Raw genomic sequence first — 60,990 nt, 5'->3', positions numbered from 1 at the left:
GCAAAGAGACCTTGGGTAATCCAGCTAAACATTTCCACCCAAATCACCTCAGAGGTGGAGTTTTTTTTTCTAAACCTCTCTAAAAAGGTAAAATGTCACTTATTTTGCATCAATCTTGATACAGGGTACTTATTATATGTTGTACTTTGGATTCCTAAAGCTTTTAGTCTACCTTACCATCATCCAAGGGTAGTTTTCACTATACGTAAAAAAGAATTTTTGGACGGAAGCTATGATTTACAGTTTTTTACTATGTTTAATCTACATTTTCTTTAAAATAAAAAACATCTATATTGATTCTGACTTTTCTACATCCAACTCACAGGTTTATCATTACTTTGAGAATTTTTTTTATTAATTTAACCCTTTTAGAAGTGAAAGTACGGTCATCTGTTCTGGGAATGTCATTTTCGAGCCTGAGACCTGAAAAACAGGCTCAGGGCTAAACTGGTTAACCAAATCTCTCTCAGAGGGGCGTGGGGAGGGGCTCCTTATTTTCATCTAAAGTAACAGACAGAAAATCAGCACATGTTTTTTATGAATCTGTTATACCATTATGTTTATTTATTGTGTTCCTTTCTGTTGTCTTATTTTTAACTGTTAATGATGATTTAAAGCACTTTGAATTGCCTCTGTGTCTGAAAATGTGCTATATAAATAAACGTACCTTAACTTACCTTACCTTCAGGAACAAAAACACGTCACTCTGTAACACTCGCGCTCCAACACATTGCACGTGATTGGCTAAAAGGGCGTGTGTTTTATTTTACAGAGGAGTGTATTCACTGCAGTGGTGAGAACTACAGAGGGAAAATCTCCACGTCAGAAAACGGCTACACCTGCCAACGCTGGGACTCTCAGAAACCTCACAACCACGGCTACAACCCCAGCGCGTAAGACCACAAACAAAAACAATTTATCAATCCACCACAAGCAGGATTCATTATATTAACCTCCGTGTAAAAAGAAGAGAGGTTTTTTATGATGCAGAACGGGCCTGAAGCCTGTCGTACTTAATTATTTCTGTGTTAGTATTTTTATATCATGTTTTTGTACTTTTTAAATTCAAAATAAAGCAACTTTGTCAACCATACATTCTCCCAAGGGATAAATGAAGTATTTTGATTTTGTTAATATTTTAAATGTGTTACCATTGCAAGATCTGTAGCCTTAGCATCTTTGGCTGTAACATTTTGTATATTTATTATAATTATAAGTTAATGCCTCCCCTCTCCTGTGTCCATTTTTTTGTACTGACGCTTATTTCTACTGTTTGATGTATGCTATTTATAGTCTTCCAGAGAAGTATCTTGAGGAGAATTACTGCAGAAATCCAGATGGAGACCCCAAACCCTGGTGCTTCACCACCAACCCGTCCACACGCTGGGACTTCTGCTCCATACCGCGCTGCAGTAAGTCAACAAATNAAATGTGCTATATAAATAAACTTACCTTAACTTACCTTCAGGAACATAATGACGTCACTCTGTAACACTAGCATTGCTATTGTTTAGCTCTCCAACACATTGCAATGTGTTGGAGAGCTAAACAATAGCAATGCTAGTGTTACAGAGTGACGTCATTATGTTCCTGAAGGTAAGTTAAGGTAAGTTTATTTATATAGCACATTTTCAGACACAGAGGCAATTCAAAGTTCTTTACATCATCATTAACACTTAATAACAACTCTGTAAATACAGCAGGTGCTAAAACAAGTTAAAAGGCTTCTGGGTACCAGTGTGCAACTCGATTTTGACAGGGTAACAACTAATGACTTCTGGAATTGTGTGAGTAACATTCTGTTTTTAGACTTCTCTGTTTCAGTGTGTGTACTCTGTATAAATGCTCTGTAGTTGATCTCAAAACCGCTACAGTATTGTTGAGGCAAAAATTTGGGACAATCAATAACTGGCTGCTTGGGTTAACTTTGATTTTATTTATTATTTATTTTGAGCTTTATTGAGTAGGGGTAACTGTATTAAGGGTTAAACTCATAACTTTATAACTTAGGGTTTAATGTAATTGTAAACTATTGTGCCACTAATAAGGTTCAATAACAACTCAGGAGTGAGCCAGTCTAGATTTCCTATTGAGGCCCACCAGCTGCAGAGAGTTAACTAATTAAAGGGGCGTGGCCCCACAGCTGTGAGAACTCAGCAATCAGGTGTCCATTTTAGGTAGCTCTTTCCAGGAGCGTCAGACAGACGAAGACAAAGGAGTCCTGCGGGAGTCACATCCTACTTTGATTGAGCTAAGTATCGCTGGTGGTTTTTTTTAATTATGTTTTTTATCCCCTCATGCTATAATCATGTGTATTTTCTCCATTCCTGTTTATGTGTCTTCTCGCAATTATCACTGACCCCGTGTATCTCCTAATCGATATAACCGGCCTGCTCTCGTCTATCCCACAAGCTCCACTGAGATCCAACATCTAGTTTCGGGTGGCCTGTGGAACTGCACTACTTCTAACCTCTCTGTAAACCCTCTTCACACATCCGATCACTTCTTCATTTAATTCTCTCTACCCCTTTCCAAACATAATCTCTTCTCATCCTGCAACTGTCTGCCGTAACCTTCGTTCCCTTAGGCACTGCACTTTCCCTCCTCACCTCATACCTCAAAGGCCGTACCTACAGGGTAACTTGGAGAGGGTCTGAGTCTGACCCTTGTCAATTAACTACAGGGGTCCCTCAGGGCTCTGTTCTTGGTCCCCTCCTCTTCTCCTTGTACACAAACTCGCTCGGATCTGTCATTAGCCCGCATGGTTTTTCATACCACTGCTACGCTGACGACACCCAACTAATTCTGTCCTTTCCCCGCTCAGAGACCCAGGTCGTCACACGCATCTCTGCTTGTCTAGCTGACATCTCTCAGTGGATGTCTGCTCACCACCTCAAGCTCAACCTTGNGAGCAGACATAGGCCTATTAATGCTACTCTGGAGGGAGAGGTATGTTAAAACTTATGAGACACAAGAAAAACATACCGCTAAAGACAGCAAAAGCGCTTGCTAACTGAAAACATGCTTAATCTAGGAGCGAATTTAGCCGGATGCATGTGGGGTCTCTATCATGGATTAGGCGATGTGGATGCCCAAGCATATGGGATCCATTAGGAGATAGTAGTGCCGGGAAGAGAAAAAATCCACGCCGAAGACACTTTCACAAAAAGGGCGACAGAAGATGGCTTTTCTAAGTAAGCTCTGCGGTATGCTCACAAGTTTATTAAGTACATATGCATGTTTCGTTACCGGCCCAGTCATGATCTGGCATAAGCTGGTGCTGCATGGTTAAACTGAGCTTTATATGCCAGGCTTCAAAACCTTCTGCTGTACAGTATGCTGAGGGCTGAAGGGTGGGGGGGAGTCTCAGAAGAGCAGCATGTTAAGGCTTGGGATGAGAGGAGGCCAATGCTGTCTGAGATGTTCTCACTTTTGAACTGCAATTGTAGCGCTGCTTTGGGTCAGTCAGCAAAAAGTGCTGGAAAGCAGCACTGCCATGTTTTGAGTAGGTTCAGGAAGTGCATTCTAAATCAAAAATAAACTGAGGGAATATTCAGCGCAAATCAATGACGCTTGACTTGTCAACGTCTACAAGGGATGTAACAGATCGGAGAAGCCTTAAGTATTTACGGTATAATAAGACACTACTTGAAATAGCACGACTGTAAACTTTCAAAAAGTGATTTCATGTTGTTTTTACACAGAATGATTGCAACAACTCAGAACCGAAAATAGCAGATAACCTTTCTTTGGTTCTAGATTAGGGCTGCTCAATTAATCGTATTTTAATCGCAATTACGATTATGGCTTGCAACGATTGCGAAAACAACGTAATCGAAATATAACGATTATTTTTTTATTATTATTATTTTTTTTTTATTGGTTTTTCAGTTGAGTTATACCTAAAGTTCAGGGTAATCAACTGTTAAAAACATACTGTTCAAACATTTTTTCTCCAATAAATTGATGTTTTCAAAGTAAATGGATAATCGTTTTTAATAATCGTAATATCAATTATTGACCCAAATAATCAAGATTATGATTTTTGCCATAATCGAGCAGCTCTATTCTAGATGTAAACATACTAACAACAATGTAAAGGTTGTACCTTATTCACAAGATGTCACTCAGAGCACAGTTAGCTAAGGTCTTCTTAATATAATATATTAACTTCAAGCAGTTATCGTACATTTGGGAGCTTTATTGATTTACTTCCTAGTTTTAATTAGCTTAAATTACCATTTAATTCTATAACTACTGTTTGCTGCAGATGTACAAGATGAGTGAAGTTTAGATCATAATATGCTAAGCACATTTTGTAGCGAGTGGCCGTTGTTCTGCACGAGGAACAAAGAGCACCATGATGCAGATATTGATTTTGCTGTAAAACACACACTCAGAGGGAGTATTCAAACAAAAGGTCAAACAAAATGAGATGGAACTTTCTTATTATAATACTGACATTCCCCATTTCGTTCGGAGTCATGAACTGAAGCCTTTGTCCTTACTACACTCTAGAGAGTAATGCAAGACTTCATAAATGCTTCAAGGACACTCCATCCCATTTGCCTGAGAATTGAGGTAGTTATTATGGTAACAATTACAAAATCATAAACTCCAATGTGTAGGTGGAAAACTCAAACTGGATACTTAAGATGAAAGTAGCTCTCCTTTTAGATGTTGAGTTTAAAGACAGAAGAAGACAACATCAAGGGAAAAGAAGGATTATTGGTGGCTGCTTAGTGAGACTGCTTTTTGGAATATAAATACAGAGCAGGCTCTTCCCTTGATGAGGATAATTATACTGCTAATTCTTCAATCGTCTTTCCAGCTCAGCGTGAGACCCAGAGAGTCTAACTTGGATACATTTTTCATTGCCTTTCAGCAGCATCCAATTCCAGCCAGTAAAACACTGACAAAAGAGGGACAGGATACTTATCAAACAAAAAAGAAACAGCATCAGTGTGTCGTGTAAAACCCAACAGAAGGACAGAATGTGCTGCAGCTCTCAGTTATTGTTTTTCCTGAAGAGAAAGGATCCTCTACTCAAACCATTTTGTGCCATGGCAACCCGTCTGTTTGCTTTATCTGTGATCCTTTCGCCTCTCGACTCACTCCACTGTCTCTCTCTGCAAGTTGTCAAATTACCTCGGGAAAGAGTGAGTTTAGGTACTAGATGCTACTACAGCCAAACAGCAGAAGGGCAAGAATCACACTTAAAATACTTAAGCCCTCTACAGCACAGCCATATTTTAAACAACGCCCGGTGTGAACTTGGTGTCCAGATATTTACAGGTGAATTACAATGCGATGTTACCATGTAACAATGAACGCAGGTCATAGTGTATGGAGTCAGCTGTTGTACAATCAGGTGTATATACAAATAGTTTTGTATTGCAAAAATGTTTTAAATTCAACTGTCTCACTTAGGTGCAGTTTGTGTGCTATGTTCTTTTGTGCTTTCATTTCCACAGTGAACATTAGCCAGCTCTTTTTACTCTCCACTTCAACAACAAAATATCTACCGCATTCTCAAAATACCCATTAGAGTGTTTTGTTCACCTTTCACCTCTATTCGTAGAAAATAGAAGCCAAAAAAGTGACTGCAACTCGTAACATACTGTATATCTGATTTTTATAGACTATTTAACATTAAAAGGTTAGTCACATTATTTTTTAAGTAACATGCTTAGTGAAATGCAATTAATTAGAGTTTATGGATTTAATTCACATAGAATAAAAGTTACTTTCATAAATGCACTCAAGATAAACACGACATTTGCTTATGAATTGCCCTGTTACATGTTGTAGTGTAAATTAAATTGTAGTCTTTACACAAAAATGTTGCCTGCCGCTTTTATTTACTAATTTGAGCAAAGCAAGTTCATTATAGAGGTCACATCTCATCAAATGCACACATGTTATCCTTATAATTTAATTGTAGTATCTTTATTTGTTATAGTGCAAAGTGTCGGTTTCATTTTCTGCTAACATAAAAAAAGTAACTAGAAAACAGATCACTGCCTTCAACTACTGTCATTTGTTTTGACATTACTGCATGCACTATGTATAGGATGGAGAGTGTTGCAATAATGTGTCGCCATGTGGGAAGAGTCATGAAGCCAGAGGCTAACAGCCGAGCCAGTCAAAGCCAAAGTCAGAGCCATGTCCGCCCTTCACATGCATTCCCCAATAAACACATCAAGAAGCCTACAGTACATTTTCAGCCAGTGACTTTCATTGCAAACGACTGCTCTCTGAATGTTTCCAGGCTAGGTACATTTCTCACAGAATAAGGGTTTTATATCATGTATTTCACAGATTTATTAAAAGGTAATGAATTCTGTGATCTATATGCTCATCATTCCCTCCCTATTTTTGCCTGAGAAGCAGGTTTTAGCCCATAAATTGAAGTCTATATACAGTAGCTTGTGCCTATGGTGCATGAAGAGGAGGGTTTACTCCTACAGGGACCGGCCTTTGGCAGGCTCACTAATGGGATATGGTCCACAGCTCCACCTGTTCCAATGAATTTCTCTCCAAGGATCAGCTAGACAGCGTCACGTGAGAGCCTGCAATTGGGAGGTAATGGGGGAGGTAGTGGTTTGAGAGACAGCAAGGATCAACCCGGATTTCATGGATATTATTCCAGCAGCCATTTAAAAAAATCCAACATCACCAATACTGCCTCCGAAAGGGAGAAAGCAAGAAGTGGAAAAATGAAAAGGCTTCAAGGACAAGAACAAGGCAAAACAGCCCTGAAAGCCTAACTTGTCGTATTTTATTTTCAGAGGATACGGCAGTGTCAAATATGATTATTTTTTCTGAACGCAACAGAGTGACAGCGTGGAAGATTCCTCTGGCTATTCTATTCCAGAAGGGTATCTCTCCACATTAAGTAACCTATATTATCTATAAACATTCTTTGACACGTAATTATTTCAGACAATGAACAGGAAAGGAAATAGTTGCATGCATGTGAGCACAAAGGCCAAATCAAGCCTGCTGTGTGCCTTGATGCTCATTTGAAATATAAATCATTTTTATTTCAACACTAAGCCTCACTTATCTTTCAAATATACAGTGCGTTCATTGCAGTACACATGGTTTAGTGCAAATCCATCTTGATAATTGCCATCCACTGAGTTGAGTGTGTGCAGAGTGACACATGGTCATACACCACCTACCGTGTCCTGAGAAGAAAATGTAATTTAATCGGCATTCACACCCTCCATGTACTTTAAATCACGCAAAGTGAACATTTTCTTTTTTGAGCAATGATATTGCAGGCCGAAGTGACAAAGAGGACATAATCTGGAGAATGGGATCATTAAAAATGAGCATTAATATTGAATGGGACCGTCAATCTTTTTCTTGTCTTATCCTTCGCCATATTTACTGTATTCTTACCACTCCACATTTATAGCTCCTTTCAGTCATTTCCGTATTGATTGTGTGCGTGCCGTGCATGTGTATGCATTTGTGTGCGTGTGTGTGTGTGTGTGTGTGTGTGTGTGTGTGTGTGTGTGTGTGTGTGTGTGTGTGTGTGTGTGTGTGTGTGTGTGTGTGTGTGTGTGTTACCCCAGGGTGCTTGTTCGCTAATAGAGTTCTTTAGTCACAGATCTGTGTGACAGGTGGCCCTGCTGGCCTCCAGTGTGTGCTCAGTACAAGTGCTCTCCTGGGTGAGGAGCTGTCACATCTACTTACACCAGGGAACGATCCCTCAGTCCCCCTTTCTACAAACACACACTACCTTGCACCTACTTCCAAAAGCAGACCACTCTTACAGTTCCACCATTTCAAAATCACAATCCAACCTCCCACATCTCAGCAGCACGCAAGCACATACAGCATGCCTCCTGTGTTCACAAATATCCCCAACAAAATATCAATACCCTGTAAAGTCCATTGGGAAGTCTTACTGCTGGAGAGGATTGAAATTTGCTGAAATAAAACTGGCACAGATGCACGTCTCCATGCTGGAGGATATTTTGGCTTTTGACCGTGAATACACACACTGCGAGTAGCCTCGGTATGCTATATGTGTGTCGATGCTGTATAAAAAACAGTGTGAAGACCTTTGTGTTAGGATCTATGCTGAGAGAGCCGTCTCAGCGAGGAAAGTTATTTTCTGCGCTTCATATTTGGCAGTTGAACCATGTGGGGAAGAAAATGTCATTTTTGTTCTGCGTCAAATATATGTCACCACAGGGAAATATTCCTCCTTTGCATGCTCTCTCTAAAATATTCACTTAAGGATACCAATTATGCAGTTCTCAGGCATAAAGGAGCCATGTTAAATAGGTAGCGTCCTTTTTGATTACGGTCTATATTAAAGGGTATAAAGGTGATTAAATCGTATAGTAAGGCTTATGATTGAGACTTAGTATCATTTAATCATTCATTGACTCAAAATAAATGGTAATTGTTTGTTTTTCTGTTGAAGTAATCAATAAAGATATATTATATATATTTAGCTTTGACAAATATTGCACCTTATGCATTTAGGATATTGTAGTATTCCATTTTGCCATTTTGATAACATTTTGATTTGTTTTTGTACCCTAATACATAGGAAATGGTGTTGTTTTCTCTTGTTTCCAGGGTAAGTGGACCAACTGTCGCTTCACATCTACCATCCTGAGTGGTGAGATTTCTTCTTTTTTTTCCAACTCTCAGCAAGAAACGGAAAAGCATAATTCACCAAACATCAAATAGTGGTGGCCTTGAATAAGGAAAAGGTTGCTTAATTACATTTGTATGTGTCCCAGTTAGCTACCTAACAATGCCTCAAACCAACAGCTTGTTAGATTAACATTGACCTCACTTTTTAAAGCTACACGAGAGGTGAATGTAAAGTGGGGTTAAGAGTTACGTCTTTGAAGCTTTTAAAGTTTGCTCAACTATTATCACTCTCAAGTGCTTATTTTACGCATTAGAATGCACTTGTGTGCAAACAATGACTTTCTGAAGTATATCACAGGACGAGATATTGGCACAACTGCAAAGCTATCATCTTGGTAATGGAGGGAAAAGAGAGATACAAATATGAATAGCTTTAGAAAGCAGGCAGGGAGCTTGTACTGTGACAGCACATACACATTAAGTTAATATTATATCATGCCACTGGAGTTGTCACTCAGCGTGTAAAGCTGTGTGGGTCTGTGTGGAATCTGTAGGTGGCGGAGCTCTTGGTGTTTCAAAGCACACTGGCGCCATCCTGAGGCTTCACACAGCATCTGCATCATGTTAACAATGTATTCTTCAGGCTTGTTGTAGCACAAATGGGGAAAATGCTCATATACTGTATGTAAAGGACAAAAAAATAATAATAACTTGTTTGAGACTTACTGATTATGAAATATGAAATACTTATTTGAATATAGTTGACTGTTATTCCATTTATATTGACAGTTGGATTTTTCACCACACTCTTTTCATAAAATACAAAACATTTTACAGCCTACGCCAAGGTATTTAATATCTGTCATGATGATGGACCTTTTAATCGCGGTTTAAATACAACATTATTGACATTTTAGGAGTTTTTTATAATCCAGGCAAACAATAGAACATGGAACCAGAAAGGAAATCCGAGAGACACTCTGAAACAGCTCGAGGAGATTAATAGATGTAGAGAAAAAGATACTAAAGAACTGGATAAACCGAGGCAGTGGAGAACAATTTTGCTGCACCAGAGGATAAAGGTTTTAAGTCAAGTGATTCAAACAATGATACTAGATTCCGACTGTATAACAATAGATGTGTGGCCGTGATTGTATTTTTCTACAAGTGTAGCTGCTGTTTCCGAACCTGCGGCTATAAATCTATACTGTAAACATTAACAATGCATGCACACAGAAACCCTCCATACTCCATGGAATACACATCAACTGGTAATTCTTTAGAAATAAGATAAAGTGAGAATCTATGCACTCACACATACTGCAGAGCATGTGTCTCCAGTCTCCTATAGTATGCCAAGTGTTAAAATATGATTAAATAATAATTATGCTGAGAGACTGATTCTTTTTTCCTTTGCTTTTCTTTGCAAGTTTTTACAATTTTTGTTTCTTGAATACAAGACAAACCAACCAGTGGTCAAAATTGATTTGCAGAGGCTGAGTTATCCCTCATTTTAAGTCCCTGGTATGGGTCAAGTTCTACATACAGTACATCCTACACAATAGGCACACTGGCTCTTTCTCAGATTTTACGATACACCAGATAACATCATCAGAGTTGTTTTCTCAGACTTTTTAAATATCCCACAGAAGGCATTGTATTACTGTTTTCACAGATAGAGCAATACAACCCATGATGAGTAAATTGATCTACATTATCTGTGTAAAATCTGTCGAATTCCCAATTAACCAACAGATGTGGTGTGATCAATTTTCTTAGTCTTTGTAGTTAGTTTGCCTTTGGGGTTCCTGTTGTTTAATGATTAGCTTGATAGGTTGGAGCTCAGGACATCTGTTGCCCTGTGGGCAGTTCATGCTAAGCCTTCGTCTGTATTTTAGACCACCATGCAGCTTAACATACTGTCAGCAAGGTGATAGATGAAATAAGCAAGAGATACGTTTCATTTTGGTGGGCCTCCAATGTCAGTCTATTTTTAGAAAATGAATTGGAATAAAATGTTACCAGCAGAGTGCTGGCAACTGAGAGTCTATCTAAGAGTGCACAGGTGCGTAGAGTGCAAAGGAAAGTACGTGCTTGGTACTGAGGCTAAAGAATGGCTCTTCCCCAGATCCTATTAGTTGTTTAAGTATATCAAGCCTCTATAGGGCTGCATTCATGAGTACAATCTAGAGTAACTTGAAATATTAAAAAGGACTTATAATGCAAATGTTCAGGTTGATATTTGTAATTTATTCCTTTACTGTGACATGTTGACATGTTGACATGTTTACATGTTTACATGTTCAAAAAGGTCTTTATATGTCTCATACTGCCTGTGCTGCAGCACCTCTTTTTACCCTGTGTCTGAAACGAGAGCCCAGTCTGCTCTGATTGGTTAGGTGGCCGGCTCTGTTGTGATTTGTCACCCGCTTGTCCCACCCCTTAGAATATCACGTACAATGTGTTTGAGTGCTAGCCAATAGAAGCGCAAGTGTAACATAGTGATGTTTTATTATGAATATTGTATAATATAATTAATAATATAATATTAATTATGTTACGGAAGTTAACAAAGGACTCCCTCTGGAGGGAGCTTTGGGATATACATGCTGAACAACCTATATAACACACTATAGGAAAAGGAAATCCACAAAAAGCATAGGGCCTATTAAATATGACATGTTCAATGAATTGCTAGGAACAGAAGCTACCGGAAAAGTTCATTGTAAAAATGTGCTCTATTCCTGTCTTGCTATGGAAACCGTCATTAAAGTGAAATAAAAGAAGGGGAATAACCTTTAAAACAAAAGGCAGACAAAAGTATCTATCTCTGTAAACACATTGTCTAAGGTGTATGGCCTTATTTATTGTCCTGCAGCCTCGGCTGATTGTGATCTATCCAATCAGTTTGAATGGTCCCTGTTCTGTGTAATAAGTACTTTGGTTTTCCCCATTTTTATTGCAGCGCCATATAGGATTTGCCATTCTGGAAGACCCATCATCATACAAGACATAACCAGAATCCATTGAAAGTATCATTAGATGGTGCTCTGTTGTATCCGTGATTTGTGATTCTGCTCTGAAACAAGAAGGTGATGAGGGTTCCATTTACCCCAGTGACCACCACAGCAGGATGGAGCAATGGAGCAGAGAGTGTGGATGACACTAAAGGGTGTGTGGGATTTCCTCTATCAGCTGGCCTTGGTCATTTGAGAGCTTGTGTGACATTTCAGATGAATAATGAGAGGGTTTGGGGCTTTGACGCAGTGCTACCTCGCAACACTTCTGGTTTAAACAAGTCATTGTATTCCCTTTAAACTGATGCCCTATAGATGCATTGCACCTTATGAGCAGAGATAGAACGTGTACTAGAATATTATTCTTAAGTAAATAGCAAGAATACTGCATTTACACTATACATTTCTATAATAATGGATATAGCACTTTATATTTAATTTCTCAATTACACAAATTAATTCACTGATGCGGCCATTTCACCACCAACCTTGAGCCACACTTGCTGAGTAAGTATGTAAGGGTACTGTTTTGAAAGGAGAGCTATTTGTGTCAAAATGTAGCTTCTTAGACAAAAGTAACAAATAGATAAACAGTGAAGTAAAACAGCATCATTCTACCAATCCCCAATGTATCAACCAATAATGCAACTGATTATCAATTAGGAATATACAGCCAGCAAAGACAATACATCTCAGACAATAATTAAACTGACCACCATTGAAATAAAATGCTACTGTCAACACAGTGGCTGCAACAAGCATATTATATAATAAGCCACATATTAAATAGCCACTTCGCATTAAATCAACTACAACATAAATCGTCACCAATTCAAACAACACTGGAGTAAAACACAATAAACTCCACATCAGCTGCAGCCGGAAACTATGATACAACAGCAGAGAGAAAATTGCACTTGAGGCTGATGGTTCGATCGTTCGATGCACAGATTTAGGCCCAGAGCATAGTCGCATTATTAGTTTGTGGACTCACCATTAGTGGATCTGCTAGTCTTGTGCACCTCAAAGTCTATTCCTCTTCAATAGGCTCCAGACTCAGCTTCTCTACTCTCATTCATTCTCGATGGAGAATATAGCCTAGTAAGAGTGTAAGATCTGGGTTAAAATAGAAGAAAACGATCAATAAAACAAAATGCATGTACGCATTATGTACAATTCATGCTCCATATAGCTAAACAATATGTAGCATATTGAGCTAATACATTTAGCATTATAGCATACAACCATAAATAACACAGCATAAGCTAACACACATGTGACAGCACAACATGCAGCTAAACAGTTAGAAGTTTGTTTACTTATAAACACGTAGCTTTATTTACTCACATACTATGTAGGCACTGTATCCTATTTTAAAGAAATCCTAATATTATACTCAAAATAATATAAGACAATTCTAGTTCAACCTAATAAAAAAGATAAATAAGCTAATTTACTTGTGGCTAATGGCTAGGATGTGTACTTTTAACAAATGGAAATGTAATCAAACATACCCGTATGGTCCTTACTAAAACATGATGACTTTGTTCTTGTCTTCTTTCTTCTACTGTAAGTTATAATATGTTTATTAACATGTTTGTAAACTTAAACTGCTCATATTGTGCCATGCTGCGTTATCCATTTGTTTGTAAGGTGTTCAATAACTATGACGTGCGGAGAACTAGATCAGCATCATTAGTTCCGCCCTCAGGTATGGCTTTTTGTTACAGGTAGGAACCGAGGGTAGGAACTAAAAATTGCAATAACAATTACAAATCACTATTAGGCCAGCAGAAAAAAAACTTTGTGTCTCTTGTCATTGACAAACTGTATAAAGTAATATCTTTTATAGAGTTACACATTAATTATCCATAAAAACCTATATGTGGCATGAGTATTAGTATAGTAATGTTGTTTATATCTACTCAGCTGTCATGAGAGGTGTGGATGTTTTTGGGTTGATTTATTGTGATTAATGCTTCTGAGTGAACATCATATTCAGTAGATTGCATAGCTCTTGTTTCTGTATTGTCACATTTCAACAATATTCACAGGGATTTGAATATAATTGGATGGCCTTGGACTAAACAAGAGCATCTTGACAACTCGATCAATACAGCGAGGCAAGCTCTATAACTCATAATAATGGCCAACATATTGAGCATAATGGTCAATACAGGCGTTGTCAGTGGACATCTTGGTGGATTTCTCTATCCCTCCTGCTCTCTCTCTCGTTATTTTCTACAATATGTGTATCACACCAATCTTGTTTTTTCCCACATTGAACAGTCACGATCCAAATTGATGATTGTGCTATTGAGACATCTAGAAATCTCGTTTTGAGTTAAACACTATTAGTGAGGTGGTTAAATCACTCCACTGGCAGCAGTGACAGATTGAAAACTGAAGAGTTGGTTTATAATCAAAAATTCAGTTTGAATGCTTTCCCTGTAAATATTTTTATTTTCCCTCTAATGCTGATGCTTGCAGACATCCCATTTCCTGCGCTTTGAGAGTTGAGGCTGATGGTTTGCAGCATCTGCAGTAGGCTCCTGTGGGTTTCAACCTGACAGCTTGTCTCCACCAAGGCTTGGTAATGAGAGAGACTGTGTTCATTCTGTCTACATGTGTCAAAATGACACATACACAAGTGTTTTAGGAGATTGTGTACACTATGGTTTTTCTTAAGCCATGCTTGACAAGTATAGCAACGGAACACGAGTAAGAAAATCCAGCCATTGATCTACAAAATCTATTTGTTTAAGTTTGAAGTTTTGATCAGCAGCTTTGAGGTCTACAATTCCATCTGCATGTGACAAAAGTGTAGTACAAAAGCCACACAACAGCTCCATGTGGTACTATGTTGGGGTTATTGGTTTAAAGGAAAGGCAAGCAACCATAGTGATGTTGAATTCAAAGTTTTAGCGCTATGCATATAGAGAACCAAGACATTACAAAGGCAAATCTTATTGTTTTTGTCATGTCTGTAAGGAAAGTCATTTATAAGCTGAGCTTTGAAACACCAGGTCAATATAAGGGAGAGTGTTAGCAGTCTCATAATGCTTTACAATAAATGGTGTAATCATCACACCTAAAAATTGTGAATATCAATGTGAATCCAGCAATGCTGTTTTTTAGAAGCAGAGGAGAGAAAGAAGAAGAAAAAGGACCCTGAGCAGGCATAGACATGTTTTTCATGTTTTTTACCTAATCTCAACCCCCATCTTACCATTATACATCATTTAAAACCTGACAGGTCACGAAACAACAACAACAAAGGTCTACTTTTTATTGTTGCTTGTGCTTCAAGATGGATTTCAAAATGCACATGGCCTCGAGGCTGCTTTTCAATAAAGGCTGAGAGACTGTGTAGCACTGTTCATTCATTGGCTCTGTCCTTAGTTGGCCTTAACCGGCAGAAAGCCTTTTAATTAGTCAGCGCTCTCAAAGAGAACAAGTTGTTGCAAACTTTTAATTTTTAATTTTAACACAAGGACAAAAGCAGAAACTTTCACATGCACATGAAGGAGCAGAATAATGATAAAGCTAGCTGAAAACAACAACAAAAGGCTCAAAGAGGTGAAACTCTTCAATATTTAAAAACATATATAAAGATTTTAGATGATTCCAAATGTATGTTGCAGAACTTTGCTTCCTTTCCTACACCATTACTGATAGATAGCAGAACTTTTTCCTGTATTGGAGTTCATTTTCAGTGTGGTCCTTTTGATTAAGTACAAGGATCTCTATACACCTCCCACCACTTCGTTTTAGACAGTTTATTATAGAAATGTCAAAAAGCTAGCCCCTCCCAACACAATCTTTTGGTGCAAATTGGTATTTGTTACTGAGGAAAAACATGGACTTACAGTCTCCAGTTGTGACATGTACTCATTTAGAAATAAACATCAATCACAAAAAGTGTCAAACTGGAAAGTTAGAACCTCAAATGCCTTGAATGTAACAAGAGGCTCCGAAGCTGATATGATACAGTCTATGAGCAATATGTGGATACTGTCTGAAAGCCTAGGAAACTACAGTATCAATGTTTACTCACACCAGCCCCCCCACAAAAGAGAACAATTTGTTCCCCTCTAATGCGCCTGCCCTTTGCGGAAATCAAAAAGGGAAAGATGTAGACAAAATCACTCAACAGTGCTTAGTTGCTGTGAAAGCAAGATATTTATGATCTTTGCTCACTGGGCGGTATAACAAACTGATCTTGAGAGAACAGGACAAGCTTGGCAAGAAGGGTTTTTCCAGGAATAGAAGTGTCCAAGCGGCCCTGCAATTAAATTCTGTTGACAGGACAAACTCACAATGCCTCTATGCATGTTTGTACTATCTTGTCAAATGTGCAACTATGGAGAAAACTGTGTTTGTTAGAGAGTCCAGTTTATTTGTAGTCTGAATGCTCACATACATTTTTATTATTTCTGGAGCTTTATACCAGTATTAGCAATGGAAAATCTTACAAGCCACTAAATCTCTTTGAAGTCAAAATGAATGAGCGAGACAGAGCAAGAGCGAAAGAGAGAGGTCTTTAAACTAAATCCCCAGCAGGTGATGACTTATGCCGAAGATGATGCGATTTTCTCGTAAAAGCCCCTCATGACATGAGGCACCGTCACATGGAATGAGTGTGGAGTGTTATCCAAGCTAGGTGATCCATAAGGGGAATATACCTGAAAACAATGTGTGTCTCTTTAAATGAAAATAGATTTTCTGTGCCTTGTTCATGGTGCGAATTCTGCTAACTTCCAGCAGGAACATTTTCTGTAATGGTTTATTAACATTTCCTGCCCTGCATGTCGCGAACATGGGGAAGACCAGAAAACAACAATGCAGGACAATAGTTATCTGTTCTGTGTGGGATTACAGGAAAACCCCTCTTGGCCATCAATGGTTATGTCTATGTACACTAGGCATGTTAATGCTTTGTAAATTAGGTTGAGCCTTTCCAAACCTATGATGGCCGCCCCAATCAAGGGGCACAATGGTCACACTGTTTTTCATCTACTGAGAATGAAGTGGCACTGAATGGCAGGATGATTTAGGACCAGCATTCTCCACTAGGGGGGGACTCCCTGGCTCTGTGGTAAGATGGGTGAAGGCAAAGTAGGCTACCCTCACTCATAGAAGCTGCCATAACACACTGATGGGTCAAATGTAGTCATAGTATTTATTTTAATTAGTGAGCTGAACGCACTGTGAATGAATTTTTCCCATTTAGTTTTGATATGTTCAGGTAAATGTTATGTTCTTTTATAAAAATGACTAAAAGTGTTGAAAAAAAAGGGTGAAAAGTTACTTGAATTCAAAAGATATATTGTTTGTTTTTTTAGCTCTATATTCGTTCTACAGCAATGATGCCTTTTGCTCAAGTTAGCCCAAGTAGAACATCTATATCCTCTCTGGATGATTGAATAGGAGTAATGAAGCTTACATGGAATGTGCCCTCTCCCCACAGCAGAAAACATTGGGATCTTGTCAAGTTGTTTTTGTCCAACAGCACTATAACCTCAAGGTCTTTTGAATGCTTCTGAGAGACAGACAGGGAGAAACAGAGAAAGAAAGGGAGAGTGCAGGAAAGAGAAAGTGTAGTGTGTTTATGGAGCATAGGATCGTCTCAGACTGCTAGCTACTGGAACTAATTACATTTTCGTCGGTGGACTCACAGGGAAAACTTTTATTGATATGTGCAAACTGAGTATAAGCAGTTAATGTTTAGCATTTAGGCCCTGTGTCATCACACCCTGCAGCGTTCACTCGAGGCTGCACACAGGGAGATTGGGAAGGACTATAACAAAGTATTTCCCTGCAGTAAAACTTAAAAGCCTTGGCCTAGAGGTGGGGCTGATTAAATACTACAGGAGCAGCAACCGAGTGCAGTGATGCTTGCAGTGTGAAGTGTATAACTGACAATAAGAGTGAGCAGAGCCTTGCCAGCCAACTCTTTTTTTAAGACTACATTGATTATATGTTGCAGTGAGTCAATCCCACTAACACAAAAGTTCACAAAAGGCTTCTCAGCTTTTCAGAAAATCCACTGGAATTACTTTTGGCCTACAATATGACACTGTAAGATCCTGGTTGAACTAAGTAATAATCCCCTGACTTTCCTTGATGAGATCAACAAAGAAACTAAAAACATGAGCTCCATGGTGGAGGTTCAAATACATCTATACATTTATTGTTTGTTTGTTTATTTGTTTTATTGGCACGTTTATGGGAAAATCCCTGGCTCAATTTACATTATATAAAACGTGGTTAAAGAGTGTAGCGTTGGCTGAAGAAAAACCCATTTAATGTTGGAGCAGATGCAAATAACTTTGCGGTACACACACTTTGACTATAAACATTACAAGAGCATGTTTTTGTTGCTGTTCGTTAGGTTCCTTTACTGATCTCTGTTAAAAAAATTTAACGCTGCGCATGCAGTAGGCGTTGGATGGAAATGCTGGAGAATATCAACGGTTTTGAAAACTTCTGTCACGTAGTGATCATCTTCTCAATAAAACATCTTTGCTGATGTTTTTTTGAGTCTTCTGGCCAATCAGAATCAAGATTGTTGCCGGAAGTCCCCACGGAGAATAACTTTGAGGCAGCGCCATATAGACTGATAGACTTCTATCTATATGGCGCTGCTTTGAGGTAGAACTACTCTTTATACATCCATGGGTACATATTCAGATACAAATTAACACGTAATGAAATATGACCCCCGGTTTGATGATTGACAGGTCACAGAACAATGGGGGTTATCTACCCTTACCCACAAAGTAATTCACACGGACTATCTCCTCTTTAGGCTACTCTTCTCGCTGTGTGGAGCAGCAGGTTCAGCTGTCAGAACAAAGTGAAAAACAAACAATGGCATCAAATGTTAATAAATATGTCGGGTATTAATAGATTTAGTTATTTTATTCTCAGTGTACCAGAATGTGTAGTTTATATGTTAGTATTTCAAAAAATCTCCTGGGGGGACAATCCCCCAGACCCCCTNGCTCCAAACCATTCCATGAAATCACCCCACAGTTTGTTTTACTCATATTCTCCAGGTTTGTTCTGACCTTTTGAGTTGGTTTAAAATGTTAGTTTCCTCTCAAATTGATACCCCCCTCTGTTAACGACAATGGTTTTCGTTATTTAAACCTTATTTCGGAAAAAGTGTGTTTGAAGTTTCCCCCACCAATGGAGGAGAAAAACTTATCTTTCCGCATCCGCTTTGAATTGTTGCCTGAATTACACATATGATGTTTTTCTTTGTCAATCTTACAAAATATTTCCTGTCAAAAAATTTCCGTTGCGTAAAACTGTTGATTATAAGACTATGAAAATCGCAACTAGAGGACTCAATCCCGAGTCGCGTAAGTGTGTCATAATTGTTTTTCTCCAATAAGAATAGCTAAGATATGGCGTGGTTAAGATAAGATACTCAACAAGATGGATCCTGTGTGCTAGTACCAGGTTCGTTATCATCCAGCACATGGGTCTTGCTCGGTTCTTTGGGCTTCCGCCTTGATGGAAAGGAACAGGGAGTGGCTGGATCATTTAGCTACATTACTGTGCTGCCCGATTAGTTAGCTTACGCCTTGTCATTTGTATTATAATAATAATAATCATCAAATAATCTTTATTTATTATTAGCACTTCTCTCTGCACTCAAGTTGCTTTACAATACACTTTCATATACAGATCTACATGTAATGGACTACTGTGGCTATACCCACAGGAGCAGGTTCAGGTGAAGGTGTCTTGGGGCCCAAGGCAACGGCTTTTACAGACGCCGCGGGCGGCGGGGGTTTCAACCCCCTTGATCAATCGCACTGCGGCCACACGGGCCCCATCTTCACACCTCAAGCTGCTGGAGGCGGCTCCTTTACAGTTACACACTTGATATGGTATAGCCAATGTCTGTGGCAATTTTCTAGTCAATACCAATTTAAGCCCGGGGGAGGGAATGCCTAATGCTACGCTAGCATCGGCGATCGCCGATCTTTTCTCTTCGATGCTATCTGCACAATGTTGACATTACATTTAAAAGGCCAGGCAGTCAGGGGGAGATCAGGGGGAGGCAGGCAGGCAGTTTGCATGCACATTATTCTGGACGGGTGGTGTTCATTTTGTGCGTGATAGTGACGCGGTATTGTGCATGCTTTTGTTGCAGACAGCTAGTGACGGCCATTTCTTTGCGTGACATGTGTTGTTTTACTGCGGACCAGAGGATGTCAGTTCATGAGCGTTTCCACAAACATGTGTTGAATTCAATTTTACGCAATCTATTATTTTTTTTTACTGCAATAATTATTTTTAAAGTTGTGTACAAAACATCATATTGTGTAATTCGTGGCACAGTCAAATGGGATCGAAGATAATCTTTCTGTTATCATTTTGACGCTTCAATACTTATTTTTTTTCTCAAATAAGGGCCCCATGCGAGGGTCACAGAACGGGGAGGGCTTTCGCCACTCGATAGGCGTAAACCCGGAGCGTTTGGGCCCCCAGAGCGTTTCGTTTTGCAGTCACCACTTGGACCTGTGTATCGTTGACTCGTTTTCATTTGCCGTTTCCATATCGGCGTCGTGTTGGACTTAACCGCTCTATCTGAGTTAGTTATACTGTAGCTGATTACCATGACCGTTATGTCCTGTGGTGCGGCCTCTTAATGGCCTGTTCCCGAGCAAATCGGAAAATACGCGTGGGCGTGATCAGTGGCGTTCCGCCTAGAAATCAGCGTTGAAGAACTCAAGAAAGAAATTTAAAGGGCGGCCAAAAGTGCTGTGTTAAGCTTCTTCCTATTCAGGGTAAGCTAGTGCAGTTGGTTCTCGCTGGTGGGTTCCGCCCAAAGTGGGGTCGCAGGACCCGGTTTTCGGAGTGGGCCCACAGATTGAAAAAGGAAGAATGTCTTTTTTTTTGGGGTGGAAAAAGTAAAACTGTTTGATTTTGTAGGCCCGCCGGCGCGGGCGTTGAAGCTTGCCGGTGGGCGTGTCTGGCACGCGACCAACAACCAATCGCATTAATCTCCTGCCCCGGACACACAAGCATGCGGTTTGATTGGCTAGTGCTTGTACTGGCATATGATTTTATTGGCTGACGCTTCCGTCGAAGCTTGAAAAGTTGAACTTTTCTCAACTTTTGAAGCGAACAACAGAGGCGACGCGACGGAACCACAATGCAGTTCGGTAAAGCCTGACGTCACCCATTCAAAGTGAATTGGAAGCGTGTGGAGGGCTGCCGTGTGGACGGGCTGTAGCGCTGTGCATGCAGTAGGCGTTGGACTGGAAGTACCGTAGACCATAAACGGTTTTGAAAACTTCTGTCACGTAGTGATCATCTTCTCAATAAAACATCTTCGCTGATGTTTTTTCGAGTCTTCTGGCCAATCAGAATCAAGATTGTTGCCGGAAGTCCCCACGGAGAATAACTTTGCGGTAGAACTATTCTTTATACATCCATATAACATATAACATACAACTTCAGATACAAACACATAATGAAATATGACCCCCTGTTTGATGATTGACAGGTCACAGAACAATGGGAGCTATCTATCCTTACCCACAATTTAAAGTAAGTCACACAGACTATCTCCTCTTTGCTCTTCTCTCTGTGTGGAGCAGCAGGTTCAGCTGTCAGAACAAAGTGAAAAACAAACAATGGCATCAAATGTTATTAAATATGTCGGGTATTAATAGATTTAGTTATTTTATTCTCAGTGTACCAGAATGTGTAGTTTATATGTTAGTATTTCAAAAAATCTCCTGGGGGGTCAATCCCCCAGACCCCCTGCTGGGGCTGGGTTTTCAGCATGACACGTTTTCACGTATGGTGAATTTGCAGGATTGGCTCCAAGTCTGCCTTTTTATTGAATAAAAGTGTGCCTTTTTTGTTATACAGTTCAACTTTGATAAACTTAATGACCACGATCAGATTAAACTTTCTTTAAAAGCATACTTTGGTTCTTTGAAGGGATATAAGGATATATGCAATGTACTTCACTTTAATTACAATTGTATGCTGATTTTTTATTGAATAGATTTGAGCGATTCAAGATTGTAGGTCGCGATTTATTGACAAGGAAAAAAGTGGGTCCCGAGGCCTGACCAGTTGAGAACCACTGCTTTAGAGTACATTGCATGTGCATGTATCATAATCCCATTCAGTCCAATGGCTCTGCATCTATTTGATTTTCTTTGCTGCTATATCTATTTGACATAATCAAGAGGAAGTGAGAGAAGATGCAGCCGTTAACTGTATAGAGAAGTCTAATCACTGGAAGTTTTCTTCATGTGCCTTGTAAGAATAAATCATCTTCACTATCCCTGGTAAACTATTCTGGTTGCATGTGTGCTGGATGCGTGCACATGCTAACTGTGCCATCCTCTTGCATGATTGCAGGATTACCAGATCTTACAGTTAACAGCTTGTTTTTCTCTCTGTGTCAAAGGTTAAACGAGCATGGGGGCAGATTCCCCTTTGGTTCATTTACTTCAATAAGAATCAAACCTTTAAAATGTCCTGTCTTTCAATAGGAGGTCCCTGATTTGGCTCCCTGTCAAGCCTATAGATTATATAACAATGTTGGGATTCTCTTCACTCTGGCATGTCGAAAACTTGGCACGGTGCTGAGCTAACAAAGGCGATAGCTTGTGTCTAACGAAGCATGGCGTTATTAACTCAGCAAGGAAAACATGTTTTTTACCAGAGACACTCTGCTTATGCTGCCTTTGGTAAATCCCCACGGTGGCAGTCTGAAATATTTATAAAAAAAAGATATGTTTTGAATTACACTGATTTGACCTGTTTCATAATTTGTTATGTTAGAATGTATGCACATGATTCAATTGTACGATAGCTTCTTTACATAATTTGAGTGATAAGAACAAACACTCTGGTTGATCAGTAGCAAATTGATGTTGTTCTCCACTCACTTAAATTGCACAGAATTCAAAATGCTTTACGAAGCTGTGCAGCAGTGCCATATTAACAGATCACTTTACCAAAATTAAGAATTGCGCTTTAACAAATAACAACGTAACCTTATCTGGAGGACAGCTCTCTAATCAAACAGATATCACACTGTATCAACAAACACTAATTGACTCAAGTGTAATTTAAATGCATGCAAGTCTGTAGAATTAAGGCAAGCTTTTAATTAGTAAAGAAGTGACTCCTCTGATGTGTGTGACGCCTGGAGGAGCTATAGAAACAGGATAAAGGAAAAGAACTCTGCACGATACTGAGAAACTGTTTTATAATTACTAATGTGGTTCATTAATATGCATGTTTGTATAGTGTGCATATTTTAATTTCAATGCAAAATGAGCAAGCCTAGTGGCCATATTTACCATTGTAAATAAAACCAGATCTCATGCATAATTCTGATATTATGCATATGGTGCATGTTGTATCTAATTGTATGGTGAGTATAAGGTGCCACTGCTTGCTCTCTTATCCATGCTGTTGACTTATTGTTTGCTTTTTTAATTGAAAGTCAAAGCTAAGGCGCACTGACATTGGAAGAGAACTTTTGACCTTGAATACCTCATTTTTATAAAGTAAAACTATATTTCCCCAACCTCAAGCTGGCCCCGTAAAGCGGATGTTTGAATATAAGATTCTCTTAACATGAAAACGGTGCCGCCCTTTGCTCTTGCTTTTGCTGGATGTGCAAGAGGATACAAGTTGGCATTGGTGAAGACTGACAAGTGACGACGATATATCTTCCTCCCATGTCCTTTACATCCGTATAGAGACTAAAAAAACTCATCTTGAAATGTAAAAAATGATGACTCCTATCACAGGGAGGATCATGTCACTCTAATAGTGATGCACAGTTGTTTGCGGTATGCACTCATGATATCCTCACAGCCCCTCTAGGTGCTGAAATTCTAGAGGTTTACGTCTACCACCCACATGGCCATCTCTAGGAGCAAAGGTTAAGTACTGGCAGCACAACAAATCATTCATTTATGTACAGCATGTTCAATAAAGTTCAGATTCTACACATATTAAACGTTTGCTATGTGTGTGTGTCCGTGTGTGTATGTCTATGTTATCTTTTGCTCACATGTAGGGCAAACATTTGTATTTTATTCACGTCAATGGTTAATACAGATAAGAAAAAAAGACTTAAAAATAAGGAATATAAAGAAGTTTATGTTCAATCTATTCAACTATTTCCAAAAAGAAAACCCCATTTAATGCATTTTGCTAAAGATAAGAAGCGCAAGTAGTTATTTTTCCAACACACCTTTTATTTTATCAAAATCACCTTCACTTTCCTCTTGACCTTTTTGTTGTTTGTTGGTGCACATAGCTCGTGTTGGCCTTGTGATGGCCTAAAGGCGCATGAAGGATTTTTAAGGCAAATATTAACTCATGAAACAAATTACTGCATGAAAACTCCAGGGACTGTTCCTTCAGAGCAAGGTCACTTACAGATTTCATTGAATGCATCATTAGGTTTGGTCACACAAAGTAAATATGCATTGTGTTTCTTCGTACATGTGCTGCATGGGTCACTGGCTTTACATTTAAAAGTATTCCCTCAGTACCTCAAGCATCTCTAAAGAGAGCAAAGCTGATTGATTTTGGCCATAGAATCTTTCTCTCTGACTGACAATTAAATTGACGATTGATGATAAATATTTCACTTAATGATTTTATAGTTTAAGATTCTCCAGTAAAAGCCAGAATGAGCATAGATGTTTTAGTTGCAAAGAGTATTTACATGAAAAATTGCATCCAGTTTATTTAAGATTGGGATCTGGCATGATTGCATTTACATTGTTTAGTGCATGCTTACTCTGATTATTAAAGCTAACAACGATGGCTCTGACAGGATGCACCGTAACAAGTCACAAGTCAAATACTATGTTGTGTACTACTTTATTACAATGCCTCATCATTTGTAATGATGATATGTTGTGGTTATATGTGTTTGTACAGTAAATATATCTAACAATGATAAATGAAATGAATTAAAAATATTTTTCAACTGGAATGTAGAGAGGTAGAAATGTAAAGTAGCATAACATCATACAGTTAATAATTGTACTTGAATAGTTGCTGAGATTTCCGCTGATACTAACACAAGGCATGTTGCATCTTCAATAATATCCTCTTGTATCTTCTAAAAGTGCACTAGGATAATAATTTTTGAATGGGGTAAGTAATATAATATACGATAAGATAGTTAACAAGTCTATTAAATGACCGCATAATAATTTAATGTGGAGTTGTGCAGTGGTTTTGTATATAATATTGTGCATGCTCCAGCGTGTTATCTAAGCTCTGATATGATGCTGAGGCTGACTGAGTTACTATCTCACTTTGTGCAACGGCGAAACTGTTTGCACAGCAAGCAGATCTCATGGCTCCTCCCCCTGTGCAGGCTGTTTAATTCCCGTGAGGTGATGCCCTGCTTGCAAGTAACTTAATAAAGCTGTTGGATTCAATCCCGGGGCACAATGTGTGGATCATGTTCATCTGACAGACCTGCTCTCTTCTCCAATCCTGCTCTCACACAGCCTGCTGCTTTTCTGTAAGTACTAGAGGGTCACACAGCCGTTTCAACTTTCAGATGTGATCAAGGGAAAGATGTCTCGGCTGCTTGAATAACTCACCAGGACTTATGACAGAGTACACAGCACACACATACAGGACAGAGAGAGTGGGAACAAATTGCATTGGGTGAGTTTTAGCCTTTTGACCTGGGAAAACAAATAACTAAAGATATCAAACTTTTTTGCCTTGGAGGTATGCTGATATTTCATTGTTTTAAACAATTATCTGAATGTACATTAACCGAGCAGATGCACAAATGTATGCTAATGACGTTCTCCTTATCCTTGATAGTGAAAAATAATCCATCCTCGTTAAAGTTCAATGATTGACAGCAATTAAACAGTGTATGCTTTGACTGTAAGTGCGATCATTTGCCCCTGTACACAATGTTTAAAGAATGCTTTGTATGGCATTTTGTGATGGAAAGTCACTGGCTTATATATCTCAAGTGGAGTTATACATGTTGTGCCCAGAGGCATGCTGATAGGGTTCAGTACATTTCCAGCCAAATGCACACACCAGGAATACATAAGTAGGTTAATCATTTTGCTCATTATTCTTTTCGCCAGGAGGTTCCTGTCCTGGTGTAACTGTCAGAGCATAATGGTGGCATTTAAAGGGATCTGGACCAAGGACTTCTGGAGGGCTGTGTCTGGAGAATACCTGGCCACTCTCATCTTTGTCCTTCTCGGTCTGGGCTCCACCATTAATTGGGCTGCAGGGGAGGAGAAGCCTCCCCCGGCTGACCTAGTCCTTATCTCCCTGTGCTTTGGCCTGAGCATCGCCACTATGGTGCAATGTTTTGGTCATATAAGTGGCGGACACATTAACCCTGCGGTCACAGCAGCGATGGTTGTTACTAGAAAGCTGAGCCTGGCCAAGGCGTTATTCTATGTGCTGGCTCAGTGCCTCGGGGGTGTCACAGGAGCTGCGATCCTCTACCTAGTCACACCTGCTGCTGTCAGAGGGTCCTTCGGTGTGACCTCGGTAAGAACCTGACCATTTCTATTTGTGTGTATAACTTTACAGTTAAAGTTCATGAGGTAAATGTTCTGTTTCCAAGGTGAACCCCAACATCTCATTGGGACACGCTCTTCTTGTGGAGCTCCTAATCACATTCGAACTGGTCTTCACTGTGTTCGCCACCTGTGACCCTAAACGCTCTGACCTCGGAGGCTCTGCTAGCCTTTCCATTGGCTTTGCTGTAGCTATCGGTCACTTATTTGCAGTAAGTACCTTCCAGTCAGTCAGATAAGATATCTTGAACGAGGTAAGAAAGAAAGGTGAATATTTCTACTGTTGCAGTGATTGTTATAGAAGTTCATATTTGGCCTCTTACCCTATTGTTATGTTCGACAATTCTTATACCTCCAGCATCTAAATTACATAGAAACCCTGAAGTACTTACCCAAAATGTATATTCCTACAATTATATTAAAACCTACAATACACCAAACTTAGACATTTTATGCAACCACATCTACTATCAGCTGACACATCCTGTGCTCCAAATCCTGGAACAATGATTCAAAGATTCATCTGAAAACAAATTCATCACACCACTTTAAAGAATACAAGACTAGTTACAAGTGCAAGCCTCTTTAGCATGCTGAAAGCTGGAAAAAGATGCTTCTTGAGAAAGAGCAGGCGCATCAAAGCATCTCTTCTTCTTTGTGTGATATTGTACGCTTCTCGCTGATTCACACCCACGTGCACATCTTTATTGGAGGCTGCCATCGCATAGCAACCAATCTCTGGGGGCTCCCTGAACCCTGCAGAGCAAATGAATGCACAGGGAAATAGATGTTATCTCTTGCACTGCTCTACGGATTTCTCCCCGGGTCTGTTTAGCAAATACATATATACATACATACAGAATACTGTCCTGTGTTGCATATATTTTGCAGTATTAGACATGTTCTGTAAATCAAAGTAGCACAGCATCATACCTAAAAAAATATCTGATAATGTTATGTTATGATGTTTGATCAATTGCACTTAAACCAATGCTGTTATGTGTCTTCTAGATCCCTTTGACAGGAGCCAGCATGAACCCTGCTCGATCTTTCGCGCCTGCACTGGTCACTCTTAACTTTGAGAACCACTGGGTAAGAGATACTTGCTTAAAAGGATTATATTTCGTCCAGTAGTCTGCATGGCGAAATGTACCCAGATAGTGTCTGCGTAAGTTCGGCTTGCCATTTATTCAATGTAGTACTCAAGTATAATATATCAGTTCACTGATAATTTTATGTCATGGTAACATGTCAAAATGTTCTTAAATGATTGAGAGTAGAACATGATGATGACCTGCAGAGAGTAAGCTCTACAGTAGGCTAACAATTTTGAAACCTGGTAAGGTCGCATTTCCAGCACCATTGCCAGGACAGTAAAAACAGCTGTCACCTAAAAATATAATCAAAGAATGGTATTACACTTATATCACCGAATGCAAAGAGAAAATCTGGAAAAAATGGAACATATGGCCCTTTAATATTTGACTTCACCTAATGAAGAAAGTGCCAACAAATCTCACAAACTTACAGCATTTTCATCCTCCAGCTACATAATGAGATGTCACTGAAAGAGGTGTAAAATAGCATTAGCGCTGAATTTTTGTATCCTGGCAATTATTTCCACTGAGCTATTTGCAGACAACATGGTGTCAATGATGTGTGTGTGTGTGTGTGTGTGTGTGTGTGTGTGTGTGTGTGTGTGTGTGTGTGTGTGTGTGTGTGTGTGTGTGTGTGTGTGTGTGTGGTGTGTGCTTGGGTTTAACACTGGCAGTAACTGTCACTGTGGCTGGTATCATATTCAGAAGTGTCCTTTCTTGGAGGCAAATGCAGGAAGCTGCAGATACTGATCTACCTGCTTCTTATGCAGGTTGACCCTGTTTTTCCAAATCTGTAGCGTACCGAAGGCAGTTTTAATAGCGATACCAGTGCCGCTTTTTATAGATTTTAATAAATCATCTCCCATGGGTAGAAATTTAACAGCTGGCTAATTGAGGTGTTTGTTATTGCAGGTGTACTGGGTGGGACCCATACTGGGTGCCATACTTGCTGCTGGCCTGTATGAGTACCTGTACTGCCCTGACCCTGAGACGAAGAAGAGGCTGAAGCAGGTCTTCCAGAAGGACCCGTCAGGAATATACAGGGAGGTGGAGACAGAGGACATTGCCATCAAGCCGGAATCTATCCACACTATTGATCTGGAGAAATCTGAGAAAAAGGATCCTTTCCTGAACTCAACGGGAGAAGTGCTGTCTTCAGTATGACTATCACGTGCACTGGAAATGGAGACCAATCTTTAGAGCACAATGACAATCAAACTTTGGAGGATCCATCTTGAGCTTGTCCCCCTACAAAGCAGAAAATAATTTCTGTCAATGAGGCCTTACAGCAAGTCTAAATGATTCTCATTGTCATAAAACGAATATGATGTTATGGCTCAATCCCACAAACATCTAAAAACTGTTCAATACTCCTCCTGAAGCCCTCCTTTAATGATTTTTTTTGTAGCTGTGTTGGCATGTGGCGAACATTGAACGCTGCAGAAAGACGGTCCGCAATACATTGTGGAAGACAAATATGTGTGAGGTCAACCAATTATGTGGGGTCATCACGCTGAATTGGAGATGTGAAGAAGAAAATGCAGGCTTGTTATTTTTGAATTAGTGTCACATTTGTTCCATGTACTTTATATTTAATAACAGGAGAGCATTTTCTTCTAATCATTAAGCACATTACAGGTCCTAAGCAACCAGGGTTTTTTATTACATTGCTCTCTATTTTCAGTGCATTAGTCAGGGAAAAAAGTAGTGCATGGACATAGAAACACTTTTTGATGTTTATTATGATTATTGATAAATGATCATTTTATTTTTTCAATATCGTAAGAAATGTGATTGTTAGCTGTTGTTATTGTATAGACCTAGATTATCTTCCTTTAGCACATTTCACATTTCATATTTCACTTTATTTCAAACACAAGTTTTAACTTGTTATTGAGATGTTTGTCTGATGTCTTTATGATTTTGCATTTAGCTAGGTTCTTGTTTTAAGCTCACACACTTGAATTGCTAGAATACGTAAAATATCTTAACTAGTATTAATAAAGTTCCTTTTGTTTATCTCCTCATCATATCATTTGATCACTTTTGGGGTTATGTAAACAGGATAGTTGTAGAAATACATCTTCCTTACAATCAAAAATAAATCTAGTGGCCATCCCCAAAAGGCTTTTCACCTGAGCTACTTGTTGCTGATCGTAGGAGCTGGGCACTGGGGAGCGGAAATGTTCAGATCAATGATGGATTGGCTCATCTACCTTAGATGATGTCTCCCTATGGCCAGATAAATGTCCAGGATGTGTGATCCTTGTGAGTTAAGTCTCTGAGAATAGCTTCATGTAATCTCATTCCATCAGCAGATAGCACAGGAAATGATACCACTTTGTGATCTGAAATAGAAGCAATCTGTTTTGTCTGAGGTTTATTTCCTTTTCTGAAAGAACAGGTGCAATTCAATTTATTTTTCTGTAATGTAGAGGAAATGATCAGCTTCACTGACCCTACTGCATCAACTGGTGTTGTCTACATGCTGCAACTATATTGGGTTTTCGAGGCCACAACGCCAGTACATTTCAGATACTGAATCAAAATGGTTTTTCCTCCTACATTGACTCACTTCCCCTATTTCACCTTTCTCCCTATGTAAGTGCAGTCTTTTTGTGTGACAACAGCATCACCTACTGGCCACAGTGTGAACCACCTGCTCTGGAATAATGTTCCTATTTGTATTTCTCCAGGGGAGGGCACCCAAGAGCCTTGGATGTACAGGTCTCACTGCAACCATGGGAAGACATAAATCAGTTGTATTCTTAAGTCTTAAGCCACATTTCATTTGAAATTGTCAACGTTTTTTTATTCAGAACTACACAGAAATTATACGTATATAACATTACATGTTAGACGCTTTTATCCAAAGCCACTAACATACTCAATACTGTGGACAATCCCGACAGGAGCAATTTGGGGTGAAGTGTCTTGCCCAGGGACACGCTGACTGCAGTGGGGTTTGAACCTGTGACCCCTTGATTCGAACACCAACGCTCAACCCACTGCACCACACGCCTCCCTAACATTACCCCAGTACTTCAATTGAAGCCCAAACTCATAGTGAAATAGTTTTTTAACTCAACCTTGGACATATTAGAAATGTTGACCCTTTTTTTACTTGAAATGGATCCTGACTGTTTTTCACAGATTTAACTCTTGAATAATAGTGGTGTGAGATTGTTTCTGTTAACACATTCTGTTCTTCACGGCCTACTGGGGTTCAAAATGGACATCACTATGTTTCTACGCAGCACTTTCCTTTACCTGCAGGCAGGCTACTTATATCGCTCAAGGCTTCAGTGGCTCAAGGCCAACAACCTCTCAGCTCCCTTTAATCATCTTTATAGCCCAAATAAATGAGTACGTAAATCTGATGCTTCATGCATTAACTATTTCCTCTTGGGACAGAGGATGGTGAATGGGCTCACTCTGTTTTGATTTATTAGCCTTTGCTCATCTGAAGATTAAAATAAGGGAAGGCAGGTGAGGAGAGCAGTCCCTGTTGGATTTGAAATTAGGTTTTGTTATGAATGTCATATTAGTGACTGAGAATACAAATATTTGTATGCGTCTGTGTTCATACGGAGATAGACATTGGTGAAATTCCATGTAATGCATTTTCATATTCTTGCATAAACGAGCAAAGTGCCAATCATATCCTAAAATGTTATGAGAAAAATGTCCTCTCTGTGACAAATGTCCAAAGGCTTGCTGCAGACATGTCAATTAGGACAAGGCAAATAAAATGTGACAGCAAATGATAGACCATCACTTTTTTAAGCTGTCCGTTTGTTAACATTGTGGCTTATCAGTGAGAGGTTGAGCAGAAAACTTATAATCCATGGACAGCCTTCACAGTTGCTGCCTCCATAATTCATAAATCTACATTCACAGTCATTGCAAATACCAACAATGCCTATATGATGGGATTATTGTTATGACTTGGGTTTCATTTGCACATCTTACAGATGCCAGCAAAGTATATCTTGAAGTGCATCTCATGCTTATCTAACTAACAGCAGATTTCTTGTGACTTGAACATTCAGATTTTCAATTCCCAGCATACAACAGAAGGGGTAAAAGATAAAACACACACCTTAAAGATCATTAGCAATTAATATTTGGGGATTCATGAAGAAAAACAGCGTTAAACACTTGTTTAATAATTCATACTATAAACAAGAAAGTCTCCCACTTCCTTAATAATTTAGACGTAAGCTAATGTTGATTTATTCAGGAAGGTCTCTGCCACCAGCACCGCCTGCAGTGCCCAAATTTGAATTAAAGTAGGACAGTAGCAGGCGAGTCTGTAATAACATTTGTATAATTTTATTATTGCTCTGGGCTCAGTTCATTTCCTCCTCCAGTAGCTGCGTGAAATTGTTTGATTCTGGAAACTGCCTTGAGTCTGCGGCTCTGGGGTTGGAGGGTGGTACAGGAACAGGAAGGCATGCGACACTCTCTCTCTCTGTCTGATGCTGTCAGACACGTAAACACACACACACACACACACACACACACACACACACACACACACACACACACACACACACACACACACACACACACACACAGAGAAAGAGAGATAAATAACTTTGTTATTCTTGGTTTTGTAATACTATTACATTGCTCACTTAATAACTCAAGCTGTCTCGAGAATATGATTGATATTCTCACTCACCTTGTCACTTATGATAAATATTTCACTGCATTTATGCAAGATAGCTAGAAAGTGGAATAACTCATTCATTACATTATCAAATTATATAAATATGAGAGTTTGTGTTTATGTCTTTTTCCAGTAGGGATATTGTCATTTCTTGTTAATATTAGTGAAAGAAAGTCACTTCGAAACAGCTCGTAAAGAAGCTGATATGATACAATTCCAGCTTTTTGTAACTTTACTACTAAGACATATTTCATTTAGCTCAGGCCCACGAGGAAATATTAAACTTCATCATCATTTGTAAGTTTGCTAAACTATCAATTCTTATTTCAAGTTTGTGGTGTTCCTCTATTGTACCGTGATTTTGTTCACCAATGATAGGACTATCATTTCCAAAATTGTAATTTGCCAAACTCTGATTACTCTAACACAAACAATCAAGTTTGGAAGGTATTAGCTCATGTAACACACACCTGAGACCCCGGTGGCTTTGACTCAGGAGGGGCGGGTGGATAAGCTCTGATTGGTTTCCTCGGGGCCTCCTTCCAACTTCCCACCCGCACACATTCCCTCACTCCTCCTCCCCCCTTCAATTCCTTTATGCAGAGAAGCCCAAACTGCAGTTTGATGAAACACATTTGTTTGACTTAACTCTTGCCTCGCCATCACAGCTAAATCTCGAAGGCCTGTCGGTGTAATGTGGCCCAACAGCAATTGGGTTAATGAGAGGATATATGTACAAGTGTGGGACTTGACCGGAGGAGCTGTTTTCCATTTGAGTTTGGTCTGCTCGTGTTATTAGGGAAACCTTTATTATTGTTGCCCTCTAGTGGGAACCATATAATAGGATTACATTTTATTAGAGCCTCCCAGCATTACCCAAGCAGCCCCCTCCTCTTGTCTCTCTTCACCTCATGGTAGTGTCACCGACTTCTCTGTCCACTGTGGGTGGGACCGGTGCTGAATTCGGGGCTGAAAGGTAAATCAAAGAAAGGGGATGTAAGTAATCCCAAACAAAGGGCATCCCCATCTTTTTCTAAGTTACAGAAAGAAGTGACTTTTCAGTACAACATCTTGATTTCTTTTGTAAAAAAAAAAGAAACTATTTCATGAGCACAATGGACTCTGACGGGTGTGCCTTGCTTGCTCTGTAAGTGGTAATAACCCCATTGTAAGAGTGAGTCAGAGACATGTACATGCACAGCTCCACAGAGTTTGCATATAACAAGCATGAACAAAGACACAAGTGCACAGTATACCGTTTGCTAAAATTAACAAAGGAGCTCCTCTGTCATAAAATGATTACCATTATTAATGTGTAGCCTTTAAATGACAGGCTTGATTGTATGGGCTCCATTGGAGTCATTCTCTAGAGCTCCATTTCATTGTGCCAAAGATAATGTTTGATGAATAGTTCTGGCCTAAAATTGTGCAACCCTGCAGGGCATATTGAGTCAGGCTCGGGAGCAGCTTCAGCACTATACATCCCACTCCCTTACATAACCACAGGCCATTAGAGGGGTGTGGCGAGTATAGACGCAGTTGTTAACATGGACTGAGGTGGAACCAACATCTCTCTTAGCCCATGCTGACTACTCTGTGAGAAAAAGGAAGGCTGATGTCTATCCGTATATGCCATGGTTATTCACACTTTAACACTAGAAATGTAAGGTCATAGATCAAATAATTATCTATTCTTCTAGCTGTTAAAATGCATAACTAGATATCAGAACATCTAGACCATTTTATTGTTAAATTGATAATGATGAAACAGGTGCTTATTTTACTGTTGAAATTGTGTCATATTCAAACTTTGAAACTAAAGTTTTGCTTATCTGCAGCCACCTTGGTAAATTGTACAAGTTCATTTTAAATGCTAAAATGCAGTGTAATTGTAGAACAAGTAAAGAAGAGTCAAAACTCAGTTGTGTCTGACTGTGTCTCGGTTGTGACACCAACATAATAAGAGTTCAATAGCAAAAACAGATACACATCATTCTTATTTCTTGAATGAACCAACACCAGTTTGATTGATAATGCCTGGATTAAACAGTCAAAAAAACATGAAGTACATTAAAGAGATTTCTATTTTTGCAAATATATACTGATATATTTCATGTTTGCTAACATTAGCCACCATAAGCTACAGATCATACCAAACCAAGTTAGGCTGTAGCTGGAAATAGTGCAGTGAGTTGGGAACGTTTTAGGAACTTTTTATTTATAAGAGCAATATTATGTTACATATTCTTGCTTCAAGTGTTTAAAATATGACAAAAAATATAGATCACCAAACTAACTAGCTTTTGTTGTGTCCGTTCCAAAATTCCCTTAAGCAGAATAGGTTTTCCAGAGCTTCTCTCTCATGTGTATGCATTAATATCCCTATGATGTCATTCCGGCAAGGCAGTTTCTGTTTGGGGAAAACTCACATCTGTAACCAATCTGGATAATTTGTCCACCAAAATATGGCGCAGCCAGCCAGAGCTCGTCTGCTGTTGCAGTTAGGTCTTGATCTAAGGAAAAAGTGTCGCTTCCAGAGCAGCTTTAGAACAATTGCTTTGTTTTTTGGTATCAACCACCACATGTTCAAAGATCTCCACTGGTTAGCTTCAAAAACATCTGATGCATATTTTGAATACTAAAGTTAAAGTATCCCATTATGAATGGACTCCATTTGTGTGGAAAATGGATAACGCATGGGATTTTAAGGCCTGGGGCGTTCTCCGTTCACTACAGTTTGTCAGACTAATGGCATAAAAATGTGTGTGTGTGCGTGTGTGTGTGTGGGATGATAGTTGAGGCTTGGTGTATCATGCGCCAGCCAGTAACCTCAGGGGCACATAACTTCATTTGTAACACTTTAATCCTGTGTTGGTTTTCCTCTGGGACATGCAGGTCAAAAAGTGGAAAGTTTAATGGTTCTTGGATAGAATGAGCAAGGGATAGCTGGCCTTCGATCAAAAGCGATTCTGTTTATCATCCACAAAGATGCTGTGAGAGGGAAAATCTTTTGATGAAAAGAACTGGAAAATGTTTTTGTTTGTATACTTGCATCCATCAGTTACTGGTTCCTTGACGTGGTTTTGTCGTTCCAATGCTGCCTAAACTTGAGAACAAGCTTGGATTCAGTTTTCTGTCTGGCTGAACATTAAAGCACACAGAATGTTAGTAAATATTTATGTCAAATGAAATTACTTTCTTTTCTGTTTTTTCCTGCTTTTAAAGTTGGGTTCAAATTTCAAAATTGATTTGCTCAAAGAGCTGCAGTTGAAAAAGTCTCAACAGTAGGGGGCGCACGAGCAGGTATTTCATCCTTATTTCACTGTGTATGAAGAGGATAACTGTTGAAAATGTAAATAAATGTCGAGTCCAGATGTGCACGGAGTAACACTGTTGACTCAGACAGAATAATTATGCATGTTCCCATGGAGGAATTTTACAAAGGACTGACATTAAAAATGTGCTTCCTTTGCTGACTGCATTCGCCAAGTAAATCTGAAAGCCTCAGAAGTGCCTCAATCTTCCTGAAATCATGCATGGTTGAACATTTGAAATGAGCTCGCACATCACCCTCAGGCACTGATTTCGACTTGATTGGGGCAAGGCAAGCTGCAAATGCTTATTTATACAACTACAACTACGTCATTTGGAGGTTGTCCAAAGGGAGGAAAGAGAATGAAAAGATTACAAAGGAGTGAGAATTTCATTACCCACATTCCATTAAATTAATAAGTTGATTCCAGGCTAATCAACAAGTTGCCTGATGCTGCGTGGATGGCATGTGTTAAAGAAGCACACCAGATAGATTAGATGTTTGAGAGTAGTAAAAAAAAAATCAAAGGACTCCACCAACAATCTATATAATTATCATCATCTGCTGCTTTTCCTCCCTGGCAAAGAAACACTCCATCCATTTGTAGCAATCGCCCGGGGGAATGTTACATCAAAACTAATCATAACGATTAAAATCAGCTTCTCTGCGAGAGGGAGGCAATAGGCAAGTTAGAGGCAGGAGGAGTGAGGGTGTTGTAAATGCAGAAAAAAAAGATTTCTTTATTTTATTTTATAAAAACATAAACTCAACAAACACTGAGGTAGCCTACTGCTGCTGTGATCTGTTCCCTTGCTTGGAGTTCTATCCTGCAGATTGGTTTAGACTGGGGCAGAGACATGAGCTAATTGTATCCTGATCTTTGCCTTGAGGGGTTTCGGAGCCCTGGAGCAAGTATTCTCTGTATTTTGTTCTGTCTACCTTAGCCAAGCTATTGCATTTCTCACGGGTGTAGGAAGAGAAGCAGCTCGTGGGCCAAATCGGACGGAAAAGGTGCACAAAAAGATACTTTATGCCTCTCTATGTATCAGGTAAGCGGAGATTTATTTGGTTTGCTATTATTTCCGAGGCTGGGTGGACTGGGACATTGAGGCACAGCAGCTTTTACGCATGTGCCAAGCGATTCGAGCGGTACACTTCTTTAAAAAATATTTAACCACTTCCTGGCAATTGTTTCTTAGTTACTGTGCAAATGTATGCGCGTGACTGCGATATACGAGGCTTCGATACATCTGGTGTAAACGAACAGTGGATTAGACTGCGATCTTGTCGAGCAAACACTCTACTTGTCCACCGTGTGAATTCGCTTCTGGCGCGTTTCAGGTCCTAACACATCGCCGTCTCCGTGTCGCTGTTGCTTTACAACTTGCTCATAACTTACTCAAATGTATGTTTGTCGTTTTCATTAAGTATTTTTGAAGTCAGTTTTGTCGTGAAACATTTCTATTTCCTGGCTGCCGCAGATCTTCTAATGAAAGACGCCATTGTGGAGTAATTTTGCCGCAGGCGTTTTTCTTATTCTGTAAACAGGATGTACCTTTTACACACGTCAATGCAGTGTATGTGAATCATGCTTTAATTCAAACCGTGGTCGTGCTAAGAAAATCATATTTATGGATACGCAGATAAAAATAGGAGCGAATTATGTCCTGTCCTGTCCTCTCCTGGCTCTCTGACCGCGCCGTGCGTAATCAACTCCAAGGTCCGACTGAAAATATAGTTTAATAAGTAATAATCTGGACCCGTTTTTCCCATTTGTGCATGTTTTGTGAAAATAACGATCTACTAAGGCTCACAAAGCTTTTACTGGAATATTAATTTGTTACAACCCTAACATACAAACACATTATATCTGGTTACTTAAATGTATCTCACTATAGCCTACTGTAGGGAGGAGGAGACATTAAATGCCATGTATTAAATGTGACATTTTAAAGAAACCTCTAAGCTTAAGTCACCTGCAATGAAAGTAAATTCTCCCAGTTTAAGAGAGTGATGAATAAACAGAATGAGATTGAGATGTTTCGTTGCCAGGACTGATCACTTGATGGCGCTGTAGTAACAACACGATTCTTATGTACAGCATCTGTACATCTGTGTCCCGGTAAAATGACACTTAACAAACACACAGAATCTGGTGGAAGATAAATATTTAAAAAGCAAGTCAGTCAGTCTGCACTTTAGACAACATGGGTGCTTTTCCTGCTTAATTGGAAACTCTTGGGAAAAAATGCTGAGATTATATTTCACATTATAGCACTGCCACTCCTGTGCCTTGGGACACTTTGGTCTGTGCCAGTGAACATGCACCACTGTCTCCAGCAGCCTGCAGCAAAACAAAGCTGATCACACTTCCTCCTCTGTGTTGTCATGCTCATGCATTGCTACAATAACTCCACAAAGAATTATGTTGAAGTAGACAAGATGCCCAGCTTGTTATGGGTAATAATGCGTTTCTGGTGCTGCTGTGAAATTGGATGTACAATGTAAAAAGTTGTGTCCGTCCCTATTGCCCTTTAGTCATTGTTAATGGAGTGGCTTGGGTTTTACAACATTGTTGATTCTGTAGATCTTCAAACACAGACTGAACAACCATGACCCAGAGGCATTGTAAATGATAATTTACCTTTTTTGCCACCTTTGCTTTTCAGGCTTAAAAAGTGGTCTATCCAGAAAATCAAATGTATCGTATACCTCAGGAGCAGGTCAGCAAATTCGGTTTCCGATGGTAACTTTTTTTCCCGCTAAAGGCAAACTCTACATCCTTTCCCTAAACAGCAAAGTAGTTTTCACACTGAAAACCTTTCGGCATTTTTCGCCACAAATATGCAAAGCTACTTTTCCTAATAAGAAAAAAAATAAAGTCAGCTTTAAGTTATGATGTGTGAGGTAGACATGACACAAACTAAAGAACTATGTGTACATATCGTATAAAATATCTTTAGTGAAGATAATGTCTGACATTTTATTTAAAAGTCGTCCTTATAATGCCTTACGACCATTTATAAAGTCCAAAGTGATACACACCTGACCAGACAGCCTGCCTACAATATTTACAAAGCATTTTGTCACAACACCCTCTACACATAATTATTTTTATTTTTTTTGCCTCAACAGTCGGTAGTGGCTGAACTGAACCTAAAGTCTGTATTTGTCTGTGTGTGGACATTTGAAACAAATGGCCATGGGCACCAAAGCAGAGACAACCCATCCAGATTATGTAAATACCAGCCTGCCTGCCTGGAACTGAATGTTAATGCTCTGATCTGAAATGCTAATTGTGTCTTGTGCGATATGTCGAAACAGTGAAGAGCTGCATTGTGGGATGGAAAATTGAAAGCTGGTTTGTTACTGATGTTGATCAGGCCCTTTGATTATTTGCAATAGCAGGCAGGCAATTGCTTCCTAAGATTTAGGAACATTTGTGGATAACACCGTGCATTGGCTTACTAAAATGCAACAGTACTATAGTGTCTGTTCCCTGAGATGTAAAGAAGATGTTAAAATCATGATTTTGCATAAAAGGCTTGAAAGACTCAACGCCAGCGATGGAAAAACAACAGGAGTAACTGGAGCAGCCCAAATACTTCAGGCTTTGATGCCCTGTGCCTGTTTTAGATTTATTTGTGCATATTGTGGTGCAACAAAATGACACAAGCTGGATAAACGAGCAAATTCCCTGCATTTTACTTGTTTTACAAAACTTTGGGAACGCGTCTACAAAAACCCCCATATGAGAGATTTTTGTAGCACTGTGCTTATTCAAAATGGCAACAGGTAGGAGAAAGTGCTGTTGTGGAAAATCGACATTGCACATCTCGGTTGATGGGTGATATATAAACATCTCTGATCAGCTGTCCATCAGCCTTACTGATGGATTGGTGACCTTTGAACTGTCCTTGAGATTGAAGTTTAAAAGACAGAAATGCGATGTGGACATCAGTCCAAAAAAAGGTTGACAACACATGTACCTTTAGTTACAACGCAGTATGATTTTGTGATATAAGAGTATTACCACAACCCGGGGCCCCCCCTCCACCTACCACCTACCCATGCACCCGTTTTCTTTCACTCTCTCTTCTCTCTCCCCTGCAATTTTCCATAATGCCTTACAGATTTTACACTCAATCCACCTTTGCGATGACAAGGCTTTGAGGAAATCCAATTCCACCAAGCTGTTTTCAGAACTTACTCTCCACAGGCACACACTCACTCTCACACTCACTCACATACACACAACCATCTCCACAAATTAGTCAGGGAACAAATTACCTGCATTCTGAGTGTGATCCCACGCACTTTGCCGGCTGCCTTACACAGGTCCCCTTTTGAAGAGCAGCCATGTGATTTCTCTCTCTTTTGCCCTGCAGGCCCCTTTGCCTTCTGCGAGGGATTCTGGAGTTGAATTTTAAAACTATGTATGGCTGCTGCCTGCGCTTATCAGCGTGTGCACAAGCGGCATGCAAATCAGACCAGGATCACACACCGCATTGGAGGCCTACACTCAAAGGCAAGCTTAATTGCTAATTGGGTATCTAGGTGTGAAACTCACACTGCCAATGAGAAGCAGGAATATGGATGTTTTAAGGCCAGTGGTTGAACTAATTAATTTTAATTTGAATGTTATTAAAAATGTGTGGATTCCCTGCATTTTCTATGAAGAAAACAGCCCAGGAGAGTGCTGTGGCAGTACTTTTAACAACAATTGGACATATTGGGGTCTGGTTTTATAATCCATGATGTCATTTGTGTGGTGGTTTTGCAATGCTGATGTGGTCAGCGGAGGCGTTGTTTACACACCACAGACATCCTGCAGTTACATTGATGTTAATCAGGCATTTAGCCAATAAGAAAGGGAGGGACATAGTTCTGTTTTTAAGCAATGTGAGCTGGTACTTTAGCAGTGATGTTCTTCTTATGTGCAAAAAAGGCACTAAAGTTATTCTTTCTAATTCTGCAATTTAAAGAGTGTGTATGCACTTTAATAAAAAATGCAAAAAAATGCACAAAAAACAAAACGCTATAACAAGCTGCTTTTGTATGATTAGAAAACTCATGATCAGTCAGGTGCTTCTTAGTGATGTGTGTGTGTGGGTGGAGGGTGTTGTGGGGACATTTATGTCCAGGTAGTTGAGTGGGCTGGTCACCACTTTGGACTTTGTGAGTGTGTTGTGTTGAAGGAGGGATGACCTGCTGAACAATGGGCAGCAACATCAGGAGGAGTGTGATGCGCGCAGAAACTCTGCTCCAAAAGGGCAAAGGCCAGCAGTGACAGGTCCAGATGTGCGCGTGGACCCACATCGCAAAACCAGACTATACTTTCTTGTTGAGTAGGATTTGTTTTATCCTGAAAATGCGACGCACATACCTGCTACTGAAACAGCGACAGCCCAATAGAGCCCCGGGCGCTACAATGCTAATGTTGTCGGGGGCTTTGACTTCTCCCAGCCATTGCACAGAAGCTGCTCTGTGTGACAGCAACGGCGCCGCTCTTCCCCCGGTGATCGCTACCCCGCTTTTTACGCCTCTCCACATTTGGCAGGTGCGTTTGAAAAAGCCGACCGCGTCCTATCTCTTAACCTCAACGCCTGCGCTGTAATGGACGAAACGGACATCATGGATTTAACGCACCAGAAAGCGAGAAAGCGCCCGCGTCCAATCAGTTCTGTGGACGAGTCCATGCACGCTCCCCTCAAACGGCTCCCGATCCGAGCGTCGGAGTGCAGGGAGCCCTCTCTGATGTACAGAGGAGAGCCGGTCCACGGAGCATCTCTCAAACAAAATGACCACTCGTTGACTTCCTCTCCAAACACAGTGATGCCGCCGCAGGTAAACGCGTAAAAGTCTGAAATTGCGAGAGAGAAAAAAAGAGGAAATTACTGGGGTAGAAAGTGTCTGGGGTCGTAGTGTCACTTCTTCTTGAGGAGCGACACGTTGGTTGTATTGAATGCAGTATGTGAATACATTGTCTTCATGCTGTCCTTAAATGTGGAGTGCGCACTATTGTCACGCACCCCCAGTCCCGTTTCCTGTTTTCATTTACATTCAACCCTTTTAAAATAATTTTCTTTAAATGTTTTGGAAATATGTTATATTTAATCACCCTAAGTGATAGAGATGTCACAGACTAGTATTTTCTTCCATCTCCACCCAAGGTCTTAAACTTTTGAGGGGTAAAGTAATTTTCTCCTCAGAGCCCTGACAGAAATTGTCTCCTAATGGTGTTTGTAGGTTAACAGGCGACAATTTCACCAAATCCTATTACCCTGTTCAAATCAAGAGTCATTATTGCTAATTTCCAAGACTATGAGATTGATGCTCCAAATTAATTTGGTTTTTGAGATTATGGCCCACAGGAGTGGATGCTTGCGGGCTGTGGCAGCATTCAGGTCAAGGTCAGGCTGCTCTAACTTGCAGAGAATAATATCTTCACTCGTGACTGTGAAGTGTGTTTTGTTACAGGAATTGTTGAGTCTAATTATTTTTTCCAATTTAAATCGTACTTATCAAGTCCCCTGTGGTTGTGTTTTTTATAGTACATCTTGATATGCAGGAGAAAAACTGAATTGCATACATCTATCTGTCTTAACGTTTTCTCTTTTGTTACATGTTTTGCAGGATAATCGCTGCAGTATGTCCAGGCCCATGATCACACGATCACCGGTGTCTCCCTTGAGCAACCAGGGCATCCCAGCACCTGCACAGCTCACCAAATCCAATGCGCCTGTGCACATTGATGTGGGCGGACACATGTACACCAGCAGTCTGGCCACCTTAACCAAATTCCCAGAATCCCGGTGAGTCTGCTATACCATGCACCTGTATTTAAAGTGTGATGGAGATAATGTTAGTGTTTTTATTTTTGTGTCTAGTATTTTGCTTGAAACAGGAGAGCATATTGTGGAAGGCGCAGCATCTTACACATTTTCTTTTTAAAGCCGGATGTATCAGCGTTAGAATGTCATCCTGTGACATTAAACAGCCAAATGTCACATCTCATCAAATCACAGAAATATCTCATGGGTGCACTTGGTGCAAACACGGAGTATAAAGGAAATGTTTACTGCATATCCAACAAATTTGCAGCATCAGTTTCTTTTTAAATCAGGCAGTATCACAAAATGTTTCCCCCGTCTTAAGTGAAGAAAACAGTTATTTAGGGGGTATACAATTTAGGAGTTCAGAATGCAGTGCACAGACAAAAGCAACTTGGTTATTCTGACAGATGTCACAGCAGCAGTAAAGGGCCAAAGGGCATGGGGCCATCTGGAGGCTGCGAGGCCTCACTGTCGCTCCCAGCCAGGGCCCGGGGGTGACTGGCACCCTGCCTCAGGCAACCAATCACCAGCTGGCCCTGACCTTTTCAGACCACCTCTGTTTTTAATCTTTCTTTCTTTCTCTCTTCCTTTCTTCCTTTCTTTCTCCTTATTCTTTCCTTCTTTTCTCATGGTGGATGGTTGTATAAAGCTTGCTAATCTGTTCATGTGTTCATGTCTGTGCAAAAGTGGGAAAAACATTTCAGAGCTTGGGAAATTGAATGAGTCAGAGCCCTTTGCAGATGTTCTTGCTTAACTGTATGATTCTTGCCTTTCTATCTTCCGTTTACCCTCTCTTCTCTCCCACAATGCAAGGTGCAAAAAACACAAGCTAAAGAGAAATATACTGAAAATGCTGATTCGATAGACTTCTGCTTGCAAACATCTTGAATGTAAGATTGTTAATGTTGACATTTTGTCCCCCTCCCTCCCTCCTTTTCTGCCCCCCCTTCCTTCTCTGTGGGTAGAATCGGTCGTCTCTTTGATGGCACAGAGCCTATAGTCCTGGACAGCCTGAAGCAGCACTACTTCATTGACAGGGATGGACACATGTTCCGCTACATCCTCAACTTCCTCAGGACGTCCAAGCTCCTCATCCCAGAAGACTTCAAAGTGAGTTGGATGGCCATCCTAAAAAAACTGTAAAGTCCCATCAGCCAGTCAGCAGTCCTACAACTTAGCACACACAATGAATGCTAAGGCCGTGGAATGCCTTTGGTTGTTGGTCCTCTTTGAATTGCAGAAAATGTTTTCCATGCTGGGGACAAAATATCAGGGCAAACAAAGCTCAATCATAATGCCTTTACTCATCACGGGATGAGATTTGGTCCCCTCCAGCTCTCATTGTCCAAAGATGTTTTGATATATACAAGGAAAACAATAAGCTTGCATCAAGACAAATAAATAAATGCTCTGGCGCCCACGACCACATTGCATGTGCTAGATTTCATCAGCGCTCTGTGATCTCAAGCCAAGTGTCCATCCAGGGTGAGTCTCACTGTATGTGACACATTAGCATTCCTTCTTTCTTTTTTTTTTACTCTTATGTGTCATTTAGTCCGTAATTACTTAACTTGCCCTGGGAGAAAACAAATAACCACATTATCTGATGGACTGTCCACAGTGTGACTCAATCAGTAGAAAGTATGTCAGTTAAAATAAGCAAAGACAAAAGACAGACTTGAGTTCAAGCTCAGGCTATGTTCACATTGAGTAGATTTAGAGAGGAGCATGAGAAAACTTGAATGTGGTGAGATTTAGGCCTTGCAGTCCTGCGGGTAAAGGATCTGCTCCTCTGCCCCATGCAACCCTGTGTTACATGTCGCACTACATCTCCTCTACACTGGATCTTTTGTAATTTTAGCTGAATGGTGTCTTTGCAAGGCTTTATTGCTCGTTCATGTAGAACAGTGGTTTTCAAACTTCCTCGTTGTCTCTTATTTGGTTCAAATCCACATTAGAAAGAAAAACACTACCGTAAACGGACTATCTTATTCTGTTTTTAGGTTATTTGGCTCTCCAGTATAGCAAAATTGCATTTTGGCTACCGGCCTTAGCCCACTCAGTGTAGTCTACTGGAGAAGACTGTCCTTCTATTAGTAAGCTTTATTTATTTTTTCAATGAATGAAAGAACAGAGAAGAGATTATATGCTTTTGGGATATTAGGTATCTGTAAATAAAAAGCTTTTAATCTAATAACACTTTTCTACAAATTACAAAAACAAGCCAAGTCAGTTACTGGTCTCACCTTGTTCTTTTTTTAAAAATTGTTTATACAGTATGCAAGATTTCTGACTGCCTTTTAACCTGACACCTTTACAGTTTCTGAGAATAATAAACTCATATTAAATTACATTTTTGTAACCCTTTTCAAGTATTACAAGAAAGGAAACAGTGAAGAGCTGACAGGACATTTTCAATAGTAAACTATATTGTGAGTGGTTTAAACCTATTTGCCCCAAGTCTACCTTAAAGAAAACTAATGGTATGACAAAACTTGATGTTGTTGGTTAACCTAGCAAAGTAAGAGTTGACAAAATTGCAATATAAAACAGCACGTGTTAGATAATAAACATAATATACTAATTTGTGAGCACCCTGTGCTCGTCTCCTGCAGGACTTCACTCTGCTGTATGAGGAGGCCCGGTACTTCCAGCTGCAGCCCATGCTTGCTGAGTTGGACAACTGGCGCCATGATCAGGATCTGAGCCGGGTGTCACGCCCCTGCGAGTGTTTGGTGGTGCGAGTTGCACCTGACCTGGGCGAGAGGATCACGCTCAGCGGTGACAAAGCCCTGATTGAAGACGTGTTTCCGGAAATTGGTGACGTCATGTGCAACTCCGTGAATGCTGGCTGGAACCATGACTCCACGCACGTCATCCGATTCCCACTTAATGGATACTGCCACCTCAACTCTGTGCAGGTAATGGGAAACATAGCGCTATACTGTGGGTGTATTCCCATTCAAATGTTCGTTAGGTTTGTTTTCCGATTTTTTTCGATTGAGTTAAAGGCCCAAGGGATTGACTGAGGTGAGGATCATTCAACTTTTTTCATCTGCTGTTATAATGTAGACTTTAAGGAATGTTCCTGATGTCTGATTGCAACATCTTATCTTTATTTAATCTAATCGAGTCACAAGAACAGCCTTGCGGAAAAACTAGTTCTTTGATGAGTTCATCAAAGCATCAATTTAGCAAGCCATCATTACACAAGTCTACCACCATCTTTACTTTTTTAAGATCTGACCGGAATAATCATTTGGAGATTGGCTCTCGCATGCTTTAATATCATACATACCATTGTAGCGCTTATGGTCCTTGTCTCATCCAGCTTTCATCAAAGTTTCCCTTTAAAGCAGAAAAATTGGTAAATGGTGGATTTCAACCCATTTAGTAAAGAAATGGCTGACACCTTGAATTGGGTGGAGAGTTACATGAATGTGCAAACTTAGGGAAAACTGGCTCACAGTAAGAGGAAGTGGGCAATTCAGTTTGCAGTGACACTCTTAAGTAGACTTGAGATGATTCCCCCGAGTGTTTTAGAGGGTTGTTGGATTTATGCTCATTTTTTAATTAAAGCCAAGCAACTTCACATATTTGTGTTTGTTACATCCAAGAAACAAATCAGCAGAACACATTTTTTCTAAGATCTCTTACCAAATAGTAGTTACGCAGATCCAGAAGGCTCTGGTCCCACACTGCCGGCAGATGCAAGTAATTGAATACCAACAATTCTTTGAGGCTGTGCAGGCCATATGAGGTTATTTTCTATGGAAGCAAACCTCCAGCAAATTACTTTATCATAACAATACAAAGATATGTTCTTCTATATACTGTTCATAGGATTTAATATGATTCCATACTTGTAAGACTTAAACAAAGTTCTACATTACTTAAATTATGTTGAATTCATCTTTTATTTTCAGCATGTATTTGGCAATATTGTAGTTCCCCGGTTATATATTGATATTCCACTCATTCATTGATGTTAACATCTCCAAAAGCGCATCAATAAACAATGGAGGAGAGGCATAATTGAAAAGATTTCACAATAACTTGGACTGTGTCTCCATCTGAGAAAGTCAAATCTCCATCTCCCTCCCAAAAAACACACAAACAAACCCGTCTCTGAAGTGTGTGAGTCGTGGAGAGCAAGCAAGAGAGTGAGCATGCTCCCTGGCAGGTTGTCCCCAGGCAGGGCCCATAATCCTGTTTGGTTATTAAAGCACGCCGGCGGTGGATGCTGTATCTGCGGCTAATGGAGGCAGGGCGGGGGTTTTGAGAGAAGGAAGGGGGGCAGAGAGAGCTGCCAGCAGTAGGGGGACCTTTGTAGTTTTGGCGGAGGCTTGGGCCTGGGGGCTAGGGGAGACATGGGGAGAGGGGGTTTTGCTGAGCGGCCCACACTGAGCCAAGTGGCAGAGAGAAAGCCTCACTGCTCCCTGGGGCCTCTTCGATGGAATGTGATCCTACTGGCCCCCCGGACACGTCTGTAGATGTCTGCAAGGCTGCGAGATCAGGAACAGCTACACACACATACGCAGACAAACACACGTGTACACCAGAAAACAATGAAAAGGAGGTATGAGGCAAATGAGAGGCTCTTAGTTTTGTGAACGTCTCATCCAAATTCCCGTCACCGGCCGTATGATGCAACTTACTCCTAAAGCTGTTTCTGAGCAGTGTGTAAAAGTTTGGGATCGTTTTGTAGGTTCCTGTTTTGCAGTAGTAAACTAAAGTTAAATGTCTTAGCACCACATTTTAAGGAAAGTGACCGACCTCAATGAAGGATTTTCCAGGTTGGCAGTGATTATCAAAGATAGGAGTAAGCACTTCCTGTCACAAGAGTGTTGAAAAAGTATTCTTATGAAGCATTTTCCTTCGTGATTGATGTATTGCTTCTGACACATTCCTCTTTCTATCTTTTTCAGGTTCTAGAGCGTCTCCAACAACGTGGTTTCGATATCGCCGGCTCCTGTGGCGGCGGCGTTGATTCATCCCAATTCAGTGAGTACGTCCTGAGGAGGGAACTGAGGAGGACGAGTCAGCGAGGATCCAATTCAAACAGGATAAAGCAGGAGCAGCTGGACTAGAAACTTCCCGAGCAGCAGGAGGTGCTAGACTTTTCTGTGGCAGCCAAACGCTTGAAGCTGCAGAGCTCTGAGGACTCACTTTTTCTTCGTTTCCTTGTTGATGTTTTTGTTTTCTTAAACTTGAGAACCATCTAAAATAAAAATGAAATGCAACAGGAGATTTTTTGCCATAAGAAGAGACAAGACATTTGATAAGTTTGAGATTGCAAGGACATTTTTGAATGTCTAGCCCCCCATAAACCAATTTAAAAAGGGATTTATTTACGGTAGATCCCAAAACAAAGTTTGTTTTAAAACTTGGAGCCTACATTAGGTTGAATATGATTTCTATTATACCCATATAAATTTTAAAAAGGCTTTTATTTCTTATGTAGTATGTGACATTACGTGTCACCAGTGACTTGGTTTTGATGTCTCACTGGCAAATTGGCTGAGTCTGTTTTTATCCCTTGCTGTAAAAAGGTCACTAATATGTGACAGTACAGAATGTCTCAGTTGTCATAAACAGTTAGTTTCAACAAAGCATAATTTTTCACAAATCACATGATGTTGAATATTGTGATACCAATGAAGTGTTTTTTTTTTTTACTTGAAAGTTATTTTTTTTATTATGCCATGACATAGTTGACATTAGTGCCATCAAAGTTAAACCTCTAAGATACGTTTCTATACGCAGAAAATAAAAATAATTTAGTAAATTATAATATCACAGCATTGGCCTCATTGGGGAGTATGAATACTAGCCCCCATGTGCTACTTTGGGGATCATTTAATTGGATCATAATATTCCTCTGAGTCATGACCTGTAAACTCTTCATTGTATGTGTTTGTGTTTTTTACATTTAATCTTTTTAAAAACAAATGTGTTGCCTGGACAAGACTGAACAGATTAAAGCTTATTGTACTACCCACTCCAAGATCACTTTTACTCGTAGCACATATTGATATGAAGTTGGATATAAAGTATTTCTAAGATGACTGACCCACCTACGCTCCCTAGATTTGAGTAAAGAGGAATGTAGCACAAAATGTGAAATAAATCTCAACTACAGTTGTCATGGTGTCTGTTCGCTGTTTTACATCGCTGTAGGGAATGCTTTAACAAGTCTGCATGGTTAGATAGTTATTCCTTAAATTTGAATTTATCCTACATCTTAAAATCCTTTTTAGCATCCTGAGTGTGTTCAGTGGCAAAAAACTGCTTTTACATAATGTAGAATGTTAGCTCCCTACAAAAAGGTAGGGCTAACTTTACCAAAGCACTTCACCTTGGAGGATTTATGCTGGTGCAGCAGTGACTACATGGGGCATTCTTTACTTAGTTATATTGAATAGAGCCGACTTTTCCACGCAAGTCCTGTCAGTTGTGCTTCCACATATCCCTGCAGGGCCAAAATCCAAAGTGAAATCCCACACGGAGCCCTGTCGTCTTGTCTTCATCCCTTTTGGCAGAATCTCCACTTTCTTTGGCTATCTACGGTTTATGCTATATGTCTCCCTTTCAGGCCTCTTTGCCCCAGATTCCCTTTTGACTGACTGTTATTCTCATAGGCTAGAGGTGCAACTGTGAGTGGTACACGGCAATGCTTTGCTCTCAATCATAAAATCAAAGTATTCATGGAGCAAGCATCCAACACATCAACACTCAGCTAAAAATATTTGAAGACTCAAAAAAGTTCAACTCAGGACTCAGTTGTTGAAGGCGGTATATCACTGATGGGTATTTAAAAACAAGTAGAAACAATCATTCCACAAATTCTTTGACTATTGATTATTTTAAATGAGCAACATATGAAAGGCTAGTTAATCAATTGCAAAGACTTTATAGGAATTGTATGAGAAAATATAATTTCTCTTGCCAAAAGTTAAATAGGGAGATGATATAATTTACACTTGAAAGTGATAACAATCCTTTAATCGCATCAACTCTCAGCATGAAAGCAAATACGCGTTATTACCAAAATTCCTATAATACATATCAATGACATTTATGTAAGAATGAAGATATAGTGTATCAGGGTAGAAAGTTCCCCAATGGTTGTCCATAAAAAATAAGCATTGCTTTCCTAAAATAAAATACTGTTAAGGGTGGTGTAAGAGAGAGAATGAACATGTGTTTAGTTGAAAATGCAGCTACTTTTTGTGCACCCTTGGTGATTTTTAAGTGTGTTACCTGTGGGGCAGCCTGATATAATGAGACTCTGTCCAGCCCTATCTCTTCTCACTTCCTGGATTCTCAGTAACTTGAAAAGGAATTAGAGATATCCTCCTCTGCGGTCACAGCCTGTTGGAGAAAAGATGAATGGCATTAAGAGGCTGACTTCCAGTCCTTTAGAGGACAGGGGGTTTTGAGGAGAATAAAGTAATTTGAGATCCTCCTCTTTTCTCTGGTGTGTCTGTGATCATGTCTCTCTCACTCGCTTTCTCGCTAGTGATTATTTCCAGTCATCAAAAGGCAGAGTAGGGCCTGGAGAAAGTGGCCGTGGCCATCTTTCCCTCGCTCCTCAGGCTCTGCTTACTCACCACTAGTGAAGGTCAGCGGATGGACTCATTCACCTCGTCTTCAAATCATCAGCCCTCACAATGCTCGCTTCTTTACAGCGCCGTGCAAGCAGTGGCTCCTGTTCCTAATGAATGTCCTAACTAAATACACTTATAAGATGATACACTTTATGCTCTGGATTCTCCGCAGTCCCCCTCTCTTGTTCTGTGTTGATCTGTAGGTAATATTCTGTACTGTAGGTGCCTCCTACCTTTATTGAAAAAGCCCCTTGGCCATTTTATGCCAGCAAGATAATTATAAATGTAACCCGTGGCAAAAAAGCAAAACACAACTCCCACATCTCTCCCTTGCCATTTCTCTCTCTCTTTCTCACCCGCTCTCTGTCTCTCTCCCTCTCACCCTCTCTCTCTTCCATTCCTCCCCCTCCCAAAGCCTCGGGAGCTGATTTCAAATGTTCAAAGATATCTCATAGTGAGGCTGTGAGATTGAAGGCTCATAAATACCTTTATTATAATATAATGGCCACATATTTCTAGCCATTATTCCTAGTGGAGAAATTAGTTAATCTGTATGATGAATGCCTGCACAGTCATTGGGGATTTAAATGTTCTTAGATGAACAATTGCTGGTAGGATAATATCTCAAATGGACACTTGTTAGTAGAATAATATGTCACAGTGGCTTTGCTTGATTTATAGAATAATGTCTTAATATAAAAAGTGTAACCTGTATTGATGGGTTCTAGGGCTTGAACTTACTTAAGGAGAAGGCTGTAGAAAAATCCCTTTTGCTTTTGTTTCTGCAGTACCACATTAACACATAATCCTTAACGTCCCCCAAGTTTTTTATTTTGTAGGAGCCCAAGGCAACTTGTAATAATCCACTTTTAATGTTTAACAGATTGTAACCCAGTAAGCTTTGATGGTGGTTTTGTCAGCGTGGCCTTACAAGATATTCTGGGAGCAGCACACACATAGTGAGAATAGAAGTGGAAGGCTAAATGATCAAATTAGATCATTAAAAAAGCTGAGAACTACATTCTGACAGTCACCCCATGGATCTCCTAATTTTCTAATATAGTTTCTGGGACTTCTAAATAGTACCTCCACACCACTTTTAAGGATTTTTAACCTGTTAAGCCCCAAAGACCCCTTCGGCGGGTCTTTTTTTTTTTCACGACACTGTGTCACTGTGCCTCTTAATATTAAAAAAACTATGAATGTGTCATAATCTCCTAACGGGAAGAAACTCAGCTAACTGATGATACGAACCATTTTTACCGAAACAAAAAGACAAGTCTCACAAGAAGGGTCTAAATGAGCCCTGAGCGAAAACATGCTAACGCAGAGCAGAACTCTATACCGATCGATATAATTATTGGATCTGCACAAACAAGCTTAGCTAACATCCTGAGATTCCACAGATTATAGAAATATAAGTATCATCACTGAGCGATTAGAACTCGCGACAGGGGAAGCAAATAAAGACAACACACGACGTAGCTTTAGGTAGCAAAACACGGAGATATGCTCACCTTATGGATAGGTCAAATCCACCCAAATTACCCCAGAAGTGGGTTTTATTTGCTAAATCTCTCTAAAAAGGTCAAATTTCACTTGTTTTGCATCAATCTTGATACTGGGTACTTATTATATGTTATAGTTTGGATTCCTAAAGCTTTTAGTCTACCATCCCATCATTCAAGGGTTGTTTTCACTATAAGTAATGTTTTTTTTTTGGACGGACACAATAATTTACATTTTTTTTTACTATGTTCAATCTGAATTTACTTTAAAATAAAATAAATCTATATTGATTCTGACTTTTCTACATCCAACTCACAGGTTTATCATTGCTGTGAGCAAAAAGATTATTAATTTTCCCCTTTTAGAAGTCTAGTTATGGTCATTTGTTCTAGGAATGTCATTTTCGACCCTGAGACCTGGAAAACAGGCTCGGGGCTTAACAGATACTCAGGACTTTAACCTGTTAGACCCCAAGCCTGTTTTTTAAGGTCTCAGGCTCGAAAATGACATGCCCCTTGTGTAAAAAAGAAAGTAAAAGAGAATTTGATGGTTATACACCCCAGTTGCAATGTAAATCTTTACTTTTAATTAAGTACATGTATCATGCACCATGGAGCAGAACGGCTACACTTTACTTGCCTCTTTTGTCAAAAGTTTTACACCAAACTTCATCAAATGCTGTACTCACCTCGTGGTGATTGGGCTGTAATATGTGACAGTGCTCCAAGTGGAGGATTTGTGGTAGTGCTGCACAATATGCTGCAGTTTCCGTTGTTTATTTATCAGTCAGGCCTTGAGTTATGGTGTGCTTGCAGTGAGGAATTTTAGACCGGACTATGGTCGCTGCAGGCCCCTTGGCATACACTGTACACTGAGAGGGAATCATTTATATTCTACTCCAGAGGTAACAGTAGAACATGAGATTGGGAAACAGCTCAAACACCACTCTGCTTGTGAGGCTTAAGGCACAGAAAAGTCAAGTAGTTTTTTTGGGGAGGGCTGCAGAGCATATTCAAGTAAGTTCTGTTTTTCTTTTCTGTTTTTTTTTAAATAGTTTCTCCAAAAAACATCCTTATATATACATGTGGTGCTCAGTTTTACTTTCATTGTGGCACATTTTACATTGACTCTGAACGGCTCGGTGGAGCTGTGATGGAATGCAGGCTTTACTGAAATGCAGCAATGCAATCTGACCAGTGGAGCTGCCTGTAAATGCTATAGGTGCCTCATTGTAACCTGTATTGAAAAAGCCTGGAGGGCGTTTTAAGCCATTGAGATAATTGCAAATGTGTCCTTTGGCAAACACATCAGCAAACTTGCCCCCTCCCTCCCTTCCTCCTTTCTTTTACTCCCTCCCTCTCTTGGCCGAGAATTAATAAGGGCTACCTATCCTTGATTAAAAGGTCTCAACTGTATACTGTGTTGCTCACCGGTAGTGCCCCTCCCTTCTCCAGCCTTTCACATGGGCAGACCTGCATGTTAGGAGTGCTCTAATGATTCTGGAGCTTGCCATTCGAGGGCCACCCATCCATCATAGTGGTAAGGCCAGCGGCTTTATTATAATACAGAGGACAGACATGCTCTCAGGCTATGTGGGACACAATAGAGGTCTTTCAACAGACCTATAAATACATGATCTGTCAGAGTTGCTGTCCTGAGGGCGCTCTCAGCTAGGCTCAAGCCCTCAGGTCGGCCATCACTTATGCTAAGATATGCGCCAGCCCCCGGGCTAAGGCTAAGGCTCAGTTCATTTCAGCCCCTCATCAACCACCACATTCTACCTCCAGCCATGAGAATAAATAAGAACAAGATGAAAAAAAAAAGTGATTCATTATGATGGAAAGCAAAACCTTAACAAAACAAACACATGGAGGGAGTGAAGACAAACAGTGATAGGCGACTATTGACACTTTGGCAGCAACATCTGAAAAGCTGTTGGGTAAATAAAACGCAGGGATTTTCATCCAACAACACACTTCAATGTTAGTAAAAAGCTGGCCATAAGGGTTAAATGCTGAGACATTTGTTGTATATCAGACCTGTAAACAACTATTCAAAATCACCACACCTGTGTGTGCCCTGAATAAAAGGCAGATCTTCTGGATGGTTGTGTTTGAAAGTGGAAGATCACTGTCTTCCATCAGTTTTCCTATACCAATATCCTACTTTTCTAAATATATTTAAGTGATATATGCAGCACCTCCCCCTCCTGCTCCGCTCCTCACCTTATCTCAGGTGAGAATCTCCTCTCACTCTTGCCTCCAAGCCAAGATCAGCAATCTGGGTGTTGGTGTGTTCTTTTAGAGATTAGTGTGGATGGAGGCTGTTGCATGTTAGAATAATAAACAGGTGAACACTTTAACTCTGCATAATTTTCTATCTCTGCGCCACCTTAATGTATTAAAATCATATTCTGCCTCGGGACAGAAAACCAGTAGCAGATTATGTCCAGGGCACGGTGAGGGGAAACCAAATGACAAATCCGACCATCTGCACAACAATGATCACCTGGGCAGGAGGTTGCTATTTATCATGCTTTTCACCAACACCCTGGAATATGAGGGTATGATTCTAGCTCTCTGAATTGTAAGTATTGCTAAAGTGACTGGTGATGTGGTAATGTCATGTTTACACTGGAACACAGTTGGCTGTATCTGCAAACAACACCTTTCTCCAGACACATGTTCAGGTACGCACCCCCCAAGTTCTTCCTATTCCCATCCAGAACGTACCCACTACACCAGCCCCCTCTTCTTTGAGTACTCCAAGGGTTATTCCGGTCCCCTTGACAGCTAAGCCAGGTAGGGGGTAGTGTTCATAATAGCTGGTGTTCTCATCTTTAGTTTTTAGTGCCCCTTCCTTTCACACACACATACACACAACAACGCCCCCTGCACCAGCCTCATCCACCCCCAAGCGTTCCCTCCCCAGCTCTTCTTCTTCCCCCAGATCTCTCTTTGCCACAGCTGCTGCCTCCTGGCCTCGCCCAGAGTCTTCAGGAGGCTTCCTAACTCCCTCTCCTTTCCCCTGCAGCCTAGAAGGAAAAGCAGGCAAAGGAGGAAAATAAAACTTCAGGCACACCACGCAAGGCCATCTGGGTAATCTTGTTCAAAAGGCTTGAGGTGATAGTTGCAATTTACACAGGCAAAAAAAGAAAAAAAAGAAAAGGGGGAAAAAAAGAAGAGACCTCATTTCCATACCTACCAGCCTCAAGGAGATGAAATTGAATAAACTAAGAATTAGAAAAGAATTACAGTAAAACCAATACGGAATATTCAACATTAGTTCATTTTGTCCTTGTAGCACCCCCCTCCGCTCTATCTCACACACACTCACTCACTCACTCACACACACAAGCATTGTGATTTACTAAGAAAGAGAACAGTTCGGGTGACATGACGGCACCATGGACAACTAACAGTAGCACACAAGTGAACACACAGCCACATGGACACATACACTAAGGCAGCTCCACTGAAATACACATGCAGACACACACAGCCAGGGGGGGAAACAATATGTGTGATGAAAGCAAATCAAACTGAAGCCCAACATGTTAAAGTCAAGTTGATTAGTGTGAAAATGTAAAAGCATCTTCAACTGGCATATCCCACAGTCATAAAGATATGTTAATTTGCAACTTAATGGCTGAAAGCATCATTTTGCTTATATAAACCTTGAAACATGCTGCATTTTTTAAAATGTGCCTTAATTTAATGAAGTAAACACCACCACAAAACAATAAATGCCCCAATTAAAAAACAGGCATGAAGAGAAGTGTCTATTTCCCATTTTGCCCCCGCGGACATATGTACCCAAGCGTGTCTGTGCATTTACCCACACGCAGGAGCATATGCATCGTGTGCAGCTCATAAACATCATGCCTTCACGTTTCACATTAGCATATGTGCCATGGTGTTTAAGATGTAGGTTATCTGGTGTAAGATCTAGGCTACATGTTTATGGCGATATCACTGAGCATGCATGCATCTGTGTGTGTTGGGGGTGGAAGTATGAAGGATTGTATGTTAGTGTGCGCCAGTGAAGCTATGGTGTTACTGTATAATTAGTACATAATGTAGTCACAGTTACCATTCACAATTGCATGCATGTTATTCGAACATATTGTGCGTTAAAGGCAGGATGTGCCATCCTCTATTCTTCCTTCCTTCTTTGCCTGCCCCTGTGTCTGTATGTCATCTGGCCTGCTTCGCACCCCTTGGGGGCATTTCCCATCAGGCTCGCTGTGCTCCAATGTGTCCCGACAGACCTGATGTGATCTGAGTGGCTGACGGGTTTGTCCCTGCTGCCCGCTGTCTTTTCTCTTCCCTGTTTCACTTACACACATGTGCCCAAGAAACACCCAACCTGATGCAGGCTGACTGGAGGTTGCACCTCCTGTGTAAATCCTGCAAATCACTGCATATGTTATTATGTGCTACACGTGCATTCACCAACAAATGTTTTTAGCATACATGATACCTCTAGACAAAAATCCCCATCTCGAGTTCTCTCTTGAGTTTCATTTTTGTAGAACGTGGTTACGCGCTTCACTTTTACTTTTAGTATCCATTTGAATGAGTGCATAAATGTGAACGTTCAATTATGAAACCCCGCTGGAGAGAAACAATGCCCTCTTGGTTCAGTAGCCATATAACACACACATAGAAGCCTGAGGGGATGCAGAACGAGTGGGGGTTGTGGATACCATGAGACTAGGGCATCAAACTAGGGCTTAGAAACAGAGATATACCAACTGGAACCTTATACCTACAGGGTGTGTATGTGTATCTACTGTATGTGTGTCTGCTCACATCCTTGTGTTAACAAAAACTCAAACATATGGAGGAAGCAAGTGTCATACGGAGGAAGGGAGAATGCTGTAAAGGGAGTATACAGTTTTGTTGCGACTCTCTGTGTGTATGTGTGTTTGAATATAATTTAATTGCTTACTAGTGGAGGACAAAATTGTTTTGCCTGCAGGTGTAAGTATGGATAGTGCTGATGAGAACTGGTCTGATTTCTCAATCCACCAATCAGCTATGCAGGGCCCATCCCCAGTCAACCTCTTGAAAACATATATTTCACGTACTGACACTGCAAATGTAAGACTACAATGTGTTGCTTATAAAATGGGACAAATTGTTGTTAATTTCATTTTCTTAAATGGACAATGAAAATGAGAATGCTTTAAAGTCTGTGTTGAAGTACAACAGCAACGGAGAGCACCAGGCTTTTAGCCTTTAATTAAAAAAAAGATCAGGGGGATTTTTATTGATATTTCTCTCCGCACTTCAGGCACAGAACCATAATGCCCCAAGTCCACAGTAATGTTTTTTGATCAATGATTAACTACCTCAGTCTGGATCGTAGATCACCTTTAGGTGTTTCTCACAAGCTAGTTTGTCTTGTGGCCAAAATGAGCCACCACATGGAGGAAATGGCTGCAGAAATGGCTTAGGGAGGAAGGTGACGAAGCAATGTTATTATTCTGCTCGTGTCTATTCAAGCAGCAAGTATTTGCTTGAACTCAAGGTAAAGGTCCAATACGACAGGTGCCTTCTATCATTAATTTGCTCTCAGTGACTATTAAATGATAGATGGCGTGCTTAGTTTTACTGTATTGCTCAAACTTTTTCCACATGAATAATATTGCAGCTGTACTGCTTTAAGATGACACATAAGGCAGGCCATTTCTGACATGATGTTTTGACACAGTCAACTCGAAAAATTCTTCCTTCAAAAGCCCAAGGACATAGTCGCCATTTTGGGGGGGGCAAATGTGACCCTTACGCTGTTTGTGATCATTCTAACGGACTCGCCGACAGGAGGGGAGGGGTTTCAGGAGGCCAAGCAGGTCAGGAGTCACTCGAGTCATGTGACAACCCCAGGGCATTGTTGGGAGTGACAGGGAGACCAAGAAGCAGAGCTGTGGTGGAGCTGCAAGCCCACGGGTGAAAAGGAGGTCAGTGGCCACAGGAAGCAGAGCAAAAGTGCCCAGGGCTACTGTCCTTAATGAGAGCACATCCCCTGGGGTGTTTATCCCAGCAGCCCAACTGCCACATGAAACACTCCAATCTATATAGAGCCCTGTAGGCACAAGAGAGCAGCCATTTTCATGGTCCATTCCCTAAGCCAGGAGCCATCTTGTGAGGTAAATAAAAAAACTCAAGCACAAAGATGTGCAGCTTGGTACGGGGCCAGTCCTGCTACATCTTTTACACTGTACTCCATGAGTTCCTGTCTTACAATTTGTGTGGTTTAAAATATCCGTACTGCTCAAGTCTCAGTAGGGGCTTCCTCAAAAGTATTGTAAATGGATTTATTAATAAAGTTTGTTTGCTACTGAGGAGCAGTGGCTAATAAAACGGGAGCCCTATAGGGCGAATGGAAGGAATACATTTGAAAATAAACTTTGAGTAACTCATTAGATTAGGAAAATTACAAGAATAATAACCCTGAGCACTGCCTGGGGAGGGAAATCTCATTAACAGGTTTTTCGATTCCTTCTTTCAATACATTTGTTAAAAGTGCGGGGAGTGTTCAATTATCACCCGCACTCTCACCTCCGAGACACAGGGTGACAAGAAACCCTAGAGAAACCTGCAGGGCCAGGGAGGGGCCATGCACACAGCACACACACATAATATCAACACACATGCACATAGCGTTTCACTTCATTCCCCCCTGAGTAATGGGCTTTCTGACCATTTGTTTAATACTGTCAACAAACAAGACAAGAGCTGGAGGGGTATTCAGGCAATGCAATCCCACTATTGAATGAGTATGAAACACACACCAATGTTTACTCTCAGGTCTATACTTGTTCAAATGTTCATACCCAAAAAAGAAACAAAAAAAATGTCTGCTACACGCTACGGAAAACGCTTTCATCCAGCAGGGTTTCACCACGAGCCCCACAAAAGTTTCTTTCTTTCATCTGTTTCAAATCTTCCTATTGGCCTTTGGGCTACATCCTTGAGGCAGGAGGTTAGGAAGGCTATATTTGCTCTGGAACCATTTACCGTACCCTCCTTCCTTCAAGACATGGAAGAGTGTCTGAAGGGGGGTGCAACTCGGCCCACCTGGAGTGCTGTGTCTCCACCCTACCCCCCTCTGGTGGTAGTCACCAACACTGTGCAGCATTTGTTTGCCTCGCAGGCTTCTAAAACACAGCAACAGAAATACATCACAATCTAGAGATCAAGATTGAATAATGCCAGCTTCCAAACACCCTGTTGCGCTGTTACTATATGATTACTATATGATATACATGCTAGGTTTTAAAAGCAGAAATAAGATGCTGGGTAAAAAAAAGTTGAACTGTTTGCTCTAAGTGCACAACTTACTATTCCCATGTTTATTTCTGGTACCAACTCAGTAACAGCAGAAGCAGCTACACCTGCAGCTAGCACCTCTTGCCAGCTAATATTGCTTAAAATAACTTACAAGATCCATGCAAAGAAGGTGTAAAATGTACTTGTAATCATAATAACTAAGACAGCTTAGTAGATTGCTAATTAAAAAGTAAGACTAACATTGAGCCATATGTTGTGGGGCTGTCTACAGTATATGTGCCAGGTGCTGCACAGGCTACAATCTATTCGTGTTATAACAGAAAAATTGTCAAATCTAGTTTTCACTAGGCTATCCACTTCCAATTTTCACTCAATTTTAGGATATCACCCTCTCTTTTGTCTAAAAGTGTTCATAATAAATAGCTAGTTGCTGATGCTGGTTTACAATATTTGATCATTTTAGTCATTGGGTATGTGATTCAAACAACATTAAAACCACCAGGAAGATTGATATCAAAGTTCTTATGTTGAAGAGTTTGATTAAATAACAAACATGTATGATGAAAATGTGGTATATTTACACACATTTTAGACAGGTCTGTTCTCATGTTAAGAGGGGAGAAGATTTGCAGATAGGTACATAATAATTGTTTTTAAAGGCTCTAAGCTGGAGGCAAATGAAAAGTCATTTATTTTGTAGCCCTCTAGCAACAAACCATGGCGTCATTTGTTTTCATTGCTCTGTTGTCTATGCGACCATTAAAACTGCAGCTTGTGCTGGGTTTGTTTCATTTTATATATTCGGTCAGACAGAGGAAAATAAAATAAAGGGAAAAATCAATCCTTTGAAAATATATATATTTTATCAGGGATATAGTGTCTGGTGTTGTGGTTAATTTAAGAACAAAAGCACAAAGTGGTGATGCCGGAAAGAAACAGAAACTAGGAACAGATAGCATCATAGATTTACATTGGCAGTGTGAGCTATCCAATCCAGCAATCATATGTAAAGGATGTGTGATGCCCTGTTGCAAACAACAATTATGAAATGTACACGTTTTATTAAGTGGGACAATATCCATACCTCTTTTAAGTTTTTTGAGCATAAATCCAATGGCAACATGTAAATAGCTAACAGTTGGCGATGAACAAACAAAAACACAATCACATGACTTCACGTCACCAATGCTAAGACTTGAAAATGGTGTATTGATGTTTAGTAGTCCCATTTAGCCACTTGGCATTTCCTTCATGTGAGACGCATAAATCTGTCCGAAAATACTGAGCAGGGTGTTTATTGACATAATTCATGTTGGAGAAAAAAACTAGTTCTAAAAATCAATTTTGAGACGAGGGAACCAAAAGTGCACATTTATTTAGCTACAATTGCTTTGATTTATTTGGCTGTAAATTGTCTACTGTACATGTAGATTTAATTGTGCGGCTTCTGCTAATGGCAAGGCATGTGGACCGACATAATTGTGTAAGTTACAAAAAGTAAAGTAGGGTCCAGATGCACCCAGGATTGGCACTCATTGGTTCAATAAAAAGTCCTTCATTTATATTAGTATCAAATATTCTTTAACAAATTGTTTAATAGTTATAAAATAACACCTTTTTTGGTAGAATACATCTAATAACATACTACTACATTGGTTTTGTGTTGTTATTTCACATAACTAAGACTATATAAGTGAAAAAAAGGCAAGGTCAAATTATTCCATGGGAAAAAGGATGTGAACCCTTTGGAACTACCTGGATTTCTGCATAAATTGGTCATAAAATATGTTCTGATCTTCATCTAAGTCACAACAATAGACAAACAAAGTCTGCTTAAGCTAAAACCACACAAACAATATGTTTTTATTGAACACACCATGTAAACATTCACAGTGCAGGGTGGAAAAAGTGAACCCTTGGATTTAATAACTGGTTGACCCTCCTTTGGCAGCAATAACCTCAACCAAACGTTTCCTATAGTTGCATATCAGACCTGCACAACGGTCAGGAGGAATTTTGGACCATTCCTCTTTACAAAACTGTTTCAGTTCAGCAATATTCTTGGGATGTCTGGTGTGAATCGCTCTCTTGAGGTCATGCCACAGCATCTCAATTGGGTTGAGGTCAGGACTCTGACTGGGCCACTCCAGAAGGCCTATTTTCTTCTGTTGAAGCCATTCTGTTGTTGATTTACTTCTGTGCTTTGGGTCGTTGTCCTGTTGCATCACCCATCTTCTGTTGAGCTTCAATTGGTGGACAGATGGCCTTAAGTTCTCCAGCAAAATCTCTTGATCCACTTGAGAATTCATTTTTCCCTTCCGATGATGGCAATCTGTCCAGGCCCTGAGGCAGCAAAGCAGCCCAAACCATGATGCTCCCTCCACCATACTTCACAGTTGGGATGAGGTTTTGATGTTGGTGT

The 60,990-nt window shown here is 40.1% G+C and overlaps 2 protein-coding genes across 4 annotated transcripts; both read left to right on the top strand.

Moving 5' to 3' along the window:
- The first annotated feature begins 25,086 nt into the window (after window positions 1-25,086).
- Window positions 25,087-30,205, top strand: LOC104957666 (aquaporin-4). Of its 2 annotated transcripts, none has more exons than XM_010785321.1 (5): window positions 25,087-25,191; window positions 25,784-26,201; window positions 26,278-26,442; window positions 27,242-27,322; window positions 28,240-30,205. In XM_010785321.1, the coding sequence occupies exons 1-5, from the start codon at window positions 25,118-25,120 to the stop codon at window positions 28,489-28,491; spliced, it is 990 nt and encodes a 329-aa protein (XP_010783623.1). In that variant the 5' UTR covers window positions 25,087-25,117; the 3' UTR covers window positions 28,492-30,205. The 2 variants fall into 2 exon arrangements, with proteins under 2 accessions (XP_010783623.1, XP_010783624.1); XM_010785322.1 differs by lacking the exon at window positions 25,087-25,191 and adding an exon at window positions 25,213-25,340.
- Window positions 30,206-36,075: 5,870 nt separating this feature from the next.
- On the top strand, window positions 36,076-48,294 carry LOC104957665 (BTB/POZ domain-containing protein KCTD1). 2 transcript variants are annotated; one of them, XM_010785319.1, is made up of 5 exons: window positions 36,076-36,364; window positions 41,952-42,130; window positions 43,117-43,261; window positions 44,767-45,072; window positions 47,080-48,294. In XM_010785319.1, the coding sequence occupies exons 1-5, from the start codon at window positions 36,356-36,358 to the stop codon at window positions 47,239-47,241; spliced, it is 801 nt and encodes a 266-aa protein (XP_010783621.1). In that variant the 5' UTR covers window positions 36,076-36,355; the 3' UTR covers window positions 47,242-48,294. The 2 variants fall into 2 exon arrangements, with proteins under 2 accessions (XP_010783621.1, XP_010783620.1); XM_010785318.1 differs by lacking the exon at window positions 36,076-36,364 and adding an exon at window positions 40,614-41,162.
- The last annotated feature ends 12,696 nt before the right edge of the window (window positions 48,295-60,990 follow it).

This window comes from Notothenia coriiceps, unplaced genomic scaffold, assembly GCF_000735185.1.
Source record: "Notothenia coriiceps isolate Sejong01 unplaced genomic scaffold, NC01 NC01_scaffold00027532, whole genome shotgun sequence".
Taxonomy (NCBI): Eukaryota; Metazoa; Chordata; class Actinopteri; order Perciformes; family Nototheniidae; genus Notothenia; species Notothenia coriiceps.
This window is presented reverse-complemented; position numbering and strand designations above follow the sequence as displayed.

What these genes read in the sequence shown, in the direction of transcription:
- LOC104957666 (XM_010785321.1), top strand. Translation starts at nt 25,118, where the DNA reads ATGTGTGGATCATGTTCATCTGACAGACCTGCTCTCTTCTCCAATCCT. An exon ending in GGTCCTTCGGTGTGACCTCG is followed by an intron (nt 26,202 to 26,277) that starts GTAAGAACCTGA and finishes TCTGTTTCCAAG; the next exon opens with GTGAACCCCAACATCTCATT. An exon ending in CTATCGGTCACTTATTTGCA is followed by an intron (nt 26,443 to 27,241) that starts GTAAGTACCTTC and finishes TGTGTCTTCTAG; the next exon opens with ATCCCTTTGACAGGAGCCAG.
- LOC104957665 (XM_010785318.1), top strand. Translation starts at nt 40,932, where the DNA reads ATGGACGAAACGGACATCATGGATTTAACGCACCAGAAAGCGAGAAAG. An exon ending in ACACAGTGATGCCGCCGCAG is followed by an intron (nt 41,163 to 41,951) that starts GTAAACGCGTAA and finishes CATGTTTTGCAG; the next exon opens with GATAATCGCTGCAGTATGTC. An exon ending in TCATCCCAGAAGACTTCAAA is followed by an intron (nt 43,262 to 44,766) that starts GTGAGTTGGATG and finishes CGTCTCCTGCAG; the next exon opens with GACTTCACTCTGCTGTATGA.